This window comes from Rhizophagus irregularis, chromosome 26, assembly GCF_026210795.1.
Source record: "Rhizophagus irregularis chromosome 26, complete sequence".
Lineage (NCBI taxonomy): Eukaryota > Fungi > Glomeromycota > Glomeromycetes > Glomerales > Glomeraceae > Rhizophagus > Rhizophagus irregularis.
In genome coordinates, this window is record NC_089454.1 from 316,040 (window position 1) to 388,128 (window position 72,089).

At 26.4% G+C, this 72,089-nt stretch overlaps 10 protein-coding genes across 11 annotated transcripts; 3 read left to right on the top strand and 7 right to left on the bottom strand.

The window, feature by feature from the left end:
- Positions 1–739: 739 nt before the first annotated feature.
- Positions 740–3,460, bottom strand: OCT59_017235 (uncharacterized protein). The gene is made up of 5 exons (XM_025318894.2): positions 3,044–3,460; positions 2,217–2,940; positions 1,925–2,138; positions 1,583–1,845; positions 740–1,499 (listed from the first exon to the last, which is right to left on the bottom strand). The coding sequence occupies exons 1-5, from the start codon at positions 3,344–3,346 to the stop codon at positions 1,294–1,296; spliced, it is 1,710 nt and encodes a 569-aa protein (XP_025175129.2). The 5' UTR covers positions 3,347–3,460; the 3' UTR covers positions 740–1,293.
- Positions 3,461–5,471: 2,011 nt separating this feature from the next.
- On the top strand, positions 5,472–8,845 carry OCT59_017236 (aconitate hydratase; the record flags this gene model as incomplete). The annotated part of the gene is made up of 13 exons (XM_025318893.2): positions 5,472–5,510; positions 5,592–5,868; positions 5,937–6,079; positions 6,149–6,299; positions 6,368–6,567; positions 6,641–6,733; positions 6,801–7,106; positions 7,173–7,361; positions 7,450–7,569; positions 7,643–7,778; positions 7,850–8,151; positions 8,230–8,298; positions 8,372–8,845. 13 exons carry the CDS (start codon positions 5,472–5,474, stop codon positions 8,729–8,731), a joined length of 2,385 nt encoding a protein of 794 aa, XP_025175128.1. The 3' UTR covers positions 8,732–8,845.
- A 7,666-nt stretch (positions 8,846–16,511) lies between these two features.
- Positions 16,512–17,512, bottom strand: OCT59_017237 (uncharacterized protein; the record flags this gene model as incomplete). The annotated part of the gene is made up of 3 exons (XM_066137360.1): positions 16,512–16,609; positions 16,672–17,241; positions 17,395–17,512. 3 exons carry the CDS (start codon positions 17,510–17,512, stop codon positions 16,512–16,514), a joined length of 786 nt encoding a protein of 261 aa, XP_066003954.1.
- Positions 17,513–19,385: 1,873 nt separating this feature from the next.
- OCT59_017238 (uncharacterized protein) lies at positions 19,386–20,591 on the top strand (the record flags this gene model as incomplete). Its single annotated transcript, XM_066137361.1, has 7 exons — positions 19,386–19,430; positions 19,473–19,616; positions 19,678–19,746; positions 19,817–19,852; positions 19,917–20,099; positions 20,164–20,303; positions 20,375–20,591. The coding sequence occupies 7 exons, from the start codon at positions 19,386–19,388 to the stop codon at positions 20,589–20,591; spliced, it is 834 nt and encodes a 277-aa protein (XP_066003955.1).
- Positions 20,592–26,972: 6,381 nt separating this feature from the next.
- Positions 26,973–30,954, bottom strand: OCT59_017239 (uncharacterized protein; the record flags this gene model as incomplete). Its single annotated transcript, XM_066137362.1, has 15 exons — positions 26,973–27,202; positions 27,277–28,171; positions 28,292–28,443; positions 28,542–28,626; positions 28,715–28,747; positions 28,833–28,985; positions 29,081–29,163; positions 29,238–29,391; positions 29,469–29,636; positions 29,708–29,844; positions 29,928–30,216; positions 30,283–30,375; positions 30,447–30,602; positions 30,674–30,751; positions 30,856–30,954. The coding sequence occupies 15 exons, from the start codon at positions 30,952–30,954 to the stop codon at positions 26,973–26,975; spliced, it is 2,805 nt and encodes a 934-aa protein (XP_066003956.1).
- Positions 30,955–32,068: 1,114 nt separating this feature from the next.
- OCT59_017240 (uncharacterized protein) lies at positions 32,069–35,015 on the bottom strand (the record flags this gene model as incomplete). Of its 2 annotated transcripts, XM_066137363.1 has the most annotated exons (12): positions 32,069–32,414; positions 32,531–32,706; positions 32,785–32,857; positions 33,101–33,147; positions 33,241–33,625; positions 33,706–33,740; positions 33,808–33,900; positions 33,977–34,027; positions 34,108–34,224; positions 34,325–34,563; positions 34,631–34,859; positions 34,950–35,015. In XM_066137363.1, the coding sequence occupies 12 exons, from the start codon at positions 35,013–35,015 to the stop codon at positions 32,069–32,071; spliced, it is 1,857 nt and encodes a 618-aa protein (XP_066003957.1). The 2 variants fall into 2 exon arrangements, with proteins under 2 accessions (XP_066003957.1, XP_025175121.1); XM_025318889.2 differs by lacking the exons at positions 32,069–32,414; positions 32,531–32,706; positions 32,785–32,857 and having other exon boundaries at positions 33,019–33,147.
- A 13,365-nt stretch (positions 35,016–48,380) lies between these two features.
- OCT59_017241 (uncharacterized protein) lies at positions 48,381–50,248 on the bottom strand. The gene is made up of 4 exons (XM_066137364.1): positions 50,024–50,248; positions 49,314–49,949; positions 49,095–49,240; positions 48,381–49,011 (listed from the first exon to the last, which is right to left on the bottom strand). Exons 2-4 carry the CDS (start codon positions 49,926–49,928, stop codon positions 48,564–48,566), a joined length of 1,209 nt encoding a protein of 402 aa, XP_066003958.1. The 5' UTR covers positions 49,929–49,949; positions 50,024–50,248; the 3' UTR covers positions 48,381–48,563.
- Positions 50,249–50,792: 544 nt separating this feature from the next.
- On the bottom strand, positions 50,793–54,365 carry OCT59_017242 (uncharacterized protein; the record flags this gene model as incomplete). Its single annotated transcript, XM_025318887.2, has 5 exons — positions 50,793–51,440; positions 51,522–51,813; positions 51,919–52,028; positions 52,113–52,213; positions 52,298–54,365. The coding sequence occupies 5 exons, from the start codon at positions 54,363–54,365 to the stop codon at positions 50,991–50,993; spliced, it is 3,021 nt and encodes a 1,006-aa protein (XP_025175118.1). The 3' UTR covers positions 50,793–50,990.
- Positions 54,366–61,459: 7,094 nt separating this feature from the next.
- OCT59_017243 (uncharacterized protein) lies at positions 61,460–62,568 on the bottom strand. Its single transcript, XM_025318886.2, has one exon. The coding sequence runs from the start codon at positions 62,452–62,454 to the stop codon at positions 61,888–61,890; it is 567 nt and encodes a 188-aa protein (XP_025175117.1). The 5' UTR covers positions 62,455–62,568; the 3' UTR covers positions 61,460–61,887.
- A 3,657-nt stretch (positions 62,569–66,225) lies between these two features.
- OCT59_017244 (uncharacterized protein) lies at positions 66,226–67,827 on the top strand (the record flags this gene model as incomplete). Its single annotated transcript, XM_025332231.2, has 2 exons — positions 66,226–67,679; positions 67,773–67,827. 2 exons carry the CDS (start codon positions 66,226–66,228, stop codon positions 67,825–67,827), a joined length of 1,509 nt encoding a protein of 502 aa, XP_025175116.2.
- Positions 67,828–72,089: the final 4,262 nt, after the last annotated feature.

Below are 72,089 nucleotides of genomic sequence, written 5' to 3' on the forward strand. Positions count from 1 at the left end.
TTAAACTAACATTTTTTTAAGTATAAACAACTAAACATTTATAAAAACAAAATACTTAAAAGGTAACCATCTAAGCTAAGCGATAAAAGTGAATAGAGTGAGCAGTTTTCTAATAGTAATTCAGATATCTATGAATTTCCATCACAAAATCGGTTTACCATTTTTAATTCCCAGAAATTATATAAGGATAAATCTAATTGTAACAGCCTGTTACACGTCTTATTTGTAACAACCCCCAATTTTATCCAATTAAAATTTAAGATCGGGCGTAATGTAAACAAAAACAAAAAGATCAGTTGTGTAACTAAGACAAAAGAATTTTTTAAAAAATTTCAAGAAACTGCTTATAACTTAAAATTTTGTCTATGAAACTGTCTTAAGTACATTAAGTAAAAGTTTTCCAAATTAAATTTTGCATATAAAAATTTTATTTGTGAAACACATTAAATTTATTATTAAAAAAAAACAAAAAAAGGATGTTACAAATAAGATATGTAACAGGCTGTTACAAATACATTTTTTCATTATATAATACTCTTCAATCCTACTAATCTGAATTGGAATGTACCGTACTTCGTAACCTTATTTCTGATCTTTATATGTTGTTTCCGGTGATAATCATAGTGTATAATGAGTGACAAATAAAAATCCAATGAGATATTGATACAGGAATGATAATTTGCTCAATGCAATTTCATGTGATTTAAATTGTGTATCAAAAAAAAAATATTAGCAATTGTTTAATTTGTTTCTATTTCTTATAACCAACCAGCTACCAATATTGATATACTCACCTTAAAAACTTATTCCAAACAATTAAAAAAAAGAAAAATAATTCTTCTACTGTACTGCTGGTATTATAAAGACTTTAAAAATCTTTTTTTTCCTTTTTTTTTTAAAAAAAAAACTTGGTATAATAAACAAAAAAAAATTGGAAAAGAAAAACTTTTTAGATGATATTGATTCTTTTTTTTTATAACTTTAATCTTTTAATAAATAAATGACTCAATAAACTAACTAAATTCGTAAATTATATTTAATACTGTAATTATATGTATAATTTTTTTAACATTGAAGTCTCAACCTTGTTTTCTATTTACAATATTCTTAATCATATTGATGGTAATGAAAAATTCGTTATATTAAATTGTATATGTGATAATGCAAACCTATGTAGAAGTATTTATAAATTCGTAAGAATTGGAAAAAAGTCTTAAGAGTATGTTTGTTGAATTCATAATAATAAAATGACATATTTTTTTTAAATCAAAAAATCTTAATGTTTTTCCTAAGTTAACATTCAGTGGGAGAAGTTGTCTGCTGTTCATCTTTCGATTTCGTCTCTGTATCTACTTCATTATCAGCATTCTCCTTCTTTTCTGTTTCTTCTACTTTTCGTCTTTTTACTCCTTTAAGTTCATCCAATTCATCGTTCAACTTTTGAATAAGTTCATCCTTAACTTTGGACTTTTGTTCAAGTTCCACAATATAATCATGTGCTATTCCATAAATAAATATAATAAATATATAAACATGCTGTAACTGGAAAAAATTCAAGTCACTATTATGTATTTCGGCTTACCTCTCTTTAATAAGAACAACTTGCTAACGTTTTTCATAGATCCATCAGATTTTCCATTAATATTATTTTTATTATCGTTATTTTTTACATCACCACTGTTACTGTTACTTTTATTTAACGTTGATTGATAAGGTACAACTTTTTTTAATTCATCAAAACTCTGTTTCAATGAATCTCTACGTTTTTGTTCGGCAGCTTTATGTGTTGTACGTCGTGATTCTAAACTTGAATGCACATCTGATGAATATGAAATTCCGAGGGACCTTTACAATAATAGATAAATATAAATAAAATTTTTTTAAAATTAAAAACACAATTCTTTAATTATTAAATAATCCCTACTTAGCTGTTCCTTCTAGAATGCTTCTGTAATTTGATTTTTTTGCCAATTGTTCAGCGACTTCATCTGCTAGTACACCTGGTAGCTTAGGCTTAAGACTCGGACTTATAGTTGGTTTTAATGAGTGAGGACTTTTTGAAGGTCCAAGAGCCAATGGAGATGAAGCATTTGGATTTGAGCGAATTGATTTTCTACCCAATGCAGAGGACGGAGAAGCTAAAATGATTTGAGGACATTCATAATGAGTTAGATAATATAATTGGAGGAATCATAATATATGGTGAACAATCCTACCTGATCCTGTATTAACAACATTAGTACGAATTTGATTTAATTGCGTTGGGGGTGTTGGTGCAATGAAAGTGGAGTCATCATCTTTTGAAGAAAGTTGCATTTGTTGAGATTGATCTTGACTATTTTGCTGATTTTGTTGCTGTTGTTGTTGATGATGTAAGTTAGAATTTGATTCATTTTGACCTGATTTTGGCGAATTCGGTAGTTTCCTTTTCATTTTCATTAAAGAAGAGGGCGTGATTGGAGATATTTTGTCTGATGAATCACTAATACTTGCTGGAGGATGCGTATTCGTTGCATCTGATACCAAATTACCTCCAAGGCTTAAATTTGGCATAGCCTCTTGTAATGATGGTGCTATTGAAGTTGCAACCATGTTATTCATCAAAGGAGACGTCAACTCTAACAATGAAAGCATTATTGAGTTACTATGCAATTTATTTGGCGAACCTGTTATGATACTTGGTAAATCTGTGTTCACATTATACTGTCCATTTGGGCTGTTACTGTTATTTCCGTTGTCGCTATTACTCTTATTACTATTAATTATAAGTGATTTTCTTCTAGATTGTGATATAGGATTGTTAATGTTCGGAGAAGTCCTGTGATGTTTTATTTTTTTATTCTGATGACTAGTCGAAGAAGTGATGTTCATAGATGCATCGGGAGATATTGTAGGCGAAATTTGAGGAGATAGGATGAAATTTAAATTGTCCAAAATGAACTATAAAAAATATTTAGACGAATAAAATCTCGTTATTCTCTGCAGAAGAAAAAAAAAGTGAAATAGAACCAATAAATAAGAAAAAAAATAATAATAAACTAACCTCATCGTCTTTATAAGTATTCAAGTTTCCAGAACCAGGTAACACATATGGAGACATCATAATTGCATCTGAACCTTCGGGAGTTGGCAACATATTAGCATAGTAATTATGAGAAGGTTGTGAAGTCAAGTTAGCTGACGACACTAATTGATTAGCAGTAGCAGAACCATTATTTCTATTGTTATTTGTTGTTTGTCTTTGTTGAGGATCAAAAAATAAATTCAGGCCATGATAAAACTCGAGATCAACTTCATTAGAATTCGAGTTTAGACCCGTATTGTCAAAATTTGGGTAAGTTGTCATATTTTTTTCTATTCTAAGGATCAAATGGAATTTAACATGTAACAAAGGTCTATAGAAATGACATTTAAAAGCGAACTACTGGAAAAAAAAATGAAAATGAAAAAAAAATTTTTTTTTCGCAATTTTAAATATAAAATAAAATTGAACATTTATTTATATTGTTTGGAAAATTATAAAGCCATCTAACTCATAATAGGAAACTTCAATATGTGATACCAGGCTAAATTGATTGACACTTGCTAATTCAATCATTTACATCCGCCAAAATATTTTTTATGAACCTTAAAATATATTTAGTTAGATATTAATGCAACTACGTAGTAAAGTTCATATAACTTATTCGGGGGATATGCTGATGAGCGACAACTTTACAGAATTCTTTATATAGTCAAATTTTTGGGAAAAAATAACAATATTATTTATTTAAAAGGCGAAAAAAAAGCTGCTCGTGCACAATGTAATTATGCATGTAATGCAAAGCATTCATAAGTAACGTAAATTACTGAAAAAATTTACCCGACGTTAAGAATAATTCTGGTCAAATTTCCTTATTTACATTTAAAAAATTACATAACGATGCAGAGCTTATCAAAATGATATCATCGCACATTTTTATTGACTCTAGTTTCAGATGCAGATGAATGAGATTTAAAACTTGGGGAACTCATTATGCGTTTAGTATGCAAAAAGAGCGATTTAAAAAGACTTTTTTTCTATAAAAAAAAAAAAAAAAAAAAATTTTTTCTACTTGAATGATTGCAACCAATCATATTCTATTTTTAACGGGCTAGCAGTTACTCACATAAACGATTTGCTACATAAAGATTATAAGGATTTTCGTACATGAGGTTATCTGATTGGTTTACATTAACCATGAGGTATTACAATGTATTATTACCTTGTGTTTCTCCTGAAATTTCAAAAGAGGAAATATACCGAAAGAGTTCCGATATTTACGGTTTCGGAAGTCATTGTGATTAATATAAAAAACGATCTTGCATATGAAATTTGCAAGAGTAAAAACTTGGAAATTGAAGAAATAATTTAATAAGTATTTGAGAAGTATGAGAAGGGATATTATTAAGAGATGATCAGAAATTACATCTTCAGATCCTGACACAACATATATTCAATGTACAGTACATCCTGTACATCATAATTACTAATTTTATTACTAAGATTTTTCCCCTATAAATTTTATTCTAATTTTACATACTTATTAATATCAAGGTTTAGTTATTTTTTTTTTTTGACAATATTTTATTTGTTTTACCGATTAACGATCTGATAAGGAAATTCTTAAAATTTTCGATAATCTTATCAATATAATTAATATTTAACAAATATTTGATCGGTTACAATTTAATCAATCTGTAACCATTCATTTGTCGGAGGTTTTCATTGTATGCAGCTAATGTTTTACTATTTCATTTTTTTTTTTTAATAACCTCATTTAATCACACAAACACCTAACTTACAATGATCTTACTAATCTTTTTTCAGATAGTCGGGATATTCTTAAATTGGCATCTTTCCGTTATTTGATTCGATTAGGAATTTCATCCGAGTATATCCACCGAACGTCGATTATCTGTCAAATTGACCGATAGGTGGGTCCTCAGAAAATTTATGCAAGGGGTTATGAAGTTCAGGCGCAGTTGTCAGCAAGAGAATGTTGACGTTTACTGTTAATTGTTGTATGGAATTCAAAAGAATTTCGAAGTCGTGTTACGTAAATAAGAGATGTGGCTGTTCGTAATACCAAATTGATTTCAAAAATTCCATTGGCTTGCATGTAAATGATGCAATGACAATCGAACAAATCAATTAAATGTGAATATAGAAATTTTATTCTATAAAATAAAAAAATTATATGCTTCTTCATTCTTATGTTGGTTAAATTGCTAAGATTTTATGCGTGGCAACAAGAAAAATTAACAATTTTCAAAGCAATGTCAGATTCATTAAATAAGAACAAAATTGTATTAAATGTAACATGTGAAATTTTTCCAATGAATTTAGATGTGATGATCATATAAAAGGTGGTACAGTAGTATCGAATTCCCAAAAATACTCTTTTTTCGTTTCTTTTTTTTTTAAAAAAAAAAACCAATTTCAAGAGAAAATGTTCAATAGAACCCTATTTTTATCCAAAAGATATGAAGTTTGTATTCAAAACAAAATGTTAATAATTAATGTGATGATCAACTAAACTAATTTCGAAAATTATAATACGAAAAAAAAGTTGTCTCATATTAGGTCAACATTATTATCAAAGAGATCAACACCATCTCATTTTAGGAACATGGCATCGGTGGTTAATCGACCCCCTGAAAAAGATTGTACTGACATTACTCCTCCTTACACAAAATTAACTCAAAATTTGGCTTTTGTTCAACAAAAGATACTTAAAGATAAACCTTTAAGTTTAGCGGAAAAGATACTATATTCTCATTTATATGATCCTCGTGAATATGATGGTGGAATTGTTAGAGGGGAAACTTATTTAAAATTGAAACCTGGTAAAAAGTTTTTATTTCTTTATTAAAAGTTTTTTCCAAAAAATTCACGTGACTTTATGATGGATTAGATCGTGTTGCTATGCAAGATGCTTCAGCACAAATGGCAATTCTGCAATTTATGCTTGCCGGAATGCCAACAACTGCCGTCCCAGCATCAATTCATTGTGATCATTTAATTGAGGCGTTCCAAGGAGCTAATAAAGATGTCAAGGTATTGACAATTTTAAAATTAAATTATTTATCTGTTATTTCTAGTTCTTTTATTTTATACTATCGTTAGGCTGCAGAAATTTCCAATAAAGAGATCTTTGATTTCTTACAAAGTGCAGCTGAAAAATATGGTATAGCATTTTGGAAACCGGGAAGTGGTATTATTCATCAAATTGTATTAGAGAATTATGCGGCACCTGGTGGACTTATGCTTGGAACCGGTTGGTTGATTTTTTAATTTTATGATTTTTAATTTATATAAATTCTAAACGATTTCATGTTCTTAAAGATAGTCACACACCGAATGCTGGAGGCTTAGGTATGGTTGCGATAGGAGTTGGTGGTGCTGATGCTGTTGATGCAATGGCAGATATTCCATGGGAAATTAAGGCTCCAAAGATCATTGGTATTAAATTGAATGGAAGTTTATCCAAATGGTCAAGTCCGAAAGATGTTATTTTAAATCTGGCCGGAAAGTTGACCGTTCGAGTAAGTATCAAGATGCGAGATTTTGAGCAGAATTACTTTTTGAATTATGGTTTAATATGTTGACTGATTATAGGGAGGAACAGGTCATGTTCTTGAATACTTTGGACCAGGAGTTGACACATTATCATGCACTGGAATGGCTACTATATCTAATATGGGAGCTGAAGTAAATATTCATGTATTCTTTATTCCTGTAACCAAAGTAGTTCTTATTCATATATAAATTTAAATAGGTTGGTGCGACAACTACTGTGTTTCCATTTAGCAATAGCATGTATTCATATTTAACGGAAACACGAAGACACACAGTTGCGGAAGAAGCATTAAAAAATGCTTCATACCTTAAAGCTGATAGCAATGTACATTACGATCAATATATAGAATTGAACTTATCAGAAATTGAACCTCATATTAATGGACCCTTTACTCCGGATTTATCAACTCCGATAAGCAAATTTGCTGAAGTTGTTGCAAAGAATGGATGGAAGGATGAAGTTAAAGCTGGTTTGATTGGAAGTTGTACCAATAGTAGTTATCAAGTAAGTATTTGATCTAGCTTTTTAATCGATTTTGAACTTTTTTCTTAATATGTTAATATAATATAGGATATGAGTCGTGTTGTTTCATTAGCCAGTCAGGCATTGGATAAAGGAATACAGCCAAAAGGAAAATTTTTTATAACACCTGGAAGTGAACAAATAAGGGCTACAATGGAAAGAGATGGTCAAACTGAAATATTAGAACAAGTTGGTGGTAAAATTTTAGCAAATGCTTGTGGTCCTTGTATTGGTCAAGTAATTATGAATTTATAATTGGTTTATTTATCTTTCTTATACAGAGAAAAGATTTTCTTAATGTAAAGGATTTTCTTTTTTTATTAAGTGGAAAAGAACCGATATTAAAGAAAATGAAGAAAATGCTATTCTCACTTCGTTTAACCGTAATTTTAGGAACAGAAATGATAATAATCCTAATACAATGAATTTCCTGGCATCTCCTGAGGTAAATTATATTCTAAATGATCTATTCTTCCTCTATATTTATTAAAAAAAAAAAATCTATTTATTACTTATAGATTGTCACAACTATGATATTTGCTGGAAAATTATCATTTAATCCCATGACTGACGCTCTAATAGATAAAGATGGTGAACCATTTAAATTTCAAAGTCCACACGGCGATGAATTACCACATCAGGGGTTTGCAGATGGTTCGTTTAAAATGTTTTAACATTATTTATTGAAACCTGTTGAATCACAATTAAATTACATGTTTATATAGGCAACGAAGACTTAGAACCGATAATTACAGTTGGTAATTCATCAACGAAAATTACTATACCAGAAAATTCTAGTAGACTTCAAAAATTAGAACCATTTTCCCCATGGCATGGAAATGAATTTAAGGAATTGAAGGTATTAGTTAAAGTTAAAGGAAAATGTACAACAGATCACATATCAGCAGCTGGACCTTGGTTAAAATATAAAGGACATCTAGAAAATATATCAAACAACACTTTAATTGGAGCTTTAAATGCTGATAATGAAAAAATTAATGTTGTAAAAAATGATTTGACTGGAAAGGTAAATGTTTGTGAATTTGGAATTGGTGTAAATTAAATTTGGATAAACAAAAAACATTTATAATTTGTTTTAATATAGGATGGAAATATACCAGAAGTTGCACGATATTATAAAGAAAATAATGTTCCATGGATAATCGTAGCGGATGTAAGTTTATATATATCTTTATAATGTTTCATTTAAGAGAAATAACATATAATTTAATAATTCTCTCTTATAGCATAATTATGGGGAAGGATCAGCAAGAGAGCATGCCGCTTTACAAGTTAGATACTTGGGTTGTCCATTAATAATTTCCAAATCATTTGCACGTATTCATGAAACAAATTTAAAGAAACAAGGAGTATTACCTTTGGTATTTAAAGATGAAAAAGATTATGAATTATTTTCTGGAGGAGATATAATCGAAACTGTTGGGGTTGTTGGATTGGAACCTGGTAAAGACGTTATTATTAGGGTTAAAAAGCATGAAACTGATAAAGAATTTGAAGTTGTGACTAAGCACACGATGTCAAAGGATCAAATTGAATGGTTTAAAATGGGAAGTGCTTTAAATCTTATTGCTAATCAACGATTTTGATTTAAATTCTATAATTTAAATTAATGAGTTATAATCTGCATGCACATCTTAATGATCTTAATGAAATTTATGTGATCTCTCTCAAATTTGTAATTAAACTCATATATTAACCTTATGCCCTCTTTTAACATAATTTTCATATTTGTTATGGATAAATGATCGTATATGTAATTTTCTACCTAAATTCTAACCACCTTATTTAAGCTTTTGTGCACCTCATAAATATATTTTAAATTATGAAATTGTTATGATTTTGACCAAGTTAATAAAATTATGTTATATTTTATTTAGATTTAATAACTGCTACTACAGTCAGACCTCCATAATTGCACACCCCTTGTGACCATATGCATAATTTTCAAAATAGTGCATTTAAAGTAATTAGAGATCATATAAGCTTGGGACCGAACCAGAGGGTGCATTTAGAGAGGGTATACATAGTGGGTGCATTTATGGAGAGTGCAATTATAGAGGTCTGACTGTATTCATAGCAAAACTTTTATGTACGGGAAGTTTGGAATGCAACAGCAAGGGAAATCTATTAGATTCAGAACAACTGGAAGGGTTAGAAAAGCAATATTTAATCCTAAATAAGATCCCCTTAGGCTCTCTCTTTTAGTAAGTTATACTTTAAGTCAAGGAAATAAAAACTGTAAGTAAGAGTAGTTCTACCTGAAAGGGTAACTATTAATTAACACTTTTGCAAAAAAAAAGTCAAAATCAACCTATTACATTTAAATTATTATAATAAGTTTATAAATTTCTTTAATATATAAATTAATTAATAATTATTCTATATAGATAAAATAATATAATTATATTTTTTTAAAAGATTAATTGGTTATCAAAATTAAATAATAATTTTTTAGTCAAAAAAATTAAAATTAAATATGTATAATTAGCAATAATTAAATACAATCAAGCGAACTTCCAGTTCAACGCTTTTAGAAATAAAAGTTCAGTATATGGAAGGTGTTTGATAAATCAAATTTTTTTTATATACAGGTAAAAATAAAAATTCATGTGATTTTTCATATAGTATTCACGGTATAAAATTTTTATTATGTAAAAAAAAATTACATTGATATAAAATATTTAAAAAATTATATTACTAATAAAATGTAAATGTTCATAATAAAATGTTATATTATTAATTATTATAATATTAAGTCATGCACGATCCATCATATGTTTAACCAACTGTAATCTAATACTGATTGATTTTATTGATGAAACAAATAATTTGTTTCTTAATATATTTCTATTATTAAATCCCATAATAAAAGTATCAGATAGATTATCAAGAAAATAAAGATAATACTTTGTCTGATGATGCTAATGCTTTTGAAGTGGATATTTTAGGTTGTAGAATTAATTCTTCTTCTTCAAGATCTATTTCATTTGGTTTTACTATATTTACAATTCTCTCTCATAATTATCATCATCATCAATTAAGATAAATTTCTTAGCACTCATTCATTAATCCACTAAAAATAAAATTACTAAAATTACTATATTAATTCAATAATTTTTGGATCTTTTCTATTTCATTCAGGTTATCATCATTTTGTTTTTTATCAAAAGGTAATGGTAAAGGCGAAGATGAAGGTGAAGGTGAAATTGGCAACATCCAGTTTTTGATCAGCAATTATGAATAGTTTAACTTGTTACAACTTCTCAAGTTTTTGCTCAAAATGAAATAGAGTCACTTTAGGAACTGGTATATTTAACTTCATATTATTATCATAAACTTTAATTCTATTTTTTGAGTCTTTTGCAATATTATGCCTAAGATTAATAAATTATTAGAATATGTGCTATTAATTTTATAATTTAATTTTATAATAAATCATTACAAACCTTGAATGAATTAATAATGCCGGCTAACGTCAGCAAGTTCAGATTACTAACAGAATGAACTGGTGTATTGTCTATCAAGAAAAGGATTTTTCTATTTTGCCTTTTTATTCTTTGATTTAAAAGTTCTAAATATTTATTCCAAATAAACGTTTATATCCAGGCACTTTTATTTCAATAATAATCCACAAGAAGCTTTGATTTATCAATTTCTTTTAAATCTCTTAGCGTTTGATATTTATAAATAAAAAGTACATGCTGGAAGTTTAATTGAACCAGTTGCATTAAATGTTAATAAAAGTGTAATACTATTTTTCAATTTTTTTGTTTCAGAAAGAAGACCAATATATAATATTTTAAAAGATTCTAAATAAATTAAATAAATAAAATATTTTTATATATTTATCATAATTACTTTTTAAAATCTACATATCGTACATAGCAATTTACCATTCCATTTTTTTCATGTGGCCTTATATAATTATATTAAGTTATGCAAATAAAAGAAAATGTTTATCAAAAAATTATACTAGGACTTAAAGTAATTCATGAATCAAATTTATAATATATATATATAAGTTTCAAATGTTCAACTACAAATATGTATATGTTTTACATCAAAATCAGTAGTAACAATATTAACACTATTTTCTTGGATTCATTTATTGTCAATAGCTAGTTAGCGTTTGATCATTGAATTTCTCAATTATGCTATTGTTCAAATTCTTATTCTTAATAATATAAGCATATGGGCTGATTTGAATCCGATCACATAGTAAATTTGGGTGATAAGATCAGGTGTAACGTGATACTATTATGCATATAAGCTGCATATCATAGTAAAAATTTGTGACTTTATCATGAAGAACCAATCTTCGTTAAATCAAAACAACTGTAATCGCGAGTTGCAAATTGGTTTCAGATTGGTTTTTGCTGCATCGCAAAGAGTTAGGAAAAAACTTTTAAAAAGTTTTTCGCTATAAAGTTAGTTTTGCTTGTAATAATAAAATATTTTTACGCGTATTCTGTATTAAAATGGCGTATGTGTTAGGGTCAAGTCAAGAAAATAACCGAAGTAACCAAAGTGAAACGCTATTTTTTATAAACGGTACTTTTTTTCTTTAATTATAATTAAACTTGGGATTATATAGTTAATATATTACCAAATACTTTCTAATAAAATATTATTTAGATGGCTATTCTATGAGAAATTTTTCTTATCAATATCCTGCAAGTCCTTTTATAACATCACAATACATATCAGGAAACCGACCCTTTTATTTTTGGTATAAAGTAGTGTCTTTAGGATATTATCCAACACCAGTTAAACTTACACAAAAAAATTCTAAAGATTGTATTCAATATCAAATACCTGATAACTATAGTGTTGAAACTGAAGTTTCTAAAATAAAGATCCGTTGTGAAACAAAGTATCAACCAAATGGAAAAGTAAGGTTTACAATTGTGTGGAAAGAAAATAGATCAGAGTGGAGTATATACAGTGATCGCTCTGCAACTAGTGTTGTTAATGCGTTCTTAAAGGTATTATTATTATTTTTTTTTCAAAACTGAACTTTTAATAATTATTTTTATTGATCTTATTAATTATACAGAAAAATAATCGCCCAAATTCTAATTTATCGGGAGTATACATTTTTGGGTTTGATATTGGACGATTGCATGAATGTCGCTTAGAAACAATGGGTGCTCCTATTACATTAGTTAACAAAAGAAAAAGGCCTCTAACAACGATTCAAACCATCTCAGGGCAAAATAAAAGATTTGCATCTTTAGGCAGAGAATCTGGAAAGGCAATTAGATCTTTGATTAAAAAACATCAATTGACTGATGAAACTAATCAACCAATTATTCATATTCATAAAATTGAATTGGATTTTAATGGCGAAAGTATTATTTTAACTTACAATCTACCTGATAATAAAAATGAACTTACAAAAATAGATGCTATTGTTAGAGCTTGTGATGAATCATTGTTAGCACGTGATGGATATCGGCGGCTTGCTGCAGTTGAAGCATTTCTTATACGTGAATATTTGATAGCTAATCGTAGGGTTGAAATTACAAATCTTATTAATAAAGATCTTAGAATTGGAACATTTAACATCAATAAAAGTGATAATGATCTGTTAAATCATTTAGAATCTGATGATGGTATAATAGTTGATGAGGCAGAAATTGGAAATGGTACATACAGGTCAATTTACACGATTTTACAAACTTTAATACCATTATGGAAAGAATCATCTCCTGCAATCATTAATTCTGGTGATACACTTAAACTTAAGTTTGGTGGAGATGGTCGCAATGTTGGTCGTAAGCAAAGCCATGTAATGATGACGATTTGTCTTTTAAATGAAGGAGAAGAAGTCTTAAAACCGGAACATCAATACTGGTAATAAATTTATTGTGATTTAATAACCAAAAATTAATTTAAATTATTAAATTTTTTTTTTTTTAGCATTTGTCTTTATGTTGGACGAGAAAAATATGATGACCTTGCTAAGATAGGAAAATTATTTCAACATCAGCTTCTTGATCTCCAAAATAACGGAATATATAATAAAGATGGGAATCATTGGCCAGTGGAATTGTTTTTTTCTGGTGACTGGAAGTTTATGTATATAATAATGGGATTGAACGCCCCAAATTTGAAGTATTTTTGTTTATATTGTAACTGTCAATCTGAGTTACGCTGGGATATGGATCAAAATTTTGAAAATTCAGGAAATCATGCCTGTAATGTTAAAGGTTTTTTTTTCATGATTATTTTATTACCAATTAATTAAAACTATGAATATTTACTAATAATTAGGTGAAAATAGAAAACCAGCATTATTTCCTGCAATAAATCAAGAAAATTATATTCCTGACGAATTACATCTACTTTTGCGCATTGTTGATGTTTTGATGGAATGCTTTTTTAATGATGTAATTAAAAAAAAAGAGTTTGAAAAAAAAATTAAATTAGAGATTGAACAAGCAATGCAAAACATTAAAGTTCATTTTGAGTTTTTCAAGTCAAGATCTACTAGTGGAAAGTGGGATTGGACTTCTTTAATGGGTCCTGATAAAAAGAAAGTATTGGAACATTTTCCAATTTCTCAATTTATTTCTGGCACTTGTGAACAAGAAATTGAAAAACTATGGAAGGAATTTCTCCGGCTTTATAAAGTTTTAAGAAAACCTTTTCTTTCAGACCAAGAAATTGATGCGTTTGAAATTGATGCCAAACAATGGATCCGTACTTTTTATTGTGCAACCGAAGGACGTCCCAATTCAATATCACATAAACCTGGATTATATCGCAAACAAGACGTAACCCCTTATATGCATGTTTTCGCACAACACATGCATCAATTTATGCGCCAATTAAAGATGAAAAACTTATTATTACGATATTTTTCTACTTCTAGTATTGAAAGAAAAAATCACGATCAGGTAATTTGTAAATTTATTTAAAAAGGATATTTTATTACATATATTAATATTAATAGACCTTTTAATTAGGTTCGGTTATTTTTTGGTGGTACCACTATGGGTGGTGGAACTGAAAAAAAATTGGTAGTATATAATATTATGTCTTTTGAAAATCGTCAACTTTATTACTTAGTTAACAAAACTCCCAAAGAAATTAATGCTAGGAATATTGATTCTAACAAAAAAGTAAATTAAAATATCATACATAGTGCTTTTGATCTAAGAATAATTGTTGAAGAGGAGAGCGTGATAAAATAATTCTATATTGTGATTGATTATTTTTGGTAGTAGGCGTTGTAATATGACTTTCAGATTCTTGTAATTTTTTTTCGTCATTTCTAATAAAAAGTAATAAATACTTTAATTCATATAAATTTTGCACATAAAATTTAAAAACTTACTCGTTTACAAATTCTCCCGAATCTGTTGTAAAAGTGCAAGTGACAACACCACATTGAAATGTCCGGTTGTTTTCAACTAATTTGGTCTGTGTCCAACTAAAAGTAACCTCATGACTTTCCTCATAATTCACAAATAGTACATATCCGGTTGTTTTTGTTATTGGATCCTGTCGACAACTCCAATGTTCATAATTCAAAATTTGTTTCAACCTTTGTTCCCCCACCTCACCTTTAAACGTGCAATGATATTTTCGTAATACTGTATTGTATCTAAATGAAGGTTCACTTTGAAATAAGTAAACAAAGACATTTTCAGGGAAAACATTTATTAAAACCCGTTTAGTTCCCACAGAATGTCTATTGAAACCAAGACGCTTTTTAATGAGAATTATAAATGCATCCTGGTAAGATATAAGTTGTTCAAAAGAAGGCCGAAGTAGTAAATGGAAGTGTGGTATAGTTTTGTTGTTTCGGTGTTTAGTTCTTTCATGAGTCAAAAGTAGTTTTCGTGAAATAAAAGTCTCTTGGCAAAGGCAACACCTGAGCGTCATATCAAGTTTAAAAACGCGTTAGTTGCAAAACACGGTCTAATCTTTATCAGATTTTGATGGGTGACAAAGTTTTTATTGGTTGCCATGGTTATCACAAATTATTCACAAAATGTCACGTTGATGATAAAATCGAATGGAGTCAAATCGGCCCATATGGTTATTGTGAAATAATACCGCTAGTTGAAATACAAGATATGCGTCATCATAGCCGAATATTTAGATTATAAGATAAATCCTTTTTGAGATTTTATTGTTAAGATTTTGATAGATACCTTTTTATATATATTATTTTCTTATCACGTGATATAAATCAGTTGCCGATTTGCGTCAGATGATACTGGCCTACATTATCAGCAGCCATTATTTGATTCACGTTAGCTGTCAGCTGATGCAAATCATTGTATTTACGCTATGAAGCTAATTTATTTGAATATAGTTCAGTAATTAAATATAGCTCTTGTGTATAATTATTAATTTACAACCACAAATACTTATAACAAATTTTTAGGAAGATCAATGTAATTTAGTCAGGTTAGAAGGGATTGCATTGTTTTATTATGATCATGATATAGTTAATAAAATATTAGACAATAATAAAGAGCAATTTTTGTCATAATTGTCAAAAAAATCATTTTCAAAATTTATTCAATTCTTTGGAATTACTCAAGATCCAAATAATTTAAATTATATAATTGTAACGAGTACCAGCTGCTTCAAATCATCTGTTTCTTGTTCTAAAATTTTCCTTTTATGCTTCAAAAGCTTATTTTTTTCTAACAAGTAGATTTGATCAACTTTTAAGTTTGGGCTCCAGATCTATATAAATCCTTTCATTTTTTAAAAAAAGTGATACTTTATTATTTAAATTAATATTAAAACTTGAATTTATTAGAAGAGTTTAAATACAAATGGCTGTATCCCAAAAGGTGTTTTATATTAAATAATTTTTTAAATAAAGAATTTTGTTAGTTTAAATTATATGTAAATATTATATAAATGAGTAATAAATAATAACTAATAAGCGAAGTATAAAGCCCTTAACGATAATGCATTGTTAATTAAACAAATAAAACTATATTTGTTTAAAAGCTATTAATACTTATTACATTACTTTATTATTAAAGTTGTTATTTACTATTATTTATTAATTATTACTATCTACTAAAATATTAAAAATGTTAATATTATTATTAATTGAATTATTCAAATATTAAATGCAAGCAAAATTAATTTTAAAATTCGATTTCAAAACTTGCATAGTCAATATCCTTTACGCCTAACTTTAAAATAAATGAATATACTGTATCATGTTAATATTTTCACAGATAAAAGTGTCATAATGGTATTAATTAAGCAGTATGTTTTAGAAACAAATTATCTCCAGCAAAATATTATCAATTATCAATGAGTTTACTTTACTATAATAATTTCTATCTAATAGCAAGTATAAAACGGTCAAATATATAAACTAAATTAGTTATACTTCTTTTTTGAACGCTTTTTTCTTGAACTCTTCTTTTTTTTCTCTTTCATGTATTTCTTTTCGAGAGGGATAAGATAATGCAAATTACCTGAGAGAAAATAAATAGTTATAAAAAATAAAAATTTTAAAATGAACAAATTTTGCACATACCATAATCAACTTCAACAATCTTTTTTTCAATACAGTCTACGATCCATTGCGCACATTTAATCTCAAGTCCATTTGTCACTCTTTTCACTCCTTTGAGGTAATTCTCATAAAAAAATAATGAATTTGTCATAAAATCCAAATTAAATACACGACTGAAGCAGTCCAGAAAAAGTAATCCATAGTAAAGTTTCCTAATAATGATGATATGATCGAAGCCATAATCTATAACTTCCTCAACATTACCGATAAGTTTTTCTTTTATATAACTGATATAGTCTTCTTGATCTTTATCGTGGATCTCAAATTCAAGTGAATTTGCAATATAGCACCGGTTAGAATTTATAAATTTATCAACTACAATTGGCAGAAAATTGCGATGCTCTTGTACTCTATCGTTTTCATCATTTAATAACACTTGAGATACAGATGCATCTTCTGCATTTTTCCATTTCTTAGGTTGATCATTTGGAAGTACAAGGTGGCACGCTTTTCTTTCCGCTTGTGCAAAGCCATCAGGAGTATTAATAATGACAAGTACACATAATGAAGCAACGTAATTTTTTATTTGATCTATTTAAATCAGGTTAAATTCTCTTTTCGCGCGTAGTAGGCATACAGTATAAAATAAACCTTTTTCCCAGCGCATTTACGCAAGAGATTGCATATTAAAAAAAGTATATCTAAAAAACTTGATCCACCAATAAAATCTCTTAATAAAATTACTATGCCTAATCATGTCCAGTTTATCATTGCTCAACTCTTCGGGAGTCATGCCTTTTTTGATCTTAACCGCTGTTTTTTTGTTCATTGGTCCAGTGTTAATCATGGGGATTGCTACCATGTGGTCAAATCTCAAACAAAAAATTTCCGATGAACTTTCTGCACGTGTCACTAGAATCGTCAATGATCTTAATACAAAAAATAATACACCGAAAATTGAAAACATCTTCAATAAACTTATCGCGGAAATTAATTCTAAAATCGCAAAAGAACTTACTGCACGTATTTCCGAAATTAATTCTACTTTCACTGCGGAGCTTGTGGGAAACAACAAATGAACTTAATAAGAAACTTACCAGAGAAATCGCTAAAATCAATTCACGTGATGCTGGCTACTTTTCTGAGGCGTAGAAAATTTTATCGATGATCAACGATATTGAAGAGGCAACATTTCATCTGAATTCAATTCGGTCAGGGCCTCTATTGAAGCTATCCAAAATGAAATGATCCAACGTTATGCAATTGCCCAAAGACTTCAGGTCGAATTTGATCAGCTGAGTGTGGCCAATCATTCCTCTAGTAGCGAGAGTTCTTCTAGTCGATTATCTGATTCATCTCTTGAAGAAAACAGGAACCGTTTTAAGCGAGTTTTTAATTCGAATAGGGAGGGAGATAGTTTGGATTATATGTTTGAAACTGTGAGACGCGAAATTCGACAACTTACTGGAGAAAAGATTGGGAAGGGCACCGTGAAAAGTTTTTATTATAGTGAAGGGAGTCCAAAATATGACATAGTAATGTTAATTATGAGATGGGTAAATAATAAAGAATATAGTGATAGTGTAAATAATAATGCGGAGTAGTGAGAAGGAACCGCCATATTTGGCTTAGGGGCTGGCGTGATTCCTCCCTTTAAACGAGATCTACTCTGATATCTTTTATTAGTTTCATTTTTTACTTAGTTGGCCAGCCCTTTCTCATGTATTACTTTATAAAAATATAATAAAGATTTTACTTTGATTTTTAAACGTGTTGTGTTTTACAAGTGTATAGGAATTTTTAACTTGTAGTCCATAAAGACCTCACTTTATTTTATAAAATTGTTCGCAACATAAAATAAACATGTTTCTGAGACATTGAGTGTATAAGTGATACCCGAAAATCGTTTGTGTGACTGTGCTTGTGTCACAGCGGGTGAAAAAAAACTACCATATATAGCGGGCCACAGTACCCCGGGTATCTTGCAAAAATCGGGGGTTTGACCCTGTACCCCCGGGTACTAAACAAAGCCTAAAAATTCCGTTTTTTGCGAATATCTCACGATCTACCGGTCCAATTTGAACGATCTTTTTTTTATTTTGAAGAGCTCAATGAGAGCTATCAAACAAAAAAAGATGGCTAAATCTGATCACTGGATCACGAGATAATTGTAAAATATCCCCCGGGTACTATACAATTCTATGAAATTTTTCAAGGGGAGTACTATGCATAGGGGGGATACTATGGCCTGCGATATACGGTAATTGGAAACTAAAGTCTGAAGTATTTCTTTATTCAACCTTGGAACGTATTACTTCTCACAACGATGTCCAACGAAAATAAATTTCACGATTATTTCAACTGAAATCATGAAAGTTGGAGCATTCTCGATTTTTTGAACGAGTGCAATCTAGAGTCGTTTGACCACAAGACGGACTGTTATATAAAATCACTCAGAGCAATCGCTGACTTTGATCATGGTAGCAGGCAAGAGTGCGCACGGATGCTTCTCGATGACTATAATAAGGCAAGTAAAAATTCTTTTCTATTGGAAGATAGTTTGAAGAGAACGTGGCGTGTCTGGAGGCCTGCTTGGTCGCCTGACATTCAAGGCTGTTCGCTAAGTCGCAAAACTGGGAATGACGTGTCGGGAGGCCTGCTTGGTTGTCTGACATTCAAGGCTGTTCGCTGAGTCTGCACTGGACCCACTGGCACAGGAGGCCTGCTCAGTCGCTATGATGTTTGGTGGGATGGAAATCAATGATGAATTGGGGATGTTAGTCAGAATACTATTATTAATTCTTTATTCTTTCCATACTTAGGGTGGCCGTAAAAAAGCAAAGGAGTGGAATGATAAACGTCCACATGGTCAGATTCACGTCCACCAACCAATTACAGGGAATGGAAATATATGTATTAGCGGTAATAACAATTTCACTGGACCATCATCGAAACTAGACCAAGAGGTATTTTTTTTTTGCTGGAAGTGATTCACCAATAGAAACTAACTCTTTCTTTAGTATTTAGTCTGATGATGATTTTCTACCTCCAAAAAATCGCCCAACAAAGCAGAGAAAGCAATTATCTCTTTCGAAGGTTAGAACCTTATGTTGCCTTGAATTTTATGCGAGCATTTTTTTTAATGGCTACTTTGTTACATCCACAGAACAAAGAATCGGTCGAATCGACTGCGTCAAAGAAGGTATGTGTAAGATTCAACCTATGGCAAGAAGCGGATTCCTCACTACTATTCGTTATGTGAACAGATCAAAACCAGTAGTAAGAATGTGGATGAAAAGGGAAACGATGATGACCCATCCCTTAGTAACGAAAGTTCGACCAGTTCTAATTCAGGATCATCAATATCAGGTTCAACACCACAAACAATTAATTCAGACGAAAATTGTGAACCTGTTGTTGACTCTACGGTCTCTACCCAAGATATTGAGGTAATTTTTAGAAATCTGGGCATACCTGACGCATGTTTTTATATCTTTCGTACTTATACAACAGGCCACGATAATTGATGAAACACTTGAAACCTTGGCCAAGGAAAGCCTCGTTAGAAATGAAGAATGGATTATTGGTGGTAAGATAAATGTTCGAGAGTCGCTAAAAAAATGGAAGCGCGAAAAAGTTCGTCCCCATAATGAGTAAGTTTCAGTTTATTATTTTATAAAACATCAAAGTAAATGGTGCATTAACTATCATTATGCGATATTAGTCTTGGATACTATGATATCATTGATATCACGCCTGGATCTAATAGTGATTTTGTTAATTCACTATCGAAATTCGAATATGAAGAAGTGATATGTTACGATCCTCCAAAATTACCGAATTTTGATTATGATGAAATCAAAGCACTAATCGTTAAAAATATCAAGGTGTTCGATAACTTTGTTATTATTATTGATTATCTTTCAAAAATGTCTAATTAGCAAGTCTTTTATTATAGGCGTCTGATTTTTGAAAAGCAGTAAATGAAAATTTCATGTCAACAAGAGGTGATAAGGATAAAGAATTCGCATGGGATTTTGCTTATCACTGTAGGCATCATCTTATTATAATAGTTTCTTTGATATCCGCACAATTATTAACTTTATGTAGGGCCAATTCTTTTGATCATGGAAATGATCTTCTTCATACCAACATGTCAGAAAGAATGTATCGAGAGATTTTCTTAACACCCGTAATTTGAAGTTTATTTCGAAAAAAAAGTACGGACCTGGATCTCTTTTTGTAAGTAATGGATTGTATCATTTTAAATTGCTATTTTTAACGATCATCAGATAAATATCAATTTGTTATCTATTTATTAAGTGGTGAGGTATGCTTATACGCATCGGCTGAAGACGCCAATTTAAAGAAGAACGACGCAGAGGACCGAAGTTTGGGACGAAAGATTGATGCCGTTTGGGCCACAAAACCTCCAAAGGTAGAGTTCGCAATTTGTGAAGTTAGTGGACCCCCCAACCAACGACTACATTCGCACTATTTACCGACAAAATAAAATGTTAAAAATAATGCTAAATAGAATAGCTCGAGTTTATGGTGGGGATAGTACTATTTTCAATTTATTAAAGCTTTACGCTTTGCAGATTTATGGTAAATGTTCTCAGTATATTTAATGATAATCTTATGTTTTTTGTCTTGGTTATTGATTTTTAAATAATTGTAGATCACAATGCAATTGTATACGAAATGATCGTACCGTATCGAGAATTATACTTATTTAGAGAAGTAATACAAACGGAATTACCAACAAGTCAAGTTAATTTAGTGCGGATGCGTCAATGCATCCCGAAATTCCTTTTATTTAAAGTATATGTCCTTATTTTTTTTGAGATATTTTTTCAATTAGTTCTTGTATGTACAAACTAAATTTATTCTATTGTTTATAGGAAATGCTTTGTAAAAGTTTAAGTGATCTACGTGAATATATTATGGAAGCTGGTTTACATACACCACCTGAAAAAATTAAAGCATCTCTATTTGTTACAGAAATGACGTATACGCCCCATCAAAAAAGGATAATAATAAAAAAGAAATAGGCAAGAGAGGAGGGGAAAAAAAGTAGTATATTTTATGTTGTTCAATAGTCAAAGAAAAAGTGTATAACTTCGTTTTTTTTATTAGTTAGCATATTTTGTTGAACTCGAGTTGTATCAATGCATAGTAAAAATATAATTGTAGTTATAACATAGTACATATTTGAAAATAAAGTATATAATCCCCTGTCGCACTAAGTGTCACTCATGATCACCTTCATACTAATTTTTTAAAAATTGCGAGTGATTAGCTGAGAAATGACCGGAAATCTTCGTTTAGTTATTTCCCGGCCTCATATAGATAGCCGGGAAATTACTAATTTTAGTTAAAATTGTTAGTATTAATAATGAGTGACATGCTCCAGGGGATTATCCATTTATTTTATGGGAAGGGGAACATAGGGTCCCATGAAATAAATAATACTAATTCCGTCCTCATGAATCCTTTGCCGGAAGCAATTGGATCGCATTGTACTAGGCAAAAAGTGATCAACATTACAAATTGTAACGTGCACGTGATTTTTCATCGTGTCTTAAAATAAATTACTGTCAAATTAACACTGGTTTGACGAGCTCGAACAAGCTTGTCCAGTCTCGGTCACTTGCTTAAGCAAGGAATATGGTAGCTTTTTTTCTTTAAAGCATTTGGCTAAAACGTTTTAATAAAGTTTTCCCAACAATTCAGTCTTATATTTTTATTTGTTTCGTAAAGGTGTATGAGAGTGTGTAATGCATTTTTGGAATATGTTCTCCTTTGTACCTTTGGTATTGCAGAAGATAGCCTAACTATTGAATAGGCATTTTCTTTTTTACATTTCTTAGATAGGTATTTCTTTTTCGAATTTATGAGAAAAAAAGGTACTGGGCCATTTACTATACTGTGCTATGCCACATGATTCATTCATTCTTCTGCGCAATTTTGCCAACCCTGGACAAGAGGGGTGATGTGTACACGGTCCAGATTGGTTGATCCTCGTGACTTAAGTTGCGGGGAAGTAAGGATGGTCATCGGTCCTACCGGTCCTACTCGGTCCTGGACCGGTCAGTCTCAGGACTTGTAGGACCGGACCACGGTCTTGCATTTTTTTGTGGTGCAGTAGGACCGGTCCTGAAGACCGACCAGTCCTCATACTGGTCTTCATATAATAAATGATTTTTATATTGAATAAACCTATTAATCTGACAAAGGTCTTCATAAAATAATATAAAGACCGGCCATTTCCAAACCAATAAATAATGACAATCACTCTTCCCACTTGTAGAGTTGCTTGTCAAAACGCTGAAACTCCAAAACTCCAAAAAAAAGCATTTAAGCAGAATATCTCGTCATCCAGTGATCATAAAGGGATGAAACCACCACCATTCGAATTGTCTCAGCAAGAAGCGTCAAATGGTGACTAAATCATGTTTCTAGAATTGATAGATAGTCGGTAATTATTGAATTTATTATCAAATAGTTTTGCTGACGTAATTTTTTTTATCAATTCTAAAATCATGATTTTAATACCATTCGATGCACCACAGTGAAACGATTCGAATGGTGGTAAAATCATCCTTTTATAATCACTGGATAGCGAGATATTGCGTTTTGAAGTATTTTTTCTTAAAGCTTTAAATTTTTTTTTAAAAAAAATTATATTAAAAATCATCCCAATTAGTGTTCATTTATAAAACAAGGCTATTCCTAATAAAGTTAGGGAAGAAAATCTTTTTTATTTGCAAAAAAAGAAAAAAGACTGATGGTCTTATTATATGTGATATAGGACTGAAAGACCACAGTCCTACACTAAGATGGACCAGTCCGTCTTTTTATGGTGTAGGGCTGTAGAATCGCAGTCTTCTAAACCCGATGAACATCTTTAGGGGGAAGTATCAGGAACTGTTTGGGAGCCAGGGTGATACAAATTTTTATGTTATACATCATGCAAAGCGCTTAGGGTTCTGATCGGTTTTGGTAATTATTGAACTGAACTGATCGGTTTCGGTATTAGAACGGTTTTGATATTCTAATTTACCGAACTGAACCTTTTGGTAAATTTACTGATCGGTTTCAGTAACTTCAGTTTCGGTATCAGTTTTGCGATTTACCGAACTGATTTACTGAACTGATATTTTCGGTATCAGTTTTGGTAAATTTTACTGATCATTTCAGTAAATTTACCAAACTGATTTGCCGAACGTTTCATGACGTTGATAAAAAATGTTGCAAAACATTTTTTTGACAATTTAATAAAAACGTTGCGAAACGTTTTTATTAGTTAATTTATTTAAAAAAAAATGTTTTGCAACGTTTTTTTTTTGATAATTTAATAAAAACGTTGTGAAACGTTTTTATTTGTTAATTTATTTTAAAAAAAATATTTCGCAACATTTTTTTTCATAACTTAATAAAAAATGTTGCAAAACGTTTTTTATTAGTTAATTAATTAAAAAAAAACGTTTCACACCGTTTTTTTTTGATAATTTAATAAAAACATTGCAAAACGTTTTTATTTGTTAATTTACTTTAAAAAAAAACATTTCACAACGTTTTTTTTTTGATAATTTAATAAAAACGTTGTAAAACATTTTTATTTGTTAATTTATTTAAAAAAAAAAACATTTCGCAACATTTTTTTTCATAACTTAATAGAAAACGTTACGAAACGTTTTTTATTAGTTAATTAATTAAAAAAAATGTTTTGCACCATTTTTTTTTGATAATTTAATAAAAACATTGCGAAACATTTTATTTGTTAATTTATTTTAAAAAAAACGTTTTGCAACATTTTTTTCATAACTTAATAGAAAACATTGCGAAACGTTTTTTATTAGTTAATTCTATATAAAAAAAGTGAATTGCAATACCGCAACTCACTTTTTTTATATAAAATCAATATAAAAAAGTGAATCACAATACCGCAACTCACTTTTTTTATATAGAATCTATATAAAAAAGTGAATCGCAATACCGCAACTCACTTTTTTTATACAAAATCAATATAAAAAAGTGAATTGCAGTATTGGGATTCACTTTTTTATATGATTTTAATATAAAAATGTTGAATCGCAATATTTCGAGAAAAACGTTGCAAAAATGTTTTTTCATACTAATATTATATTAAAAAAATGTTTCGTAACATTTTTTTTTAATATTTCAATAATAACGTTGCGAAAACATTTTTTTCATAATGTTATATTAAAAAAAACGTTTTGCAATATTTTTTTCAATATTTTAATAAAAAACGTTGCAAAAACGTTTTTTTTTCATAATATTATATTAAAAAAAAAGTTTTGTACTGTTTTTTTTCAATACTTTAATAAAAATAGTCCTGAAATTTTTGTTTTCAGGTCAGGTCGGGTCGAACAGACAATGATATAAGCTCGACACGATGACCTGAAAAAAAATTTCAGGTTAGGTTTATCAATTAACTGTACTGACTGACCCATTCGGAGAATCTAGAAATTATTAAAATAATTTTTTTCGTTTTATAGTTGAAAATATTGAATCAATGGAAATATTAATAGTCATGTCCTCTTAATGAGCAAGATTTTGTTTTAGTTGTTTTTGGATTACAACTTTGTATTGGACAAGTAATTTCTAGCTTTTATGAAGCATATGGATATCATAGTTATCATCAAGAACCAATTACAGATATTGAAAATATATCATATATAACTCACAAAGTTTTTACTCCTATACGTAATATTTTTTTAGCTTTAACAGAGGAGGGATGTTTTTTAATTACTCATCAACATCCAAAAAATGTTATTTATCATTTAAACATGCAAGATATAAAGGTTTTTGATGATAATACTCTTCAGTTATTAAACAAAGCAAAAATTTATTATAATTTTTTTAATTAAAAAGAAGTAATTCAGATAATTGCACAGAATTTATAACTTAGAGGTAAAGTTGTATAAAATTATAATAGGATTAGAACTTATATGCTGATTTTGTATAAAGCTATTAATATAAATTAAATGTATAAAGAACATATTAAAATTTAAATTTAGATCTGAGTTATTTATATATTCTTCGGGATCCTTCTATACTGCTCTTTGACTTAATATGTTTTACTTTTCTGTCACAAATTTTACTTTTTAATTTCATATGTTTCATCATCATTTCATTCTTTAACTTTTTACATGAGTTTCATTCTTTATTTTTATAGCTTTGTTCTTTTGTTTGCTTTGTTATTGTCATGTATTTTTTTGTGTATATGTACTATAATTACTAGTCCTGTTAAAAATAAATAAAATATGAGTTTTTTCTAATTAATAAACTTTAATTAAATTATAGTACAAAAAAATTTGCGAATAAAAGTATTGCAAATTTAATGAAAATAAATTAAATTAACCAATCAAAATTGATTGATGTAAAATATAAATTTTTAGGAGGGGTGATTTAACCTGGATTATTTAACCTGAAGGGCAAGTTAGCAAAACTCTTTTATTTTTATTATAAAAAATTTGCATTATAATAAATAAAATAGAGGAAAAAATTAATTTTTAAGAGTATATAATTCAAATGTATAATAAAATTTTCATTAAGATTCTATATAAAGTTAAAAATCAAAATCCTACTGTTAAACATTAAAATTATATTAACAAAAGTTGTTTTTCTATTAAATTTTTATATAGCTACAATTAATTATATCAAAGTTGAGTGTAAAATTTTTTAAAATTTTGTGATTATCTTAAAATACAACTTTTGACAAATGGGTAATTTTTGATTTTCTAATATATAATTAATAAATAATAATAATTGCTGTACAATATATAATTTAAATTATTTTGAAAAAGATTTTATTAAAATTGCTTTATTTTTCATAAAATTAGATGAAAGTTGAAATTTTGGTAAAATTGCAGGCAAATTTGCCTGCAATTGCTTATGGTTTATTAGTAGATATAGAATTAATATAATTTATTTATTATTTTACTAATATAATAATAAAATTATTGGATAATAGTAGGATTTTTATGACAATTGTATGTATAAATAATTTAAAATGATATAATTTAAATAAATTTTGATTAAAATTTAAATAAGTTAATATATTTACATTTTATTATATAAATACTTTTAATACTTTTGAAAATCTTAAAAAAAAAAAAACTTCCTTCAATAAATTAAATTAAAAAAGTGATTTAATTTTTTTAATCACCTTATTTTTTAAACAAATTTTGAAAATCACCCTTCTCTTATTTTTTTTTATCAACTTCCTTTCAACTTTCCTCATTTTTTGTTTTTTCTAGGAATTTCACTTTTATTTAATTATAAATAGTCCATTAATTTTGCCGTGGTTTAACAAAGTTTAGTTGTTTTGTAAGACGAGAATTTACTCGTTTTGTTAAGCCTGATTGTAGATTATCAATGATTGGTTGTAGCTTTTTTGACAAGTCCTTCTTGGAAGATGCTATGGCATATTTTTGAATTGATAATACAAAATATGCTTTGGATTCTTTTGAAAAGTCTGATTCTGTGATTTCTTGAACCTGGTTGATAATTGACTCATCACCTAATTATAATAAATATATATATGGTTAATATGAAATTTTAAAAATATTTTTTCTTCTATCCCAATATAATTACCTATTTTTGTACTCTGAATTTTTTTCTTGATTTCAAATGCCAACTTTGACAAATTTTCGTCAACCTTTACTGGTTGTAATGTAGTTAATCTTTGATTTACCCTTTGAGATAATTTCATACGTCGACCAAGCCTTATATTACCAAAATCTTGAGCAACCTGACTCAAAATATCTAATCCGCTAGGTTCTGGCGGCGGTGATGTCATTAAATTTGACTTATTTAATAATGACAATTCTGCAGAATGTCCATTTACTGTTGCTTTCTGCTGTATTGACTCTCTTCTCAAGGAATCTAAAGAATTTGATTTTGTCTGATCTAATACATCCGAATTATTAAAAATTTTGTCAGTTGACACCCAACTCACAAAATCAGAATTCGAATATTGTGCTGGTTCAGTTTTCTTTAGCGTATTAATACCATTTAATGATTTATTGTCCGGAGTAACATTATATGATGCTTTTTGTATCATAGATTGTTCATAATTTGAATTAATAACACCGTTAGTTCCATTTACTGTAACTGTTGATAGATTATGTATATCATCTACTTCCATAACATCTGATAAGTTTGCCGGTGACATTTTATCAATTGGTGGTGTTGGTGGAGGTGTTATAGATTTAGTGCTATAATCGCGCATTTTACCGTTCGTTATTTTATTAATTTTAACTACCGGGATAGCCGGAATAGCCACTTCAAAAGGATTCCTTGGCAACATAGTATTTACGTGTATCTTCGTTATATTTGGTATTATTTGTCTTCCAGGAACTATTTTAAATGGTAAAACCTCATTTTTAATTGAACCGTTGAAAACAATTCCTGTAGGATTTGTTAATAACTTTGTTCGTCTTTCTGGAGACCATTTCGGTATCTTACGATGTGGAACTACCTTCTTATACTTAAAAATAAATAAATAAATAAATTAATTAATTAAATATACGAAACAAAATTAATAAAATAACGTGTTATTAAAATTTTTTGGATAAGTTCTTTTTTTTACATGAGAGAATATACTTACTTTATCAGGGTTTTTATAAGGATTCCCGTATGCCCGCTTATCAGGTACCTTATCATGATATATTTCGGGATCTCTTAGTTCTAGTTTGGATTTTTCTTTCACCACTGGTATATGATATCCCATAATATCAATAGGTAATGAATGTTTTGGATCTACAAATTAATTTTTTTAAAATAAAAAAAATTACATAAAATTTGTTAAAATCTGTCAAATAAGTGATGAGATATAAAAAAATTTTTTCTTTATCTACCGTATTCTATCATCGTTTCCATTATGTCAAATAATTCACATCTTTTGCTATCCGTTTTAGCTACTAACAAATCTGATTCGTTTATCTATATTTATCAAAATTTTTTAAATATTTTATTGAAAAGCTATTAAAAGAATTTATTTTATAAAAAAATATATATTTATATTACATACCTTTTTAGGTAATAATAAAGGATTGAAAAGATTCTATTATAAATAGAAATGAATAATAATCATCATTAACATGTACTCGTATCATCTAACGGAATTTATAACACGTACACAAACATACCAAACGATTGGAGACAGTTTCATCGATCAGTTGATTGAATCTGAGTTCTGCTTCTTTCGTGAGTTGTTTACACCAAGAATCATACCTCTCTAAATTTAACATTGGAAATATATTGCCATAAATTCCGTAATGCTTCAATGTATTAGAGAGTATCTTCATAAGAAAATAATAATTCATTAATCATATGAAAGCAAAAATTTTTTTTTAATCAAAAAAAAAAATAAAAGGTTTTTTTTTCGACTCTTTACCGAATAATAATACCATGGAATATTGTGCAGATATCGTTCAAACGCTTTTTTCCAATCCATCGGTGGTTCTACATACATATTATCTAAATTTCAGTTTATAGATTGGTCAGTTACGTGACTATTGTATGAAAATATATACGCTCAAAAAAAAAATTACGTGATCTCAATAACGAAGCTAACTCAATGTAGTTGTATGGAAGAAGAACAAGACATGCTTCTGTAGTATATTCATCTTTTTTGACGGCCGTTAAATAACCAAATGGTTGCCCAAGTACACTTTGATTTTGTCGTCCGCTATGTTCAACATAAACCTATAAACAAAAAATTTTATGATGTGTTGTGTATAATATTTAACACCATAAAAATCCGTTAATAATTTTCTACTTACGGGCCACTTAATTCCTATCTTTTGTTTTAATATTTCTCTGCTCAGGTCACAATCTGATAATGTATAAATATCGCGAGAAAAATGCGGCGGTAAATCAAACGTATCTGCACTCAATTGATCAGTCTTCCAAAATATGATTGTTGGTATCGATGGGCGTTTATGTTCATACTAACATACAATAAATAATTTAAAAACGAAATTATAACCAAATTACTAAGAAAATTGAATAATATATTTACTACTACTGTTTGGGAAAATCCCTTCATTGCATCAGGTTCAATCCAGTATTCTTCAGGAATTGGATAAGTTCCATTGATTTTATACGGATCGACATAGATATGAACAAAATGATTGATTCTCTCAGGAGACCCATCCACTAAACGAAAAGTATTAAATAATTATATCAATACACAATACAACAAAATTTAAAATTCGTTAATGAAAGTCTTATTCTTTAACCTTGTTCGACCAAATTTAAATGTACTCCACACGTCTTTTTCAATGGACGCATATGATTAAGTTTAGAAAGTGGGTATGGGTCATTTTTGATACCGCCAATGATATTATTAAATGCGTGAGCTATTTGTTCAAGCGTTTGAACTTTATATAATTGACCAAGCATTTTCATATTTATCCACTCCAACTGTCTCGGAAAATCGAACGAATTTGATTTCGAAAGATAAAAAGTATACAACCTTTGCTCCCATCGATATTTTTCTCTATATATATTAGAGCTTTTTTCTGAATCCTAATAAAATAATTTCAATATATTGATTGGTATATAAAATATGCTAAAAAAATTATATTTATTTACCGGATACATGAGTCCGTTATTTAACCAATCCAAATTATTTCCATCTGTAAACCAAAATATACAGGAAGTCTCATTGTGTTCTATGTAATTACCCTGAATTAAATTAAATATTAATTAATGACTCCGCAGTAAAAAGATTTTCACGTGATTAATCAAACACTTACTCTACAGAAAAAATCATGCCATCTACATATGCGACGGAAATTTAAATACTCGAAAACCGAGTCAAGCCCTGATCCGTAGAATGACGGATCTGGTTGTAATAACTCGAGTTGTTCAAATAATTTATATAGTTTATTTTCGTCCTTTTTGTATTCCCACTATAAATACAACGATTAAATTATATTACCTTCGTTCTTTTGAATTTATCTTAGGGAGAAAAAAACCTTACCTTTATACAGTATCCTTTTTTATCAGATGATACAAGAAGATATTTGGTACGATATTGATCTCGTCTTCCATTCATGTACTATTTATTTGAAGTATCAATGATGAGGATTCGTCAAATTTATATCATATATTTTGTGAAAATTTGTTTGAGTAAATATATAAATTTTTTTGCAATACATTTACCTCTAAAAAATTCCGAATTCCATTTTTAACAACATCCAACAAAGACAATCCGTCTTGAGTCTCATCATCACAAACGTCTATAACGAATGCTATAATCATCTTGAAACTGCTGCGCCATTAAATTTTAACAATTAAGTTTATATTTATATGATTAAGAATAAACCTTTTATTAAATTTATTTTAAATATTATAAATAAACGTTTAATACAACTCACATGATTTTATGCTATACCTTCTCGATTTAAAGAAAATGAAAGAACACGTGAAGGATCATAAATTATCAACCAATATTGCTGCGCCACAATAATTTTCCGCAGTATTATAGGACAAATTTATTAAATAAAATTTGCTGCGGTAGCAAAACTTACAAATCCCTTTTTTTTGCTCGAAATACTTAAGAATTTCAATGTAAGATAGTCACTGCTATTACCATAAATGGAATAAAAGAAGACAATATTAAAAAAATTTTTCTTCAAATAGCAAAACTACCTTAACCCATATTAATTGAACAAAAAGAATGTAAATGAAAGTTAGCTTCACTTTCTTAAGAAAATAAAACTACCTTCAGTCACCCAATACTTGCCTTATCCTCAAGGATAAGAATTTGGGTTTTACAAATTGAAGGAAAAAAGAAAACTCAAACCCCCCAAAGAAATCATACTGGCGCAAAACGTGTGCTTTTATATTTTCTAGATCTGCCCCTTGTACTACACAATCACGTGATATTATGCATTGTGTCATAAACTCATAAATTGGTTATTCATCAGTGGCTTTACGATCACATGACAGTATAATATTTGGTTAAGCCTTAAAGCAAAGAAAATCGAAAAGCCCTTATTATAAATAAAGCAATCGTCTTATCTTTAATTATTCACTTTAATTAGTAACACTTTTTTTTTTGTTCTTAAACAAACATGGTTGTTTTGTTGCAATAATTCTTATTAATTTAAATTTGTAAATAAACAATACATATATATCTACATGAGCAATCTCGACAAAATCACATCCCTCAAATTACAAAAATTAATAAATGTTCTTTGATAAGGATATTAAGCACCCTTGCACCTAAATTCAAAAAAATTAAAAAAAAAAATTGTATATATAGAGTCCGTTCTCTCTTCCCAAGAAGAAATTGTAATAAAAATAAACCAAAGAATTGATTGTAAAAGATATTAAATAAAAATATTACAAATAGTTTACGAATCTATAACGCTTATCCACCAACTTCTATTTCTTCCATCGGTACCATCTCATACCTATCTCTTTCCACATCAGCACTTGTTTTTGTTTTTACTGCTATACTACTACCACTAGCACCACTAGCCCCTTCTCCTATATCATCACTTAATGGAATTGGTTCCATCTCTTTTCTCATACAATAAATTTCACCACCAAAAATCATTATGCAACACGTTGTCACATTTAAAGCCCACCATATAAATGTTGTAGGTACATGACCAGAATAATAAGTAGTTATTAATAAATGAAAGAAATGCAAAGTCAAACTAAAATCTAAAACAAGTCTTGCTCGTTGTATAAGTCGTACGAGTATAAATATTCTAAGTATAAATTGAGATAGCGTTTAATAATGAATACAACAAACTTAAAATTAAATAAATATCGTTTTTTCTCGCATTAGGAAAACAAACTAAATACATTAGAAAGTCTAACTCACCCAACTACGGAATTTGCTATCCATGCGAACCCTATCGTCCATCCTAATACTGTATCTGCTCTAAACTCTCGATAGTCTAATAAGTGATCTAATGTTATATCAGTTCCTGTTATTAGAAGAGTGAAAAGTGTAATAATAGAGATAGAAGTATAATACAGAGTTTGCAAAGCAATAATCTAAATAAATATATATTGACAACATAATTAGTTTAAGAGGGTTCAATTTTCACCCGACTGTCTAGACTCCTATTTTACCTGAGAAATGATGAGAAGAGGATCCCAAACCGTTGTTCTAAATGTTTGAATCCTACGCATTGAAGAATGTATTCTATGAGAATAAGAAAAATAGGAAAAGAAAAATAAGAAGAAAAAATTTTAAATAAATTATTTTTTAAGCTGTGGCAGTGATAGTGGTATAATGCGCAGTTAATTTTTAACTTCAGTCATGTGAAATTTATATTTATAGACATTGGTAGATCAACTTGCAAGTAACAATAAACGTTAATCATATGATGCTTTATTAATTAATTTCATATTATTAGGGATAAACAAATAGACAATAGATCTTTACAAGGAATCGAAAACCATTAATTCTGTATCAAGTTTACGTAGGTTAGGCTTAATTGAATAAATAAATATAAGCGAAAAATATGAGTGTATGATTGTTATAAATTCAAACATTAAGAAAAAATTTTTTAATATTACATGTACCGTTTGAATAGTTTGCCTTTCCAAATTACGTTTTAGCTCTTGTTCCATTACACTCTTTTGATAACTATCCCAATCCACAGCAAAGATATCTTCTGAGACTTTTGCTTCAATCGATTGTGTACCGGTATTATCGTCTTCATCCAAATTGATTAGAGGTAACACTTCCACTGGAGTTACTTCAATATTTGTTTCAGATATTACTTCATGATTAACTTTAGAATCCGATTCAGGATTCACGTTAGGATTCGCTTCAACTTCAGAACTTATTTCAGTTACTTCGGGAGTTACTTTAGGATTTATCTCAGGGTTTATATTGGGAGTTACTTTGGGAACTTCGGATGCCACTTCAAGATCGACTACTTCAGTCTTTAATTCTTCATTCGTACTAATGATTTTATTATGGTTAATGATACTGATATTTAATTAATTCATAAAAATAAATAAATAAATATGTAAAAAACAAACCCTTTTGCAGTTAAATCACGAATGTTTATCGTGATCTGTAAAATAAAAGAATATATTATTATAAAATTTAAACAACGCTTCGAAGTTTGAATATTAAATTACCACATGTGGGTGTTCTGAATTAATAATTGTCTTTTGTTGTTCTTTTGGTGATTCTGATTTATTAATCTTTTGTGAAAATTCACATGTCGATACCTTAATTTAAAAAAACATGAATAAAGCGATATAAATAAAAAATGTGTTTAATGATTAAAAAAAAAGGTATAATTACTTCTTGAGTATTATTATTATTTAATTCGTTATTTATATTTAACGGCGAGACCTAAAATAAATTTAGTTAATGAAAAATAATTGAACTTTGGATTTCTTAAATATGTATGGATTAAAATTAAAAATATTTACTGGCGCTGTCGCGTTTTTTGCGTTTTTTGTATCCTTTTGATCAGATTGATCAGATTCGAGAGATTCATATTTGTCATGAGTCCATACTTGATCCGGCTCATTATTATTTATACTTTTCTGAAATACAATTAAAAAAATAATAATAATAATATAAAATATATAAGATCAAAAGAATAAAATTAGAATTTTAAGAATATTATAATTAAAGAAATGTTACTGGTTCATATTTAGTATGTGATCCATCGTCACTACTGGCGTATGAAGCAGATCTAGACTTTGGCGGACGATAAATGTTGTCTGTAGAATATTTACGAACCCTAGAGAAATTTTCCTTATGATTTTGATATTCACATTTTTCTCTGATATTCTCTTTAGTATAATCACAATCGCTTCCAGATGAAGTTGATGAGTTTCGAGGTTCTTCCGCAATTGGATTATCTTCTTCCCATTGATTACCTAATGAAATATTATTTAATTAAAAACAATTTTCATGATAAGCATTTAACATAACTCGAAAACTTACATTTATTCGATTCATCATCAGTACGATAATTACAATTACGATCTTGATAATCATCTTTAGAATTCGAATTTGGCATAGTATGACGACGATAAACATTTGGTCTATCATGATGTCTATTATCAAGCGTCCAGACGCCCCTTCCTCTTACACTTCGACCGCGTTGTGATTGAGACCATGATTCTCTTCTTGGTCTTTGAATTAATGAATCATTAATTTTATCGGGTTCTTCCTAAAAATTATTATTTATTAAAGGAAAGAAAAAAATTTTTTTTTTTTTAACTTGAGAAACCAATATTATTTCAAATTAACAAAAACTCACAGGAGTTTTTAGATTTAAAGCTGTCGCGTTCCAACTTCTAAACTGTTGTGGCTTCTTACGATACATATTCTCGTTTTGAAGAATGAAAAAGGTTTGAAGATATGATAGTGGGAATATTTTTGCTATTTATTGATTTTTTGGGGGATGAATATCGAGAGGGCCTTCTTTTAAGGGATAGTTTCACTAAATTAATGGTAATGAATTGTAGACAAAAAGTTCACAAGATCTATAACTTTTATCCATTAAAAGCAAAAACTAGCAATCAAACAAGAATATTGTAATACAATCAACGGTTATTGTTTTCAAAACCAGTTAGATTTTCATACTATTTTTGAAATTTAAACTACTGATGATAAGAGAAAAGCCATTTTCGGATATGATATTTTAATGCATGTATTAGTTACTATTTATTTATTTCAATTAAAAAAAATGTTAAACCCTTTCAGTTTAGTAATTTTTATTATTAGAACCTTTGTTTTTTTTTTTGTTTTATTTGTTATTGAATAACCAGGAGTAATTATGGTCGACAATCAAAAAATGATGCAATGTATTATCATTATCGATATTCACGTGATTTATTATTACATCCCGTATTAAAATTGAAGTAGGATCTAAAGTATTGGTATTCTTCATCATTTGAAAATAAAACATTTAATTTACATTTTGAGAACAGTGTTTAAATCTTAAATCTTCAAAATCATTCAATTATAAATATTAGAATCTTTGATATCAAAACGTAAATAATATTAAATCTTTGTAAATCTTCGATAAATTACAAACAGGTGAGTAAGTAGGATTTCACACTCTCTTTATAAAGGCTTGGTGGCCGCGTTATTGCTAAGCTTTCATTTTATTGGATCATGAAATTTTCACTGATAATCGAGGCTAACAATTTCCGTTGAGGCTTAATTTTTAGATTTTTAGTATAAGCCCAAAATTGAGTATCAAAAATACTTGAATTAAATCATTAAAAGGGGTTTCAATAAATATTATCACGTAAATTGTATTTAAATCATTTAATCAAATTATCCTTAAGATATCAGGACGCAAATGACGAGTGTATGCCTATGCAAACTTATGCAACTTACGCAAGCTTACGCCAAACATATTTTATACCATTTTCATGCTTTCATGCTTTTACTCTTTTAAAAAAAAGGGGGGTGGATAAAATATGGATCTTTTATAAATTTTATCACTTATCCAAAATTTGGGTGTTGAGTATTGACCAATCAAATTGTGAATTCTTTGAAATTTTTCTACGCAGGAAATGCTATTGTTTTATTTAACTTGTATCACATACTTTGATTAAAATAATCGTCAACAAAAGCTTTTGTTCAAATAACTTTTTTGGATAAAATACGCAATAAATTTACTTTTTAATACTTAATATGGTTAAAAAGTTGAAAACAAAAACCACTTTATGTTATGACTTTATTAAGATTTTATTGACAAAGAATCCATGTACTGTAAGTCATATATTAATCACGTGATAAATTAGAAATATTTATTTCATTACATGAAAATCTCTCTATTCTGACATTACGAGTTTACGTCATAAAAAACCTTTTGTTTCCCAAACTGGAATCGTTCTAGTGAGAGGAGGGTCCCTTCACTTAGAAAATACCCCATAGCTCTGCCCTAATTCCAAGATATTTGACATGGGGTACACCTCGTATCGAAATTTAAAAATGTCAAATTTTAAAAATTAGGTAACCATAAAAAAAGTGGGACACAGCATACACACACAGAGTATTGAAAAGTTTTTAAACTAGTGTAAAATATTTATGGTTAGATCAAATGAATATCAATATCTCTTTCATATTTTTATTACCTTTATTTGATACCGTGTCATCATGATTGACTTTATATTGGCTTTTAGATATATCTTATATTTTACATCGTTTTCAAATATAATGACGAATCTTCTTTTTTTTTGACCTTTGACAAGATTTAGACCAGTCTCTTTCTTTGGCCCATCTTTTAATCATACCTTCAGATTCCTAATGTGAAAATTACATACGCTGAAATATAACTTAAAATAGTTCCTTTTCTATATATTTCTTTTATAAATTTTACCTATATTCTTAATTGCCGCAAGTAGTGGCCATTTAAAACTCGTTTAATTTATGAAATTTTTATAAAATAGTGTATCAATTTGACATATAATAAACATATATATATACATATTTTTAATTTAACATTAAATTTGGTCTTTTATTATTTATAACAATAATAATAATAAATTTATTTGTTATATTATTAAATTACTAATAAGGTATTAGGATATTAATATAATTTTTATTAAATTTATATATATATAATTTGTATATTAATTCTAGTTAAAATTAATTACTAGTATATTTTACTAAAAATAAACAATTCTTTATTATTATAAAGGTTATTCTTTTTATATAATAATATATAAATTTATTTTATTTTAAGTTGTCAATATAAAAATTAAAAAGTTATTAAACAAACTTTCTATTGAAATAAAAAAAAAGTTGTTAATTATGCAAAATATATAGCAAAAAAATATATAGTAATAATCTTAATTTATTTAGTATAATTAAATATTGGATTAAAATAAATATAAATTGAATAATTAATAAAATAAATGATAAAAAAAAAAGGAAAATTAATAATTAAAATAATTAGTAACAATTATAATTTTAATACTTTTAATAAAAAATAATAATAGTATAGTAATTTTTATTCTTTTATTATCAAATTATCTTACAATATATTATTTACTATAGATATATTGAAAATAATAGCAATATATATTTTGTAAAAAAAAGATAAATCAGTTTAATACTTAATAATATCCGATATTCCATAGGATCATGTAAAGCAAAATTTTATAGTTATCTGATAGTATTTTATATGCAATATCAAATATAAAATTTATTTCATTATTATTTATACACGTAATAAAATTATATTTATATACATTATCAATTCTATAAGCTAATTAATGAAAGAAAGAAAATAGGTGATAAGATTATATTTTGTTAGACTATTAATAAACTATTTATACATGATCATTGAGGCCTTTCGGATATAAAATTTATCTAATAGAAAATGATTACATTATTTTTACTTATTACAAGAAAATGATTGGCTGAATAAGCCACTTCATGCCTTATTTTCAGCCAATCATTTACCTTCCATAAGTAAAAATAATGTTATTTACTCTTTTCCATCAGATAATAATATATTATATTTATGAATCAATTTATATGGAATACTAATTCTAACCAAAAAATTATAATTTTGGCTAGAATTAAAAAATACACATTTTTTTAAAAAAATTTCAATTTAAATAATAAATGTGTAAAACAAATCTAAATAAATACTAATTATACTAAAATTTTGAAAATTTAGCTAAAAAAAAATCTTTTTAAAACAAAAATTGTATTTTACTTTTTACTGTTAAAATTAAACTTTCCTGTTTTTCTTAAAAACTATTTAAATAACAGTTTTTTATAATTTAAGGAAAACTTATTTTACTTATAAATTTACATATAATAATGATATTTATATTATGAAAGGTCTTGTAGTCTTTACTCGCTTAGACTGAGAGAACGGAATCTCCTCTAAGAACGAGTATGCATGTATGATGTATAAACGCAAAAAGTACTCTCATAGCATAATAACTGCCTAACAGTATACACATGGGATCTTTGTAAGAAGATAACAAGTGGTTTAAAATTTATTAAATTAGATTAGAACTTTTGTATACACTTGTATGTATAATATAAATTATTTTTTTTCTAATAAAGTTTTAAATATGCTGCAGTCAGCAAAAAAAAAAGAAAGATATTTATATTATAAATATAATAATATCTTAAGAAAAAATGTATTTGTAACAGCCTGTTACATATCTTATTTGTAACATCCTTTTTTTATTTTTTTTTAATAATAAATTTAATATGTGTTTCACAAATAAAATTTTTATATGCAAAATTTAATTTGGAAAACTTTTACTTAATGTAATTAAGATAGTTTCATAGACAAAATTTTAAGTTATAAGCAGTTTCTTGAAATTTTTTAAAAAATTCTTTTCTCTTAGTTACACGACTGATCTTTTGTTTTTGTTTACATTACGCCTGATCTTAAATTTTAATTGGATAAAATTGGGGTTGTTACAAATAAGACGCGTAACAGGCTGTTACAATTAGATTTATCCATATTTTAATTAAAAATTTTAGAAATTCAAAAAATATTTTTATATATAGTAATAATCACTACTGGTAATATTTAGCAATATCCAAGAAAATTAAAGAATTGAAATTTTACCTTTAAAATTTCTTTTTAAAGACATTTAAAAAGCCAAAAATTTACAAAAAATAAAATTGAAATATTAGTTAACTGCTAACATTTTGTTTAAATAAAATAAAAAAATAGAATTTTAAAGTATTACTTTTAAAATTCTATCCAGAAGCTGAAAATCTAAAAAAAAATAAAAGAATATTAGAAACGTTTTTTTATAAAAATAAAAAAAACATGTTTTATAATAAAAAATTTATTATAAAAACTTATCATGTTAAAGTTTCAAAAATTTTAGAGTACAAGAACTTATAAAATAAAATAAAAAAATATTAGAAATATTCTTTAAAAAATAAAAAATATTGAAGTTTTGCAATAAAATTATTATGAAATTTATCATGTTAAAACTTTAATATTAGAATTTACAAATTAAATAAAAGAACATTAGAAATATTTTTTTATAAAATAAAAAAAAAATTTTTATTTTGCAACAAAAATCATTATAAAACTTACTATTTTGATTTTATTAAAGTACTAAAACTTATAAAAAAAAATGTTAACTACCATTTTGTTAAAACTTTACCTACTATTAAGATAAGTTTTCCTATAGCTTAAGATAAAGTTTATATATAAAACTCTTTAAAAATCCTACTATAAAAGGAAATTTTATGTTACATTGTTGTGATGTTTTCCTTTTAAGGCCAGACCAATTGGATAATGTGTTTAACGTAACATCTTGGCCAAAATTTAGAGGGGGGAGAGGTAAATAATCAACACCAAATTTTAAACACCATATAAAAAATTTTGATGGCTAGTATAAGTATAAAAAAAAATAATTTTAAATTTATAAAAATGTAAATATTTGTATTATTTATATTTGTAATTGAATAAATACTTAAAAGAAAATTAGTAAATTTATTTGCATTGCAGATTCGTAAAATTATATTATTCAGTTTGATTTATGATTTACTTGATTAATGCTACAATAAAATATTTATTGGTCGTACTTTTGTTTTTTAGTTTGTATTGGCATTTGATAAAAAAAATCCACCCAACTGTCTTGTACTACAATAAAATATTTATTGGTCATTGCTTTTTAGTTTTTAAACAGATAAGCATTCGATAAAAAAAATCCAGCCCTTTATCTTGGCAACCTGCATATAAAGAGAGTATTGATTTATATTTTTCCATTAGTGAATCCAGCTTGTCCTGTAAATCATCTATCTGTTGATCCACAATGGTAGCACCAATCAGAATGGACTTTTTGACAAGAATAGTAAGTAAATTCCATTGGTATTTTACAACAAATTTTCTCCTAAACAAACACTTTATCAAACAAGTTGTGATTCTGTGGAAAAACGGTAGATCCACATGTATAAGGCTAGTTTCTATAGTAGTTCAATCTCGCACCATCTTGTTCGCAGAAGCTGCCTCCCACTAAATAAGCAACGTACCTTTCGAACATTCATTACAAATTATGAATTCACGAACCTTAGGTATTAATATACAATCCTGATGGTCAATATTTCCGTACCAGTAGCAGTAATTTTTTTAGATGGTTGATGCTCATCAGTCGTAAGTTTATTATACACCATAGAAAAATTGGCATAATAATCAGAATCATGAGCTATATATTATTAGTTTAATATTCTGATTTGGTAATATTGAAATCAAATTAAATCGTACCTGCTGGCGTTGGGTCTGGAAGAAAATCAAGAGATTCAAAAACTTCTTGTGGTGTTCGTGGCATATTACAAATTTTACATTTAATGTTGCCACATTTTTTTATCTACTAAAACAATGTATTTTATACTACTCAAGTTAATGAATTTTAATGAATTGATGTTAATTAAAACTAAAATCAAATTATTGTAAATTTTGAATTCATAAACCTATAAATACATACTTGGAATGAATAAGTCTGAATTTGCCAATGTGTTTGAATAAAGTTTTGTAAATCAGAATATTGTTGAAGTATTGATTGTGTAGTTTCATCACAACGCAAAGTTGAATCAATTGAAATAATTGCCTACAATAAAAGATTATAATAAGCTATTTGAGTTTAACAAAAAAATTATTTAATTCTGAAATTACCTCAAAAAATCATGCAATTTCTTCATCATCTGCAGGACTTTTACATATAAAATTTTTGTTATCTAATACTAATCTTTCTGTTTGCCTATTTAGAAACTGCTGAATAGATTTAATTGAATTTCTAAGTTCACTTTCTAATTGTGAATTGTTTTTAGCAACTAAACGAATTTCTTCTAGTGTATTTTTTCTAGAAAACAAATCTTCTATTTCGCTACTCATCTGATCTCTAAGGAGAGCCACGCCTTGTAAATCAAGATTTAAAATTGACATTATTCTTTCAGCTGGATTTGTCCAACTTTGTGCTGGGGCTGTTCTCATTGCTATTAACATATCAAAATTATCACGAATAAACAAACACAGAAGAGACACTTAAACAGATCCATAAGTTGTTCGATGGTCAGGCCCTCCATCAGTATAAAGACACATGATAGGTGGAATTTCAGTAGAATTAAGATAGTAATCAGAAAGTGTAAAAAAGAATTTTGTGGAATGGCAAATTCCAGAACTAGATTCAAAAACTGTTTTTGTATGAAGTATAGACTTTTCCATGATAAAATGATTCTGAAATGGAGGCAGGTATCTTACATAAAAGTATTACTGAAGGTGTCAAGGATAATTTTGTAAAGTCATGATCACTTGCTGCCAAAATTGTGTTATCAGATATCAATGATTTCCTATTATGAACTCCAGTTGAGGTAGCAACTTCTTCACCAATTGCTACTTTGTGCTTGTCATTAGCATAAATAAATACTGTGTACTTTTGATACTTAATAGCAAATTCACGTAAATAACGAAAATATCCAGCACAATAATGACTGTCTGAATGATCTTTTCTTAACAGACGTTCTTGAACTTTATATCTGATATTAAATTTTCCAGTATAATTAATTGCTGAATGTGCTAGAGTATTTTTTGGAGTGAATTGAACATGAATCCATTCATCACTAGGAATGTTGATTTCTAAAGGAAGAGGATTTCCAAGCCTGGTTTGCAATCAGGATATTATTGATTCTTGCAAATCTCTAATTGAAAGAACTATTGGCATATAAAGAGTAGAACCATGACACCTATAGGACCCCAGACATCACATATATAACTCACATTTGAGTTTTAGCAAATTCAATCAAAATTAGGTTAAACTCATAATTTTAGAAAGAGCAAATTGATTGAAAATTAATTAATAGTCATAATTATGAGTTTTAGCAAATTGTATTGATTTTACAAAGTCATATTTTATATTTGAGCAAATTGGTACTTTTTTTTAAATTTAACCTATCCTTTGTTTTTAACTTTATAAATAATATTTTTAAAAATTTTAGTTTCGGGGTCCGGGTCATATTTTGGCCAAAATTAAGTATAATTCCGGCCAAAATTAAGCATAATGCGGGCCAAAAACCGTCCGTTTAGTTTCGCAACATTTTATTTTTTAATAATTATTTATTTAATTTATTATTTTTATTAATTATTATTTTATCTATAATCTACATATTTTAATTATAAAAATTGGCAGTTTAATTTATATTAATCATTTATTTTTTTATTGATAATAAAAAAAAAGATTATTAACTCATATTTTGAGTTTTAGCAAATTAGTATAGATTTGAAATGTGATAATTTGATTTTTAGCAAATTAGGTCTATTTTAGCAGGAGCAAAAAGTACTTAAATTCATGCAGATCAGTTATGAGTTATATATGCGATGTCTGGGGTCCTGTTTTACTACTATAGCCATAATTAAAAAAAAAAATTTATTTTCAATATTTTTTGTAATATATTAATTAATATTGAAAATTAATTATTTTTAAAAATTTTTACTATAAAATTATAATACTAATGATAAATTAAAAAATTTTAAATTTTAAAAGGTATTTAGAGAAAATTAAAGTTTATCAATTTATAAGTAATATTAGTTTTATAACAAATAAAAAGTTTATTATAAAAATATTATATATGTAAATAATAAAATTTATAATTTTAAATGTATTTTTTTTTTTTTTGCAAGATAGTGTAATTTGTGAATTTATTAATTATATAAAATACAGAAAATTCTGTTACATATATAATTAATTTGTTTAAAACTCCAAACCGATCCTCCATCTATAAGATTGCTTTCGTGCTCTACCATCACCCTATGAAATTTTCCTATATCCTTCCATAGTAGCTATCAGATTATATAGGATTATTATAATCACATAGTTTTAGTAAATGCTTTTACTACCCTCTAAACAAAAAGAATTATTATATTTGTATTTATACAACTTGATATTATTATATATCTTTCAAATTACTCTATTTCCTTTTTTAATAAATTGATTTATATATTATCTTGTTTTTTCTAAAACAACTGACTACTGTTCATTATGCTTGAAAATTTTTCTTCCTTTCAAATCATATACACCACCCTTTATTTGCTGGGTTGAAATTCTCTCATATATAATACGTTATTGTGCTAATATTTTTTTTCTTAAGTCTTGCTTTTTGATTCCTTTTGTATATTCGCATTCTGCAAGCAGTTTCACTGTCGATTGCCAAATAACCTTATAAAATCCATTAATAAATATTTCTAAAAAAAAAAAATAATTGTTATAACTTTTTTTGACTTAACAATAAATCTGAGTTCCTTTTGAAAAGAAATTTCTTAACATTAGATGTACAAATGGAATAGGCAACTCTTGATTAAAACCTGTTATATAAACAAAAAAATTTTTATTTCATAAATATAATTGTTATGTATCCTTTTAGTTTAGTTGAGGATATTTTTTTTTTTGTAAAAGAAAGTCTTTAAGCATTTATTCATATTTGTAAATGGTATTATTGGTCACCATTAACCATTTATCTCTGAGTTGCTGGCAATAAATTATATGATTATTATTTTTATTTTCTACAAGACATAGCCTGCATTTTATATCTTCATATAAATCATATTTTCTTTCTTTCATAATTTTCAGAGTTGATAGTAAATTATTTGTAAGTTTCAAGTATTTAATAAAATTGTTATTTACTGATGTTGTTGTACAGTTAAATTCTGTGTTCTTTTTAAATAATGCCCAAATAACTTTTTCTTTTATTATATATATCATATCTTGAAAAATTGTTTTGTATATGTGATTGAAAGACCATAATGCTTTTAATGTAAACTTACATAAATTATTTATGAATTTTCTGATATGTCTGTCCACTCTTTTACCATTCCAATATAAATCAAATTTTAAGTCCTTTTGCTATGAATCATTAATTGTGATGCAAATTAATTTTTCTGTATTATTCTTAGCCACTCTGTCTGTTTTTTCATTACCTTTGACTTCTGAATGGCCTTTGACTTTTATTAGCTTTACTTCTAAATGTTTGCTGTTAATAAAATTGATATACTACTAATTATACTGTAATTGTTGCTTTTGCATCATATTCATATTTTATCTTTCCATTCATTAATTTTATTCTTGTGTGATTGATGCTATCTATTGTGACTTAAGAATCTGTAAAAATATTTGCTCTCTAACCTATTTGTAAAACTAATATAACTAATAAAATAGCTTCCAATTTTGTACATGTAGATAATGGCCATTCATTTCAGTATTACCTTATTTTTATCATTCATTATTATCCAACCTGTACCCATGTATTTTGTAAAGGTGTTTAATTTTGTATTAAAGCAGTTTATTAATGAACCATCTGTATATATATTAATCATATTAAATGTATTGAATATTGATCTCAAGTGGTGCAGTATTGCTATATATTATATCATAGCTTTTCTATTTGATAATATATTTTAGATGAGATTGTATTATAATCATGTATCTGTATAAAAACGGGTATCTGTTCTGAGATATGTTATTTTTCTAAATGATTTTTAATCTCTATAATATCTTTAATAATTTTGGTATCTGGATTATTTTGGTAATTAAAAATCCTATTTATGTAAGTTAAGTCTGAATAGTCATTGTTGAAATTGCAGTTATAGTTCTTTTTATTGACTCTTCTATCATTAATTTGCAACCACTGTAACGTAATATAACTTTATATATGCCGCTATCTTCATTTTGGTTATTACTATTCATGACCTAATGTTATATTGTACACTTTCCTGTCTTGTTCTTTCTATTAATTTATCTCAATACTAGTGTACAGTTCTGATATATATATACAAACTCTTTTTTCCTGCTATCTGTAGATGGCATTTTTAAAGCTCTGAACGGTTCAGTTCAGTTCTATTTTTCAGTTCTTTTCTGATTAGTCAGAATCTGTTTTGCACAATAACTCGCCATTTAGTGATCGTAAAAACCCGATCAATAGCTCGTTGAAATCATCTCATCGAGACGGTTTGAATGGTACTAAAATCATTCTTCTAGTATTGATAGATGGCGAATTGTTATTTGAAAAATTGGCAAAATTAACTCTTCATCTATCGATGCTAAAAGGATGATTTAGTACTAAGGTTGCTTGCCAAAACCTCTCCAAAATCCTGCGATAAATTTCGGCAAGATTTTACTATATGTTTACTATAGTTTCGGCAGGATTTCGGCAGTTTCGGCAAATGGGGGTTTCAGCATTTCGGCAAAGTTTCGGCAGGATTTTTAATATGATTTAATATAGTTTTGGCATTTTCTGTATAGGTTTCGGCAGTTATTAAGAAGGTTTTGGCAAGCAACCTTATTTAGTACCATTCGAACCATCTTGATGGGACGATTCTAATGAGTATTAATCGGGTTTCTACGATCACTGAATGGTGAGTTATTGCGCAAAACGGATTCTGACTAGGGATGGCAACGGTCAGTTATAGTCGGTTATGGTCGGTTATAATCAGTTATAGAAATTTAAACAGTCAGTTATGGTCAGTTAAAAAATTGGTTAAACGGTCGGTTAAACGGTCGGTTATACCATTTTACTTAAATAATTAGTCAAATGGTCAAAAAGTTAAACGTTTAAAAATGGTCGGTCAAACGGTCAGTTAAATGTGGTTAAATGGTTAAATGGCAGTTAAACGGTTATGATTATAACCGTTGCCATCCCTAATTCTGACCAATCGAGAAAAGAATCGGAAAATTCTAACCGAATCGAACTGTTCAGGTAGTTTAAGCATTTTCTTTGTCATGCCAAATTTTAAAGGACTCCCCTGAACAGGTCAGCCAAATTCAGGTAACCTGACCTGACCTAACCTGAAATTCAGGCAGGTCAGGTATGAAGATTAACCTGACCTAATTGACCTGTCGAATTCCTGAAACTATTGATTCTATTATATAATAAAAGTGAGTTGCAATATTGCGATTCACTTTTTTATATAGATTCTATATAAAAAAGTGAATTGCAATACCGCAACTCACTTTTTTTATACAAAATCAATATAAAAAAGTGAATCGCAATATTTCGAGAAAAAACGTTGCGAAAACATTTTTTCATAATATTATATTAAAAAAATGGTTTGTAACATTTTTTTTTTTGATATTTCAATAATAACGTTGGGAAAACATTTTTTTCATAATGTTATATTAAAAAAAACGTTTTGCAATATTTTTTTCAATATTTTAATAAAAAATGTTGCAAAAATGTTTTTTTTTCATAATATTATATTAAAAAAAAAAAGTTTTATACCGTTTTTTTTTAATACTTTAATAAAAATAGTCCTGAAATTTTTCAGGTTTCAGGTCAGGTCAGGTCAAACAGACAACCTGATATAACCCGACCTGACTTACCTGAAAAAAAATTTCAGGTCAGGTTTATCAATTAACCTGACCTGACCTAATCCATTCGGAGCTCTATTTTAAATACTTAAATACTTGCATATTAATTATGATTTCTCTATCAATTTCTGTTTCAATTTCTGAGTTTGAGGACTCTATATTAGTTTTGCAAAGGTCTTTAAGCTGAGTTGACTGTTATATGAAACCTGATAATGTAGTGAACTATTTTGGAGTTCTATTTCTTGTTTGTCTCTTATTAATTTTACATATTTGTTGAGAGGGCTACTGCTTTCCTTATAATAAATTCTTTTTCTTTCTTTTGCAGCTCTGACATTTGTTGGTATATGAACTTTTTCCCATTTGAGCCAATTATTGGTATGTTTCATTCTTCACTTTCTGCTAACGGATGAATTTTTAGAAAATATTAAATATATATAATTAACCAATCAGTTTTTTTTATCAGGTTTTTTTTATATATGATATAAAATCAATAGGTATAAACTGGTTAATTTTAAATTAAAATTATGCCTGAATTGATGAAATAACAAATTAAGTTAACAGGTAGTTTGTAATTCTATTAGCAAGTAAATTGCATTTTTTAAATGCCATGAGGTTTTTAGGCTAAGCAAATAGCAATCCATACTTCTGATACATAAACTAGTAATTAAAGTTATAAGTTATATTTTATTTAATATTTCTATCTAATTAATAAATAATAATAATTTATTTTTTATTTGACAATATTAGTAAAAAAAATATCTATTAAATTCTAGAAAGATTTCTTCTATTACTTTTTGTTTTCTTTTTACTCTAAGTATTTTACGTTTAAAACAATTATCACTATAGTATAAAGTACTAAATAAGTAATTTATTCAGTACAATTTATTATATTTATTTTTAATCATAAAAAATTATGTAATATCAGATAATTAATATTTATAGTTTTTCTTTTTCTTTTTAAATTTTTGCTAATATTTTAATTATTATTAGATATAACTTATATACATTATATATATATTAACTTGTTAATGAATTTTTATTAGTTATTTTATAAATATATTAAATATATTTAAACATGTAAAAAAATGTTTTATAAATAATTATATTTTAAAACTTTATATTAAATTTTATATAAATTGACAATAAAGTTAGCAGTATCAACATATCGGCTGATCAGAAAAGCCCCCCATAATTTTATATGCTAATGACAATAAGTAACCCATCAGTTATATAATGAACCCATCAACTGAGCTTAAATATTAATTGGCTTGATTTTCCAATCAGCCGATATGAATACTATTTTTGCAAGAATTACTGTTATATATCCAATGGTATTAATTGTAATTTATTCAACAATTAGTAGATGTATTATTATCAAATTATAATATTTTAAACCTCAAAAGTTATATTCAAGTTTAATTATAAGAATTGTAATACTAGAAACATTTACTTCTAAAATATCTAAAATATCATAGATTTATATTTTATGTATTAATAAAACATTTGCATACTACTTTGCATACTACTAATAAGAAATAAACTCTAAGTATTATTATTATTAAATCTATGAATCATTTCATCTGCATGATCTTCTCGATCGTAACACCAGGTCTAGGAACAAATCTTAATTTATAAGGTTTAGGAAATTTATTTTCAACATAATTTAAATCCAATTTAATAGGTTTTTGAGTAATTGGATCAACATCATTTTCGATATTAAATAAAGTAAGTACATAACCAACAGTTGTAATTAAATTTCTTTCAGCAAGATGTAGACCTACGCACATCCTTCTTCCTCTGCCAAAAGCCCAAGGATCTCTTAATTCATCATATTTTTTAAGTTTTCCATTTTCGTCAAGATAATGTTCAGGATAAAATTCATTTGGGCGTTCGAAAAGTTTTTCACTTGTATGAGCAGATTTAAAACTTGCAATTATGACAGATTTTTCTGGAATGTAATAACCTCTATATATATCATCTTTTGTTGTTGAATGTTTCAATAATAAATTTAATGCTGGCCTAATAAAAAGTAAAGAACATTTATAATTCATCTCGCAATTTTTTTTTTTTTTAAAAAAAAAATAATGAAAAAATTTCTTTACCTGAATCTGAAGCTTTCTTTAATGGTTGCAAGAAGGTAAGGTAAATTTGAATCATCTTCAGGAGTTGGAAAACGATTTCCTTGAAGACATTCATCCAATTCTTTTTGAATCTTTCGTTGCACTTCGGGATGATTTACAAGAAGAGCCTGTTTTTTTTTGTAAATATTTATAACATGAGAATCCATTATTTTGATATCGAAAGAAAAGAAAGATACATACCCAGATCCAACGTAAAGCAGCAACTGTAGTACCTGTACCAGCGACTAAAAAAGCATTATTCAGACCCATAAAATCCACTTCATCAAAAACAAAATTTTTTTTTGAATCATCATCATCATTTTCCAAAGAATCTTCATAAGGTTTTGTAGCAATATCAGTAGAAATATTCATATTCTTTAATACATGAGCAGCAAAACTATTTTCTTCTCCATCATTTTCTTTAAGTCTTTGACGTAAATCTTCTAATAATTGTTTAGACATATCATCAAGTAAATATTTTGCTTTATAAGCGTAGGAATACAATATTTTATCTATAAATGGAATATATTTTATCCATGGAAACATTTCAAAATAAGAATTTCCTGGATTTAAGACTTGAGCAAATCCGACAAACATTTGTTTTATTTGTTGTGATAATTTTTCTGATTTTTGCCCATAAGATATTGTGGCAAGTAAATCTATTAAACTTGATCTCATATCATCGGTTGGATCAAAAACTTTTGAAGAATGATTGAACAATTTTATCATGAGATCTTTTACTTCTGTTTGAATAATATTACGATAATTATTATCGACAACCTTTTGAGTAAGTGCTTGATGTGCTACTGCACGCATAGCTCTCCAATATTTTCCGTACTACAAAATTTTTTTATATCAGATACACGTATCATAATGTATTATATATACTCAATTATAAATAATTTACGTACCGGAGAAAATCCTATAGATTTTCCACCACTAGTATAAATTCCTGTAATAGCTTCATTATACTGAAAAAAAAAATTCAAATTTAAATTAATATACAAAGTAAATGAGGTCTTAATATTGCAAACAAATGCTCTCTCCTGGAAGGTTACGGGACATTTCGGTGAAACGACATTTCGGTGAAATGACCTTCGGTGAAATGACCTTTCGGCGAAATGACCTGTTACCCTCCTGGAACTAGAGGTTGGAATCGATTGATAAAAATGATCAACATTTGACGATTTTTTTCCCAAATTAAAAACTTACGGGTCTTGAGGAATAAATAGCACCACGTTTCACAAGCAAATCTCTTATAATCTCATAATCATTTAATATAATCCAAGTTTCCGCTCCATAATGAACTTTAAATATTGGACCATATTCTTTAGAAAATCTGTCAATAAAATTTTGCATTGGTACATCCTTGATTTGATGTAAATTTCCAATAATCGGAAGTGGTTTTGGTCCTGGAAGAGAAATACATTTATTTGGAAATTGTGATTTTTTACGTTGATTGAAGATAATATAGACTATTACAACAGAAATTAATGTAAATAATAATGTGGATAATTCCATCTTCTTTGAGAGAATTGAAAAGAAAGTAAGTAAAGAATATATAATACGGGTCCTATATAATACAGATATATAGATATCATGAAACACTAATACAATAATAGTGTTCTATTTTGTTATACCAATTATACAATAATATTACGTGCTTATTACCATTATATTACATAATATATTTAATTACAAATCATTTTTGGATTAAAATATTTTATTTATTTTTGGACTAATTTTGTAAAAAAAAAACTATATAAAAAAAATAAAAATAAATGTATTAAAAATATATATATATATATATATATTAGCTGATTTTTCTAGTTATTACTAATTTTAATATCACTACACTATTTAAAATTAAATAAAATCCTATTCCTTCCTACTAACCATCCTTTTCAGGAAAGTCATACCCTTGTTCTTATTTTGATCATTACCTAAATTACCATTACTAGCATTATAAGATTTATTTAATACGGCATCAAGTCCTAATTTTTCATCATTTTTGTCCAATTTTAGTACATCGCCCAAATAATTTTGTGAAGATTCAGGATTACCTATTTCTCTTGAGACATTTTCACCTTCTTCTAATCTTTCTAAATCTTTTTTATTACTGCTTGCATCACTTGAAGCAGCTACTAAACCACCAAAATCATCCGTATCATCATCATTAGATCCTTGTGAACCATTTGAATGTCTCAAACGGTTTGTTGCTTGATATAATCTACCTATTATATTTATTGTTAAATTTACGGCTGAAGAAATTAATGTAAGTAAGGGAATAATATTATCGTAAGATACAGTAAATTTTCTATATAAAATCTATAATGAAAAAAAAATACATATTAGCAAAACTCCCGAAATAATATCATTAAGATTAAAAAAAATAAAATAAATTCATACCTGAATGATTACTTGAGGAACATCCTCAATAAAAATGTTTATACAAGCACCCCAAAATATTTTTGATTTAGCTTCATCGGAAAAAGGAGCTCTGAAAAATGGAAAACCGGCTAAATTTGAATGTAAAATATTTAATGCTTCGATATCAGCACCAGCTAATACAGTAAATACGCTTGCAACTTTTCCATGAGCCGTGAACCATTGAAAAAATTTTGGTCTTGTATTTTCTTGTGTTATAATATAAAAAGCTAATATTGTATTTAATCCTATTGGCAATGTTACAAACACGACACTTTTTTTTTTTTTTAAAAAAAAAAGTATGATTAATAAGAATGAATAATTAATTGAATCAACAAAATTATGTAAATTAACGAATGAAATTACAGAATTATCTTACCTTGGTATATAAAGTACAGGAACGTCTCTGGCGTTACTACTTACAAAAGCAACATCCAAAACCAAATCGAAAATAATTAAACCAAGTTGTAAAATAGCAATGTTATTACCCTAAAAATATGCGTATAAGAAAAATTTAATATATTTACATAATTTAATGTAATTATAAAAGTCAAAGTCTTTAAAATAACCTACATTGCTATCTCTTCTTTGAGCGAATAAGAATAAAACAATCAAAAGTCCAATAATTAAGAAAACGCCTAATAATCTGTACTTATATTTTTCCCACAAATTCGCTATTATATAAAAATATAGATGTATAATTAACATATAAAGTATAAATTAAGTTAAAAATATAAACTGCTCTCACCCATACTTACGTGAAGGATTGAAGCCATATACTTGATCCAAGTACCGAGTTGCCATACCACTACCAATTGGAGTTTGAGCTTTATTCTTAACCATAGTATTAATATTATTAACAACGGTCACAACACTTAAATCATTTTCATCATTAGTTTCTTTAATACCAATAGAAATTAAATACTGCTTTTCATTTACAGTAAGATCTAATTGAGTTTTTTCATTACTAGTGAGACGTGGACGAGGTACGGGAACAGCATTAGATAAATCGTTTAATAAAGTATTAAAGAAATTGGTTTGTTGTTCCTGAGATAAACTATCAAAATAACTTGTACCCTCAGGGGACAAACGTAATAAACCAGTCGTCGAAGGAGCAAAAGGATCTTTTTTTGGTTCTATATTAAAATTCCAAACATTATCTCTTATACCTAATAAAGGTTCTTTATATGACTTATCTACAACGAAACCATTGTCCATCTTAATAAAATAATTTCCATTAGATACACTAAAAGTACTTCCTAATATGTTTGCATTAACGGTTTTACCACCATTTTCCAATTTACATGATGATTGAGAAATGCTTTGACGTAAATAAGGTTTATTATCAATTAATTGATAAATAGACAATAAACCATTAGATAATTCTACTGGATCATAAAAATTAATTGTAATATTTTGTATATTCGGATTTATAGTAGTTTTAATTGCAGGAACAGTTGATTCTACATTTAAATTAAAATATCCATTATCTCTATTTCCATCAAATTTTGGTAAATCAATTACTTGGAATTGCCAAGAATTAGAATTTTCAACTTGAGAAACTAAAAGAGTATTATTTGGTAATATTTGATATACACCTTTTATGCCTATAGGTTGAGGTTCAGGAAATTCCCAATTAATAGGATCAGTATTATCTTCATCAAATAAATATCCATACATAGATGGACCAGTAGGAGCAGTAACAGTATTTGTTAAAAGGTAACCACCAAAAGCTAAACTATTTACTGCCCAGACCACATTTACATTTTCGACAGGAAGTATTCTATTGATAACGCGAAAAGATGTAACAGAACCAGAAGATAAGAAATTAATTTTAATATAAAAAGTATTAGGTGGTAAATTTCCGGTAGGATTCGATTGTAAAGCAGTTAAAGTACAAACTTGACCAACTCCAGAAAATGCGATATCACAAATTAAGGAAACAAAAACTAAATTTGGAACAGGAGTTTGATAAAGTAATAAAGGATTACCAGGATTTTGACCATATGCAATAGGTAAAATGAATAATTGACCTTGCGGTAATAATGGATTAGTTGCATTAAAAGCTGTTGTAGTATTTGCAAAAGCAATGGCGTAACCTTCATCAACTGTACGTATAGCTATAGCTGATATAATTCCTTCACCTTCATTAGCAAGTTCTCCAAAAGTTAACTTTGTAATTGATCCATCAGGTTCAACTCTAAATTGTTGCCATTCTATATTATTATTTTGACCTGTACCATATCTCATAAATCCTTTTTCTCTATTAATATTAAGTACAAATTGATCATTTGGTATAATTATTTGCAAAGTATTGTTAACAAATGGTAATCCGATATTTGTTCGACTTAATACATTACCATCATAATCAATTACCATTCCCCATTCAACATATGTAGAAGGATTATTAATATCCGTTGCATCATAATAAGCAATGAAAATTTGATTCTTTCTAATTAAAACATATTTCATATATTCTAACCATATGCCACCGCTAACCATTTGAAAAGCACAATAATTAAGTGGTTGAATATCTAATTTTAAATCTTTTTCCACCACTGTTCCGTCAGTATTAATAATTCTTAATGAAAGCATTTCATGAAAACAAAGATAATTATTAATTGATGTTGTTACATTTTTTCTAACTATTCTTACTACCATTGTACCATCATCATATGATTTTGAATCCCATATACGAGGTAATGTTTGTCCATAATCAATTTGTTCATTATGTGAAAGAACTCTTATATCTGCTGTTGTATATAATGTATATGAACATAAGATAATCGCAAAAATTAATAAAAAATTCCCTAGTAATATTCGCATTTTTATAAAAGAAATGAAAAGAAAAAAAAAATAAAAGGAAAATAAAAAGAATTTTTTATTTTTTTAAATTTTATTTTCTTTTATATACTGTATTATATTTTGTGCGCAATTCACTTATATTTATAGTATTAAATCTGTATAAATAAGTAATCGTTAGATGCAGGAGAATTTTAAATGTATAGGTACCATATATATTTTTTTTTGATGTAAGTAAAAAACTGGTAAAAATCGACAAAAAATGGCGCATTTTCATTTGTACAACAAAGTATTATTAGTGGATTTTATCCATTCAAAGAAAAGAAGAACGGATATTAACTCATTTATAACATGCAGATTGCTTTCTAACAAAATATATATTATATATACGTGCATAGCCTCCTTTTTTTTTTTTAATATACATATATATATATATTTACTAATTTTAATTTGTATCAGGCGTTCGATTAGTTATTTATAAACACTATCACTAAACGGCTGTGACCTGTAAACCCTGTGTCCCTGTTATAAAAAATATAAAAAAGGCGATTGCGGGGGGCTTTTTAATTATATTACTTTATATGTTAGTGTTCAACAATTAAAGGATCGTCAGATCGATTAATATATTGTATACAGTTGTTTGAACTGAAAAAAAAATAGTATTTATTTAAATCTTTAAAAAGATATTAATTATTCGGAAATGACGTAAGATAATAAAGTATTTTCGTCTCTTCGGATAACAATTGTTTCCAAATGTAGATTTCTTTTTCAATAATACTAATTAAAGAAAGTTTTTATTTCTTTTTTAATCAACAGAACCTATTGGTCACACCAATGCATTAATTAGGATAATTAAAGTGTGACGGTTAATGTGGTGAAATATTTGTGCATGATAGAGTTCCGAATTTCAGTGGCGCAGCTCAAAAAAATTCCAAAATACTATCTCATTTAAAGGTTCATAGCCGAAAATTTTTTTCTAATTTTAGACGCGATATAATATAAAATAAATTGAAACATTTGTAGTTTTATAGAACTAATCCAAATAAAGAAACATGAAAAATCTTTTCTTCAATTTTGATTTTTGAAACAGAAGTACAATCTTGAAACAAATTTATTCATCTTGTTCGTTCATTGGTTAATTTTTTAATTGCACGTGATGATCTTTATTATAATTTTGGGCCGATTGTTTAGCCGGTAAAAATGTAAATAAAATAATAATAAATATCAAAACTTGTTTGTCATCTTGAAAAAGATCATTAGGCTGGAATAGGGTGTTATAATTAAATAAATTGGTTTGGTTAAATTAAAATCTGTAAGTTTAAACAATTTTAGCAATTAAAGAAATAAATGATTCAATATTTAGATGTAAATGGAACTACTATACATAGTGAATTACGCGTTTTCAAATTTAAATAATTAATATGATTATCCACTAAAGCGCACGTCATGCCAAAATTACAGTAATTTACTTATTTACTTGCTTAATATGTCAAATTCATTGACCTAAAATATGACAGATGTTATTCATATATAAATTGCAAGTAAATGAAATTTATTGATTACTAAAACACTATTAAAAAAATCGTTAATCTAATTTAATCATTTTTTTTTAACTAAATTATTTATATCATAAACTGATTTTTTAAACGTTATTTAATTAATTTATTTTATTTACACTAGTCTAATCTTTTCTTTTAAATATAAATATATATGTAAATTACTAATATATACCTTTAACCATAATGTTGGCCAGGAACAGCATAATGTAGGCCAAAATTTTCATAATTCTTACCAGGGATGCTTTATTTTTGGGGTGTTTGATATTATAAGTATACAGTACATTATATTATCTTATTACATTCCTTCCTCAAAAATTATTGAACTTATCTAATTCCCATAAAAATACCTTAATAACTGAAATTAATTACCAGTATAAACATATATCTATTAAGGACTTTATTAATATTAAACAAAACTGCAATAATTTCAGAAAAGGCAAAATAATAATAGTTTATAATTAAAGGAAAATATTATTTTTATTTTTATTTAATATTTGATTTAGAATTGATTGATAATAGAATACAATACATACCTACTGAGTCACTTAGATCATTTAACAATGCACATGTGGGTTCAATTGAAGTTGAATGATGAGTAGTTTATAAATTAATTATATTAGAATAGTTTTTTAGTGTAGTATTTATATATATATTTCACTATTTACTAATAGTTCTAATAATTTATAAATGCATTGTAGTTAAAAAAAAAGAATTAATTAATACAGAATAAAAGTCAAAAATCCTTTGTATTTATATATTTTGATAATATACCAATTAATTTACTTATAAATTATTTTAAAAGTTCCTTCAAATTATTTTACTATGTAATTATATATAATTATTATATTAGTTATATAAAATCATACTATTATTATTGTAAAAATATATAAAAAATAATAATGAAACTGTAAAATTTATTAAAGAATTAATTTATAGTTTATATAATTTGCAAATATATTTGATGTTTAAAAATATCAATGATTTAAAGTAATAATATTTATTATATAATATTTTAAAAACTCTTTCTAATAATATTCATATCCATTTTTTTTTGAAAAAAAATTTTTTTATTTTTTTATTTTTTTACTTTCACTTTAATAAAAACTTTTATTTTATATACTTTAAACTTTATCTTAACAGTAAAAACTCCTTTTGTAATTTATTTAGTATAATTTTTATTTTTCTTTTTATATTTTTTTTCATGTTTTTCTTTTTTATTTTTATAGAATTTCTAGATTTAAAGCAGTTTAAAGAGACATATTGTCTAAAATAAACAAGACTAAAAATAACAACAAGATGTGAATATACTTAAATGAATACTAATAAGTAAAATAAAGACCTTATGATATGAAAAGAGTTTACTTTGATAAAGCCACACCAATTTGATTTTTTATTTAACATAACCCCTCCCTCTGTTTTTGGATTTTTTATGTAAAAAAAATATATACAATTTAGGCCAGAATTAAACAAATCTTTAAGTCTTGATCAGAATTATTATTCAAAATTTTTGCTCATTCTTTTGGTCAAAATTTTGGCCAAAATTAATAGTAATTCTGGCCATGTATTTTATTTTATGTATTATTTTTTATTTCACCTCCTTCTTATATTAAGATCCCCTATATTATATTAAACTTTAAAATGGCCTACTAAGTCAAGTATAAATAAAGACTTCATCAACTTTATCAACTTTTTATATAATAATTTACTTTACACTAATGGATTTTCTTTTTTTAAAATACTTAATAAAACTATCAAGAAACATGCATAAAAAAACTCCTTAACTTATGAAATACCTTTTAAAGCTTACCTCTAAAATACTTTTATTAGTCTACTAGAACATTTTAAGTGTAAACTTTCAATATCTTCTTTTTCAAAACTGGTAAATGTTTTATCACCATTTTTTCTGATTAAGTAATAACAAAAACTACCAATCAGTAAACCTTTTAATAGTTTTTGATTAGATTATATTTAAAACTGAATGCATTCTTAAAAAAATTTCAGGATCTTTCAGAATCATAACAAATTTTAATAAATATAAAAATTAATTTTCCTTTTAATTTAATTTTAGAATAAATGACTAATTTTGGAATTTTAACAGATTTAATGATGTTATTTTTGGCTAAATATTTATCTAAAACCATAAAACTAATTTTAGATTTATCTTTAAATAGACTTTAAATTTATAATTTAGCCTTATCTTTGATTACTTTTACACTCCAAGAATAAAAAAAGATTGTGACAAATATTACAACTAGACTAATATTTTAAATACATTATATTTATAGAGTTATCAATTAGAATTTCTATTTAATTTTGCTTTATATTATGGATAGAATATATAGTTAGTTTAATGGATATTATTATGTTAAAATTGAACTTCCAGTAAGAGGTTATATCGCTAGTCGAAAAAGAAATATTTGGCCTTAATACAATTCGGCTTATATTCGACCAAAATTAAAAAATTTGACCTCAATTAGTAATGATCTATGATTAAACATACATTCAATCTTGTTGAATTATGTTAATTAAACATTACGCATTACGCATTATGTGTATTAAAAGTTTAAAAAAGAATCATCTTATTGCATTTTTTTTTAAACTTTTTAATTTTCTTTCTTTCCCTTTCCCTTCCTTCCCTTTCGTTTCTCTTTTCCTTTGCTTTCTTTTCCTTTCTTTCCTTTCTTCTTTCTTCTTTCTTCCTTCTTCCTTTCTTCTTTTCTTTCTTTCACTTCTCTTTGTGCTTTTACTTTTCTTATCCTTTACCTTTTCTCCTTTCCTTTCATTCCTCAGATTTTTTTCTTTTGTAGGTCCAAGATGCAGTTGTCTTTGATCTGTGTTCCAGTATACGAATTAAATGTTTTTTATTTCGTAATTCAAAAAAAAATAGAGTCCTTATTCTAACTGTTTCTAGAAAATGTAAAAATATTTAGACGAATTCCATTTAGAAGGCTCAGATGGGTTTCTAAAGAACGAAAAAACTAAAGATTCGTAAATACGAATCTTTTGGATTTTTTATTTTTTTTAATATTATGAACAGTACTAACCATTTTTTTCTTTTTTTTATTAGATTCGGTAGGCTTTTGTATTCGAAGAATGAAAAAACTAGGATTCGTTTACGAATCTTCAAACTTTTTACTCTTTCACCTTCTAAATAATAAAAAAATGTTTCTGCATAGACGTATATTGCAAAAATTTGCAACAAATTCTACTAAATCACTTCATTTGAATCTTGGTTTTATTTTTTTGATTTTTTTTAAAATATTAATAAACGGTTACTAATAACCGTTCTTTTATTTTTTATAGATTTAAATGGGCTTCCGTATTTTAAAAAACAGAAAAAACTAAGATTCATAAGTAAGTACAAATCTTGGTTTTATTTTTTTGATTTTTTTTTTAAATATTAATGAACAGTTATTAATAACTGTTTTTTTTTTTTAGGATTGGGTGGGCTTTCGTATTCCAAAGAATGGAAAAAACCAAGATTCGTTTATGAATCTTAGATTTTTTTATTTTTTTTTAAAAAATATTACGAATAGTTATTAATAACCATTTTTCATTTTTTATTTTTTTAGGATCAGGCGGACTTTTGTGTTTTAAAGAATAGAAAAAACCAAAATTCGTAAGTAAGTATGAATCCTGGTTTTATTTTTTTGATTTTTTTTTAAATATTAATAAACAATTACTAATAACCATTTTTTTTTAGGATTGGGTGGGCTTTCATATTCTAAAGAATGGGAAAACTAAGATTCGTTTATAAATCTTAGATTTTTTTTATTTTTTTTAAAAAAAATATTATGAACAGTTATTAATAACCATTCTACGTTTTTTCTTTTTTTAGAATCGGATGGATTTTTGTGTTCTAAAGAATAGAAAAAACCAAATTCGTAAATAAGTATGAATTTTGGTTTTATTTTTTTAACAGTTACTAATAACCGTTCTTTTTTTTTTTAGGATCGGATGGACTTTCGTGTTCTGAAGAATGGGAAAACCAAGATTCATTTACGAATCTTGGATTTTTTTTATTTTTTTTTTAAAAAATATTATGAACGATTACTAATAACCATTTTTGTTCTTTTTTTTAGGATCGAGTGGACTTTCATGTTCTGAAGAACAAAAAAAACCAAGATTCATAAGTAAATACGAATCTTAGTTTTATTTTTTTAATTTTTTTTTGAATATTAATGAATGGTTACTAATAACCGTTCTTTTTCTTTTTTTTTAGAATTGGGTGGATTTCTGTATTTTAAAGAACAAAAAAACTAAGATTTGTTTACGAATTAAACGAATCTTGAATTTTTTTTATTTTTTTTTAAAAAATATTACAAACGGTTACTAATAACCATTCTTCATTTTTTTTTTTAAGATCGGGTGAGCTTTCATATTCTGAAAAATGGGAAAACCTAAGATTCATTTACGAATCTTAGATTTTTTTTATTTTTTTTTAAAAAAATATTATGAACGATTACTAATAACCGTTTTTGTTCTTTTTTTTTAGGATCGAGTGGACTTTCATGTTCTGAAGAATGAAAAAAACTAAGATTCGTAAGTAAATGCGAATCTTGGTTTTATTTTTTTAATTTTTTTTGAATATTATTAATGAATGGTTACTAATAACCATTCTTTTTCTTTTTTTTTAGGATTGGGTGGGTTTCTGTATTTTGAAGAACAAAAAAACTAAGATTCGTTTACAAATCAAACGAATCTTGAATTTTTTTATTTTTTTTTAAAAAATATTACGAACGGTTACTAATAACCGTTTTTTGTTTTTTTCTAGCTTTTTTTTAGGATCGAATAAGCTTCCGTATTTTGAAGAACAGAAAAAACTAAGATTCATAAGTAAGTACAAATCTTGGTTTTATTTTTTTAGCTTTTTTTTTAAATATTAATGAACGGTTACTAATAACCGTTCTTTTTTTTTTTTTAGGATCAGGTAGGCTAGAACCCTGAGCTATATATATAGAGGTAATAAGGTATGCAAGTATAATGTTGAAAAAGTATTATACTATAATATTGCATATTAATTACAGATATTATGCAAATGTAGTACTATGTAAATTTATAAAATTTTTTGTGAAGTTTGTAAAATTTAAAATATAAATTTGTATATTAAGGTTATTTTGAAATTTAATGATTGGATTTTTGTAATTTTGGATTCATCAGATTCATCTTACTGAGAGAATTTGGATAGTTTATCAGAATGATATTGGCAGAATTATGATATTTTTAAGATTTCTAAGTTTTATTTGTACAAATTGTAAAATTTATAAAATTCATACAGGTGATTTCATATTTTTGAAAAAATATGAAGTATTGAAATTTGTTTATTATAATTATAAATACATTTAATTTATATTATATTAACCTACAAAATTTTAGCAGGCTGGATAATTTTGATCACCCTCTGTAATTTAATCAATTAATTTATTAAAAGTTTATATCCAGTGCAAGTATTTGCGATCAATCATTTTTGCTACTTCCCACCCCTCTTCAAACACTTAACCAACAGTCACGTGCATTGTATGCAAGTATAGATTTACATCAAACAACCTATTCATAGTTAAACTAATTTTTTTGAGCAAAAATAGTAACAACAATTTATTAATAAATTCGTTATAGATTGTCCTATAATTAGGAAATTATTTCTTTGGCAAAAATAGATAAAAATACAGATACAAAATATTGTGCAACATTTCATTAAACAGAACAATAAATGAAATTTTTTTTTTTTTATAAAATTTGAAACAACATTCAACGTTTCGACTCCCTCAAATTATAGGGTTAAAGGAATTAGAATTTTTATTTTTTTTATTAAAAAATTAATCGTCTAAAATATCAAATATGTATTTTTTAAAAAAATGTTCATTTTATGAATTATGACATTTTATATTATAAAAATTAATAAAACATAATTTAACAATTTTATGAAATTTTTTGGAGGGGTTATTAAAGTAGACTAAATGTCTGATTGTTTTCAACCATTATTATAATTAAAATGAGTTAACATTTGAACCAGAATAGAAGCCACCATTACTATAAATATTGAATTGTGTGTTAGTTGGAGCACGCTTATAATTTTGATTCTGGCAGTAAGTACGCTTGGATAATTTAGCGGATTTAAGCAATAGGATACCACTCTTGTCGCAGTTAAGATTGAAGTTATCGAATTTTTGTGAGAAAGGTTTGGTACCACCATCAGAGAATACTGCATCCAAAGAACCTAGTTTTTCAATAATTTTACCACAATCATCGGCGATTGCGAAAGTGTAATTATTCTGTTGTGGATCATCGAGACCTTTACTGAAAAATCCAGTAATCGTAGTTGAACCACATTCATCTTGTGCCAAGACTATGTAACCCGTAGCTTTACCTTCGAAAGTTGCTGAGGCGAGAGCGCAAGGACATTTCTTGACATTAGTTCGTTTACCCAAAATATCTCTCTTATATTGTTGTGGACAAACGTTAGTTCGTTTATTAAAAAAAGGTTCAGCTGATGAAACAGCAATGAAAAAAAGGAGTGTAACAGCCAAAAAGGTTAAAGATGTAAATTTTTTCATATTATATATTTAAAGAATTTCTAGTAGTTTTTATTTTATTCCTTAAGATTTTGTTATTAAAAAAATTATTTTTTTTTTTGTAAGATATCGAATAATTTCGACAAGAAGAAAAATGAATATTTGGGGATTTGAGTACTCCTTTTATATTTCTTTTTTTATATAACAAGAAAACTTAACCATTTATATATCTGCATATTATCATGTACTTAATTTGCTATATTCTTACGGAAATTGCATAGCCGACCATACTAGTTTTGTGACACTTGCGTAACTATAAACAAGAAGCAAGTAACCATTGTCATTATAATATTTAAAAATTATAATATAAAACAACCTCTTTATTATCACAATTATGTAACACAATTGGAGAAAGAGTAAAAGTAAGCGTTTAATAGAAGGTCCTGCATGTTTCACATTAAAGAGTATATATATTATTCCGAGGAGATTTAGGATAACCGGACCGGGTAAGGGATATTTTAACGGTTTGTTATATTTAATTATTCGGATTAATTTTTTTTTTATCTTTTACAAGTTTAGAAATAATAATTTTTATTAAATTAGGGGTTAAGCAAATCCTATCAGTCTTGGAATGATTTACCTGCAAATAATAAATTTTTTGTAAGGGGAAAAGACCGAAACTTGAAATCTATTGAAGAAAAAGAAAAATTTTAATGCATCAAATAATTTAAACTGCATTATTTTGACGGGTTGACCATATTTCATTATATGGTTTGATACGCGAAAATAAAAAATATTTTTTTGCATAATTGTTATTTTTAATCAAAAAGAAAGGTGGCTTGGACTTTTTTTTTATTTATTTTATTTTCCGTGACAATTAAAAATTTATTATTATTATTATTGGATACTATATTAAATATATTATATTTAAGTTACATATTTGTTAAATTTAATGAATTTTTCTTTTCTGGAAAATTCGAACATTTTTGTTCTAAATGAACACTTAAACTTTTTGAGAAAGGGAAAAACTTTAATAAAATAATAATTGTAATAATAATAAATTTCTTTTTTTAGATACATTATAAAAGTAATAGGTGCACCAGGTTTACTGAAATAACAGATAAAGACAGATCTTCAAATTAAGTACAAATAATCTAAGCCCAAAATCATGATCGGGTAAAGTGATTCGAATTTGTGATGAAATTTTTTTTTATCACATTATCACATAAACATCACATAAACTATCGGAAAAATCAAATGAAAAAAAAAAATGCAATGTCAAATTCAAACACAGCCCAATCTCATTATTAATTCTTAAGGCTTTTTTAATACATAATAATTATAAAGTGGCTGAATTAACAAATTAGAATAACCGTGGATTATTAAATTATTTAAATCGAATGATATAATCATAAGCCATCCTAAGTCTCGCGGCATTAACTTTAAAAGGAAAAGAACAAAATTAAACAAATAAAAATTATGAATATTTTTGAACCGCGTTTTTTTATTTAATTATTACTTACAAGTATCTATTTAATTTGTGATAGGTAAGATCATTGAGATCATTTAGGGTCGAACGGACAGACGAACGGTGAACAATATTCATATTTTGGTGATATAATTCATAATATGTATTTTCTTTTTTTAATAATCACAATAATTTTAATATATATATCACATCTTATCATCATAGACTCATAGTAATATCCTTATTAGTTATTGTAGTGTTATTTGTAAAACGGGGGATTTCCGCCGAAAGCCCAAAACATAATAATTATGTATTACGAATTTCAATGAACATTTTCTTTTTTTAAAAATAATCATTTCTTTAAAATTCTTTATACTTAACAAAGAACATCATCATATTACCATATTACATGATTATTGTCACTCAAGAAAAAAATTAACAACAAATTTTAATGACTTCTTTGTGTAAGTGTAAGAAAAATAATTAGATATATTTCAATATACACACGTGACAACTTTAAAAAACGAATGTAACGTTTTAATCACCGATTCTTTGATTTACAGTTTTTATGTATGTACCGTAGATTTGTGTTTTTGCAGTTGTTGACGTAAAAAAAAAAATAAAATAAAAAATAAAAATAAAAATAAAAAATTTCGGAAGGCATTTTTGTTTTCGCGCTCGGACAAACATTTTATATATCATAGAACATGTGATAAATATATTTTCCTAATATGGTAATGCAAATTTTTGTATTTTTAGATAATAAAAGATGCATAGTTAATTAGATTACGTACTTGAAGAAAATATTTTTATCTTGGAACCCAACAAAACCCAACAAGAGTTAAACAGAAAATGGTGACACATGTATCACCACCCGATTATAATGATAAAGATAATGATTTTTTATTTATTTTTATTTTATTTTATTTTATTTTCTTTCTCAATCGGAATTCGTACTTAAAAAAAAAATAATTTTTAATTCCTTTTTTTAAAAAAAAGACGACTCTTTTCCTCTTATAGGATGAATTATAATGATTGACACTTCATTTCTATAGAAATATTTTTAGCCAAAGATTAATTGAAGAGTTACAAGGTGCATAAGTACATAACAAATTATTCATTCCTTTTTTTTTAAAAAAAAAAAATGAAAATGAAAAAAAAAAAATGGGGGGGAATTTTTTTTTTCTTTTAATATCAAAAATATCAAAAAATCAAACACAGGGAAAAAAATGGGTTAGTCCAGATCATAAAACGGGAAATTAAAAATTAATTAGAAAACGTCATGATTGGTATCAGCTGAGATTTAGAACTACTAAAAATTTATATACGTAATATGTATAATGAAAATCCAAACACTATTATAAATTTTATGACGTAAAAATCTCATAAACGGTATATGCTTTCCGAAGGATTTTCAATTAAGAAATTTTATGTTGAGTAGAAGTCCGTTAAACTATTAATATGAAATAAAAACAAATAAATAAAAAATAAAAAAATGATTATGATTTATTTTATAAATTCATTAAAAATAAATTTTGATCTTGCATGAAAGTTATCCTATAAGCTCGAAAACAGAAAATTTTTACAATGACGATTTTTTCTCATCTTTTTTTCCTTTTCCTAATAAATTCATCAATGACGTTATGTGTCGCGTAATGATAAACAGTATTACGCGATTATTTACATTCAAGGGTTAGATGGTATGCAAATATAAAGCGCCTTTTTACCAGTCAAATTTTACTTCCTTTCTTGATCTTCCTCGGATCAATTTTTTATGTATCCGAAGACACTTTCAGAATCATGAAAAAAAACTTCGAAAAACCATAAAACCCTATCCTGAAATGTTATTATTGAAAACAAATCCTGGTAATACAGATTTAAACTTTTTTTTCCGCAGTATCAAAGATTCGATTGGTTTTTTTTTTTGTTTTATTTTTTTTTGATTATTTTGATAAAGTTATCCGATTTTATATATATAAAAAAAAAGCGAATTCTTTTCTTAAAAAAGTTTTAAAATCTTTTCTTTTTCTTTTTCTTTTTTTTTTTAAAAAAAAACCCTTTTATTTCTTTTTTTATAAACTTTTTTATATATATATAATATAATATATTATATATATATGTTTTTTTTTTATTTCACGTGTAATAGAGATAAAGAAACTTATTATTATTATAATGCATATATATTCGGTTTTATTTAAACATACGTAATTTTTATGGCTTCCAATTTACCACATTTATGTTTGAGAAAAATTTTTAAATTTCTCTCAAACGATAAAAATGATACTTATATTTTAAGAAGAAAGAATATACATTCTTGCGTTTTAACAAATCGGTATTGGTGTGAAATGGCAATACCATTCCTTTGGAAAGAACCTTTTACAGGTTCATTAAATTCTATAAAATCTATAATTCTCGTCAACGTATTAATAATCAACTTTTCCGAACAAGAATTAAAATCTTTAAATTTAAATTCGATCTTAAAAAAATACAACAAAACAACTTTCGATTATATTAAATTTATTCGAACTCTTATCGTAAATGCGGTTATCGAAGCAACGGCTTTTTGGTTACAAAATAATCCAAATATATCAAACGAATGTCCAATCGCAAATAATTTATTAAAAAAAATTATATTAAATGCTTCAAATCTTGAACATATTATTTCAAATTCAAATATAAACGTATTTAAATTTCCTATTTCAAAAAATTATTTCTCAAATTTAATTGAATTAACAGGATTTGATGAAGGAATATCTGGAATATATTCATCAATTTCTAAAGTAGCAGAAAATATTAAAATTTTAAGATTTTCATTAACGAATAATCATATTACGAATTCAAATACTGTAAATGATATTTCAAAAATTATTAAAAATCAAAAAAATCTTCAACATTTTTCTGTGGATAATAGATTAAATTGTTATTGTTGTTCACAAGAATATTCATCTTTAGATTTTACTTCTATTTTCTTTTCATTAACAACACAATCAAAATCTTTACGTTATATTGGTCTTTATGATATTAATTTTTTCTCCAATTTTCCTTTAAAACAATTAACTTTATTTGATAATTTAAATCATTTAGAAATTACAAGATGTTATAATTTTGGTATTGAATTAAATTTTAATCAATTTAATTCAAATATTTCTTTTAAAACATTAAATAGGATTACAATATATTATTCTGCTATACCTTCAAATATATTAAAATTTATTTTATCAAAATCTGGAAAATCTTTAAAAAAGATTAAATTTATTGGTAATGAAGTAATGGAAAATTTTCATGATTTAATTCAACATTGTATAATTTATAATTCAAATTTATCCCATTTTTTATCTTTTATACATTCTAATGAAATATTATTATTACCAAAATTTTTTAAATCTTGTCAATTTCTTAAACATTTTGAAATATGGGATATTAATTATTCATCAAATATTATTAATAATAATCAATTATTAGATAAATTGATTAATATTGATGATAATTTATTATTAAATATTAGTGAATCAATCCCATCTAATTTAAAAATATTTAATATTATTATGAATTGGTCATTTTCTACTATTTATTTTGATTATTTTCTTAAAAATTTAGAAAATTTTAATATTCATTTAGATTATTTAGGTTTTCCTTTTTGTTCAAATTTTACAAATGATCATTTAGAATTAATTATAAAAAATTTGAATTATCCTTTAAAATGTTTAAATATTCGTAATGCGAATAATATAAAATATGATAATGTTGAAAGATCATCTAAATTTGTGAAAAATTTAGTTGTACCAAATAACATAAGACGGTATGTATATTTTAATTTTTTCATAATTTTCATAATTGAAATTATTTTTTTTTATTGGGTAGGATTAAATTTAATTTATTTACATTATTTTAGGTTTGTCGAATATGATAAATACTTTTATGATATAATTAATCAAAATAGTTTTTAAGGTAAAATAAGATTTTTAGTTTTAGTTATGGTATGGTGCAATACATGGTATATTATTATAGTATTATAGTACATTTCTATATTTCTATCCGGGTTAATATAAATATAAATATATATATATAATATAGATTCATTCATTCGTTTTATTTTATTTTATTTCTTCGCTCGAATTAAAAATCGGCTATGATTATGAAAGATTATTTTATTAGAATTTTTATAGATTCATTATTTCGTATTTTAGAAAAAAAAAGAAAAAAAAAAAGAATATGGTTTTCACTCTTCTCATACGTCATTGGGGGAATTAAAGTTTCTTTTATCCAATAACAAAAATTTAAATGATTAATAATGCCTAAATAATGCCTATTTTTATAAAATCTCAAAAAAATCTCGAATTTCGATTGTAAATCTTTTTGATTGGTGTGTAAAAAATCTCGTGTTGACATAATTACCTTTCGTAATTATTACAAACTTTAATTACTTTTTTAATTATGTATAATCATTTAAAAAAAAAAAAAAAAATTTTTTTTTTTTTTTTTTTTTAATAGGTTACAAATAGATTATAGTTATTACGATATTACGATGATTATTGCAAATTTTTTTTTTATAAAAAAAACAATAAAGGCATGCAACTTTATCATATTATCCATATTAACGATGATGATCATTAAAATTATTAAAAATGATTTGATTGGCTTAGTAATTTACAAATTTTTGCATCCTTTTAATTATCTTTGCGTCATTCTTAAAAACATTAATTTATTTAATAATTTATCTCATGAAATTGAAAAACTCCCTAAATCAATGAATCATGGTTTCCATCTTCTAAATCAAGTTACACTTTTCTCCCATGTGGTATGGCAGTATAAAATGTTTGAAACAAAATGATTTATTAATTATAAAACTTTTTTAAAAATTATTTATAATCTTATATATAAGAAATCTTTGTACTTTTTTTAGGAAGGTACGTTTTTTTTTCGATTCATTCAAAGGTGAAATCATTTAATAAATGATAAAATGATGTAAGTAGTAAGTACTATAAATTAATGTAAAATTACATACTCGTAAAGAAAGAAATATTAATTAAGTCACAGTGTTACAAGCCTACAACAGGTTAATGATACAAATGCAACTATTTAATTATAATGAAAAGATTTTTGAGTAAACAAACATAATCAATGAATCAAAATGTTGGGCTAATTATAAGGCCAATTATTTAATGCCAGTAATTTATTTATGTTTCCTTTCACAAAGATTTATTCGAAACTTTAAATAATAATTACAAATTAAGTCTCATTGAAAGGTAACCTAATGTTATACAATATATTTTTTGTTTTCATTACACAAAAAATGAAAATTCTTTTTTTTTTGTTGTATGAAATAACGATATTTGAAAATAAGGTTTTTTTTTCAAAAAAGAATTTTCCTAGTTGGGCTATTTAGATAAAAAAAGTAATAATAATAAGACTTTTCGACTTATCGACTTTCGGACTTTTCGATAAATTGGATCATAAGTAAAATTCGGAGTTGAGGTCTGAAATAATGCATGAATTTAATATACCGGTTGAGGTCAGCTAAAATAATATACCAGTTAAGGCCTGGAAAATCTGTTGTAAAATTATCGTTTGTACAGTAGGTCCGGCATATCGAATATCGAATTTCCCTATAATAATAATAATGTATTAATAAATTTATTACAAATTTGATATTTTCTCTCATTAATTGTATAATAAAATACTATATTAATTTTATTAATTTTGTAACGAATTATATATTTGATATTTTCTTATATTGAATTTTGTAACAAATTACAAATTTATTAAATTTATTAAAAATTATCATATTTTCTTTAAAAATATCACTATATAATAATTTCGTTAAAAGTTTCATATAATAATTTAATAATAATTAACAAAATTAAAAAAAGATTCTAATCATGGCTAGATTGGCTAGATTGCCTAGTTACTCCTAATCTCAATAATCGATGAATTAATCGCCGGAATTACGCGACCGATCAACAACAAAGGCATGTTTCTTTATAAAATATTATTAGTCAATGTTTCAACACAATAATTCTAATTACTATTAATAATTTACAATTATTATATAAACAACTCACAATAATTACCCAATGATTACAATGACACAATAACAACGACTAACTAGTCGGCAAATTACGACAAATTACTATAATTGCAATGACTATAAATCAAATTTTGAAACATATTAATTTCATTTAACTATGAAGCACTATGACTAAAATTTAAATTTTAATAAATTACAAAGTTGATATTATCATGTTATGTAATTATATCCTAATATATCTAATAAGCAAATTTTATTTTCTATTTTGGTCATTTAATTTATAAATACAATTATGGTAATTAATTTGATATCAAATGGTTGATGGGAATATGGGATTATTCTTTTTTTTCCTCAAATCACAATTCACAAACAAAAAAAAAAAAGAAAAAAGAAAAAAAAAATTTCTATAATTAAAAAAATTTGGTGTTCAAGGGGGTGATTAAATGTAGTTACAGCCCATACAGCCTTACAGATTGTTACATGCCCCCTGCAGGAGAATTTATGTAGCACTGTAGCACCAAATGTTTTTGGATTATCGTTCTATTTTTTTTTCTTTTTTAAAAAAAAAAACTAAAAATATCAAAAAAGACGGGTACCTATATTGTTCCATGTAAAAGACCTTTTGCATACCAAGCTTTTAGAACAATGATATTTACATTTTGACATATTTCAAATCACTATGGACTTTATTTAGACATTATTTGTTACTAAAATTGATTCTAGGTACCAACTTATTTTTAAACCGAATATGCTTTTTGTTATATACATGAAACATTATATTGAAAGTACAACATAAATACGCATAAAGATCAAAAAAATCTACATAACATGACGACATGACGACATGACGTTCTATTAATTCTTTGGTTTATAATGTTTATATGATTTTTTTTTAAACCCAAGAAACTCAGGAGAACCCAAGGAGAAACCCAGGAGAAACCCAGGAATAAAAAATTTCAATCATCACCGTCTATTCTGACAGCGTATAATAATTCAGTTCATTAAATATTAATATTGAATGGCAAATAATCCTAAATAAGTTAATCATTATTTTTTAATAAATTTCTTTTTTTATTTGTATTATATACATTATTATTTGTATTATACACATGAAACGGGAAAAGTTTCTTCTTTAGCATTTATTAATATTTGATGGCTCATAGAAAATAAATTATATTTATATTTCACCGAATTTGAAAATCTGAAAATTCTTTGTATTATTGATTGACATAATCATTGATCATCATTTGATGCCAAATATAATTATCATCTATTATTAGTTATGTTTGTTTAAATTTGAAACGAACAATTCAAAATGAAATGAATGATTCAGTGAAATGAATGATTCGGTAATGATTCGGTGAAATTTGAATCAAATTTTTACCGTTGTTAAAAAGAGTGTGAATGCGTGATTATTGAGAAATCAAATTCGTTTTTCGAAAAAGCTCCTGCAAATCTGTTAAAACTTTGGACTTATATCACAAGTCTTGGCAAAATTGGTAAATCAATAATCAATTTACACAAAAGAATATTGAATAATTAAAAACAATAATATTATTCAAATCGTTCTTAACATGATTGTGAAAAATCATCATCGTTATTTTTAATAATTTAAATTAAAAAAAGCAAGTCAACCCTATTTTTAGCTTAAAAAGTGGATCGTCTGCAGATATTATATTAACAAAATATAATATAAAAGATGATATTATGGAATATCAATCTAAGGGTTTATTCAGAATTCACGCATGGAATCTAATCATCCAGAATAAAATAAATTTATTCGAGATATTCGCATTTTGGTGATGTTTATATTCGTGATTTAAACAAAAAGTATTTTGTGATATGTGATTTGACATATTTGAGTTTATGGTTTAAATATTTTATTTTTTTATCATCACATAATTCTCATCGAACATCATGCGCCAAGAAAAAAAACCAAGAGTGCATTTCGTCGTACACGTAAAAAAGCCTATCACGATTCCGAAAGTTTGCAAGGGATTGGATAGTAAAGCAACTACTATTAAACAATCATGCAATTTGGCGTGCTCAATATTAATGTTCTTTGTCGTGAAGTATAAGATTAAATCGTAACGGTAAATAACGGAAGAAATTTCGGGAGACTATTTCAACCTAAAAGACCAATCATTGAAAAAAAAATGTAGTAGCCGTAAAAGTGTAACA

Bases quoted from the DNA above. Each gene is read 5' to 3' on its own strand.
- OCT59_017243 (XM_025318886.2), bottom strand. From the start codon at position 62,454: ATGAAAAAATTTACATCTTTAACCTTTTTGGCTGTTACACTCCTTTTT.
- OCT59_017235 (XM_025318894.2), bottom strand. From the start codon at position 3,346: ATGACAACTTACCCAAATTTTGACAATACGGGTCTAAACTCGAATTCT. The intron at 1,846-1,924 runs GTAGGGATTATT...ATTATTGTAAAG, and splicing joins ATTCTAGAAGGAACAGCTAA to GTCCCTCGGAATTTCATATT. The intron at 1,500-1,582 runs GTAAGCCGAAAT...TTTATGGAATAG, and splicing joins GTTGTTCTTATTAAAGAGAG to CACATGATTATATTGTGGAA.
- OCT59_017241 (XM_066137364.1), bottom strand. From the start codon at position 49,928: ATGCGTGCAGTAGCACATCAAGCACTTACTCAAAAGGTTGTCGATAAT. The intron at 49,241-49,313 runs GTATGTATCTTT...AAAAAAAAACAG, and splicing joins CTGCTTTACGTTGGATCTGG to GCTCTTCTTGTAAATCATCC. The intron at 49,012-49,094 runs GTAAAGAAATTT...ACTTTTTATTAG, and splicing joins AAAGAAAGCTTCAGATTCAG to GCCAGCATTAAATTTATTAT.